The sequence below is a fragment of the Ptiloglossa arizonensis genome, chromosome 3, assembly GCF_051014685.1.
Source record: "Ptiloglossa arizonensis isolate GNS036 chromosome 3, iyPtiAriz1_principal, whole genome shotgun sequence".
Classification (NCBI taxonomy): Eukaryota; Metazoa; Arthropoda; class Insecta; order Hymenoptera; family Colletidae; genus Ptiloglossa; species Ptiloglossa arizonensis.
In genome coordinates this window covers 843,924-916,012 of record NC_135050.1, presented here as the reverse complement: position 1 = coordinate 916,012, position 72,089 = coordinate 843,924, and the positions used below count along the sequence as shown (strand labels likewise).

Sequence of the window (72,089 nt, the reverse complement as noted above, 5' to 3'; positions counted from 1 at the left end):
GCGAAGTGTTATGAAAGTTGGGAATCATTCTGATAGAAAGTTAAAGTACACGTGTTGCAGGAATGCATAGTTATTATAATACAAAGAACGGACTTATTACTGGGATCATTGTTTGTGTAAAATTTTGGAAAATCGATCGTTTGGAAGATTCTGTGCGTAAAATTACAAAAAAAATTTTTGGAGAATCTATCACTTTTTCATACACTGTCAAATATATATTGTATTTTACTCGTTTGAGTAAAAATGATATGTTCTCAGATAGTGTTTGTTTCGAATAATTCAAATTAAAAAATCGTTATTTCGTCGTTGGTGTAGCCGTTTTCTTTAGTTTATTTGCATTTGAATCATGGGAAAAGAGATATACTAAATAATTGTTCGCTCGTTTATGAATTTCTAAAAAAGATATTAATTTCTATTTAGGTAGCGCTCTTTATAATTTTGATAAAATGATATCGGTGTCGAAAGAATCCCCATCCTTGCAATATTGTACTTAGTACAATGCTTTAGTCTTTTTTTCAAACTGAAACAGTAATTTTTGCAAAAAAATTTATGCAAAAATTGCAGTCTCGAAGAACATTACGGTCGATTTATTGCCATGTTTTGTATACGCTTTCACTTCTGAGTTTCTCTACCGTGAAGCCACATTTGCTGGCAGAAGTTTCTAACTTCGTTATCGTCAAGGTGGAAAAATTGTCAAGGTGCAAAACTCGTTGATTAGAAATTATTGCCGTCGGTTGAATTAATATTTTCGTTCGCAATGTGTTACATACATACACACGTGTAAACTTTTTATAAAATCAATGTGCAAAACACGAACAATTATTAATTACTATTAATCATTCAGTTTGCACGAAACTGGTTTCTCCAGATTTTATTTGTTATTTATCGAGTATATAGTGCGTGATGTTAGATGTCGAATAAAATTTCAACGTAGTCTTCGTCCAATGATAATTGTAACAACACACCTATACCTCCTACCATAATTTGTTTTCCTGATTTGGTTGAATTGCACTTCTTCTTGGTATTTTTCCAATCTCCGTTTGTTAATTCCACAGAATTATTGTTTACCGCGTTATACGTTCAAATGGTCATAAAAAATGATGCAATAAAAAATCACTTGACTCATTTATTTCTTAATTATTCGTAATCTGAAAAGTCGGCGAGACTGCTTACAATGTATACGTGTATTAATACCGCGATAAAATCCTCGAGAACGATTCATTCAATGATCTGCGTACCGTCCACGGTGTCAAGATCAAGGTGTTTCGACGAACGTAAGGTCAGTTCTAACGTACCATAAGGGTAATTATAAGTTATGAAATCGGTGCGGTGCTACGACTTGTTTTTCTATCGTTCCAGATTTCAAGATACTTTACGTAATAAGAATCAATTTAAGAACGTAGTCGTCCGTAGTCGTAAGCGTATTCAGTTTCAATGGCAAGGTCTGCTGGTATGTGGCAATCATCAGGCTGTACGTAAAAAAAGTCTCATTAATACGATCTCGTTCGACAGACAATGTTCACATTAATGTCCGAAATAATTGTAAAAAACTAACATTTACTTCACCTCCACTTTACGGTACCAAAAAAAAAATTTACTCTACAAATGAAATGTGCATCACATCCCTGACAAATGTCACATTATATATCGTATTTATAACCATTGCTAAATCATACTTATATACTGAATATCTTATTTCTGCATCATTTGAAGTTTCATATTTTTTTTGAAAATATCCTGAATTATTCATAGAAATATTTCCAATAGAATAATTTATAGTAATTATCTTCTTCAAGTTTAATTCAAGGTTTTTTCCAAACTCACATTATTGCGCGATCTGTTGCTATGAGTCTGATTATTCGTTGAGTAAAAGACCCAGACATTGTAGAGTGAGAATAACGTGAACGTCGATATAACGAGATTTTGTACGAATTAGCAAAAATGCTGTATCGTGGACAGTAGATGAAAATAAAAATACGATATAATAAAACCGTTCTAATCCAATTGGTTCAGGAAGAAGAGCTTATCTCGATGAAACGAAACTAAAAATTAATTCAATAATAAATTAGATATTTTTATCGAAAATATCTAATTAATGATATATAGTAAAATATATATTCAAAAGTTAATTTTTAATAATAATTTAATAAATAATCATTCGAAATAACAAAGTCTTATCGAACTCTCCACGCGTTGGATATTCGAGTGTTCAAGGACGTTTCGAATTTTTTAATTCATTAATGGCAGTGTTATAATAAGAATATGCGGAAAGATCGTAAACCTGTACAATTTGACAGCTGTCTCAGTGGTATACAAATAATATGAAACGTATGGAAATGCGTCATACATGACGACGACGAGGAGATTACACGGAACGGCAATTAAAGTGATTAAAAGTTGAATATATTGAAAGGTGGTTGATCGCGAAGTGAACTATAATTTAAAAAATTACATTGCATTTCGATTTCTCGACACAGTATACATTTTCGTGATCTTTTCTCAATACCAGTAAATCGACGTCCAATTAAATCATCCCCACTTGACGCGTAGTTAAAAATCTTTGATCAAACCGATCGGTAAACAATTGTTAGATATCGTTAAATTTTAATTAACTTGACTTCGCACAATCCAAGGGTACACTTATATTCGGATCATTTATACTAATGATCGCTTAGAGTGGACGTAAGATCGAGTTATTTTCCAGTTTGAAATAATTTAATTGAAGTACAGTCCTTTCATTTGCACGAAGAAAAGCGATTAAGGTGATATATTTATTAGTACGAAATAGATAATTTTCCTTGGAAAGATAATTAAAAATCTCTGTTTAAAGCGACGGACGAAAAACATTTAAAGTATCAAAATAATTAAAAAAATCTGATACTAGCATTTGGAACGATCTGTCTCGATTAATAATTTTATCGAGATACGTTCTTTTTTATCAATATAAATCACAGTGAACGGTAGTACACCTTGATCTCTTTATTTGAATTTATCATTGCATGTAATATTCTTGAACGTCCTGAATATTTCACTGCACGTAATATTTTTTAATGTATTAGTAATTATCTTATACGATATTTTTGAATGTCTCGGCGATCACCGCGTATCTTTTACAATATCCCGATGATTACCATATATATTTTTTAATGTCTCGGTAATCACTGTGTAAAGTGATTTTTTGAGTTTCGAGTATCTCAGTAATCACCGTACATAACATTTCGTAATATTTCGGTAATCACTGTACATAATATTTTTTAATATCTCGATGGTTATCGTATATAATATTTTTTAACCTCTCGATAATCACTGTGTAAAATATTTTCGAATTCGTCTTAGTAATCACCGTACATAACATTTCGCAATGTTTCGGTAATCAACTGTACATAACGTTATCGAATGTCTCGGTGATCACCGTGTATAATATTTTTCAATGTCTCGGTGATCACCGAGTATAATAATATTTTCAAACGTCTTGATAATCACAACGCATAATACTTTCAAGTGTCTTGGTAATCACCGCGTATACCCAATATTTTACCGGTATAACAAAATTGTAATTACCTGGAAAGCTCGATCGGTACCGATGATGTCTAAGGCGTTTTTCGTACGCAAACAAGCGACCATCTTCTTCGAATCTCTCGATGCACAACCCAGTAGATCGGCCACCTTTATCGCGTTCTTTTTGGCCGAGCCTGGTCTCATCAAGGCCCAGGGACAATAACCGTTTCCACTTTGCGAGATCGCTCGATGGAACAATCCTGGTTTCAATGATGCGTGTGAAAACAAAAAAATATTACGTAATTTTGTCTGTGAACTGGTTGTAGTGAGATTTAATTAACAAACGAATTGCCTAAGATCGTTCCGCGAACGATACGCAATGGGACTTTTCACGCTGTTTAATTCTTTCGTTTCGAACACGGTCGACCGAGGTTTTCCCGTACGTGCATAGTTTTCCTGGTACAACTAATTTCGAATTCAGAATGGGCGGTTATGGGAATCCTAGTAAGTGCCCGATTGTTTGTACTATGAGCTCGATGTTCGTTATGAAACCTTGTTCGCGAGGCTCCTCGCGAACGGAAAGGAAGGATTATGTCATGATTACTGTAACTTATCATTACCGGTTATAAAATTGTTTTAGACGAATGCATTACGGATAAGCGCGTTCCACGCATAAATCGGTTCGGCTTCTCGCACGCTTCTCCTTGTGACTCGAACTTGTTACGTAGCTTATCCCCTGTGGGACTAATTTACAAGGAAAACTCGACAAAAATTATACATATATACATGTGCCATTGGTAATCCTATTACAATTATTTTATTACGAATACGCGCAATTAGCAACGACTGACAATGACTCAAAGGCTGCAGGTTAAGGTGCTCCTTGAATCTTGCAGTTATTGTTTCTTGTAAAAAGTTGTTATATTATTATTCCACCGATAAAGCTTTTTCATTGGTTGTTGCGGTATGTGGAATTAGATAAATGAGATCTTCCAAGTGGCCTAGGTGGCACTTAAAGTTTTACGTTTAAAGATTCCAAAATTTTAGACCAATTGATACAATTATTAAAAACTTTGAATATGAACACCGAGTCAGCCATTACTCTACGTTGTCCAAGTGCAAATATTTGACAGTTGTGAGAATCGAGTTGCGTACAGTGAGCGTACAAGATTTTATGGCGCATTGACATGTTTTACATATTTTTCGAAAGGTTTGTTCTAAGAAAGTAATCCGAGTTAAAACAATCAATTTTGTTTAAATACATTTTCAAATCGATATTCAAACTTCAAGAGTTCCCATGTTTTGAAATTTTTAAGATTTTTTTCCACGATTCATGCTGTAACTACTTGCGTACCAATCAAGTTTTTCCGATTCGCATAAATAGAACGAGAGAATCGTTTCAGTAATTCGGACCAGTTTTTCAAAACAGGCTTCACCTAAGATTATACAATTCCTGTAATTTGTATTATTATCGTTTATAAAAAATCGTGAATCTACCGTAAATATGGATAAACATGTACGTGGAAACTTCATATTGAAAAATCTTATAGTTTCCGAGGAAAAACATCAGTGTCTTTCGATTAGATTACCGAACACACCCTTTCAATTTAGATTGTATGTACAGAACACATACAATATTTTTAAGATTCGAGTATTTTTCAAGTCTGATTTTATCACGAAACACAAGAATCTTTGATAATGCTCTTAATCTCAAGAAACATTCGTATCGGTCGTCTTAAACTCAAAACAAAGTTTGCGATTCGTTCCGAAAATATTCGTTTCTGCTTTGTTAAGATACATATTTTGAAAATTTTTCCAAGTTTTTAAATCGAAGATTATATTCGTCTCGCGAACAATTTTTGTAAAAAGTCACTGACCTTTTGTTAAATTACTCATCATATGGTAATGAACACTAGCGCCTCCGGCGCTTTCGCCAAAGATAGTCACTCGATTAGGATCACCGCCGAAGGCAGCGATGTTTTCGTGCACCCATCGTATGGATTGCGCTTGATCCTTGAGCCCATTGTTTCCAGGACACTCAATGTCCTCCGTGCTCAAGAATCCCAGTGGTCCAAGTCTGTAAACCAACGAACCTCAAACAGGTGACCAATCTTTAAAAAACCGGGACAAACCCAGGATAAAAAACAGTCCTGAAAATGATCCCAGAAACACTTCCCTTTCCAGTTGTAAACAGTTTTTTTTACGACACAGTTTCGAATGGATTGTCGAGTTTGGAATTGTAATATCGTTTACTTTTTGTCCGAAGTATGAAATTATATACGGATCAATAATTTCAGTTATAGTTGATAAATTATATTATGGATTAGGCATAGAATTGAAATCAATGGATCATACAATATTTATGTTGTCACTGTAGAAGCACAGTAGAAACATTCGTTATTTGAACCAATTGGGGGACAAAAGTGTTTGCACTCGAAAATTTTCACTTAATAGAACAAGTGGTATAGCTCAATTTTTAGCAAAAATAGGTATTACGCGAAAACGAAAAACGTTAGAAAGAATATTGTGTAATACTGAAATGATTGTAAATAATCATTGATATTTAAAAAAGTGTCAAGGTACGTATTATTTTTGCATTTTTACGATAGCACGAATTTTCTATACAGTATCGGATTCTGTAGACATCAAATGATATTTTCTGAGAAAGAAACCACAGTATCGAAGTGATTTTCAATTCACACAAATTGGAAAAATATTCATAGTTTCTTCATCGTTTGCCTATCTCGGATCAGCAGTGTTCATTTAATATACATAATAATGCTACATTCTTTTTGTATCCTTGCATACAGACCACGGAATTATTACAAATTGTATTAATTACTTTTGATTTTGACCGAAGAATCGAAGTACATGAAATAAAAAATTACCTACAGCATCACGCGTGTGAATAAACTTATAAATGTTTCATATAAAATTATTTAACATTTAGAACTCGACGATTTTTATAGTATGTTCTTCTCATCGTTCATTAGTGTCCAGCAAGATTCTACAAGTATTGTATACGTAACTTTTGAACGTTAATATTTTCTCAATCTGTGTGAATCAAAATCCGTTTTGAGATTTTTCCTGAGTGATTTCTTCTTCACGAATGTCCATAGAATTTGATACTGCATAGTAAGACCAAATAAAGTTAACGTTGTTTAAATAAACTAATTTAACTAAGTCTATTGTATTAACATCATATGTAAAACGAAGTAGTTTGACATTAATTAATAATGTGTTGCTTTTTCTGTTTGACAAATAATTTTCTTGCAATCATGTGACATTGATTGATTGGCAACAGCGAGCAGCTGGAATACTGATCGATCATTTAAACTTTACATGTTCAATATGTTTTCCGACGTCGGTTCATAAATATTAATACATTCGGAAATTTCTCCTCTATCTTTTAAGACCAATTAGAACTTTCTGACGGTTTTAGTTTTTACGTAATACTTCAGTTTGTCTAAAAATCGGACATTTTTACAAAAATTTAAATTTGATAAAAATCGAAGCTGATGGAGCATTTCTGTTCGCGAATTTGTATTTAATTTAATATTGTATTTATTTGTGACGAGAAACTTTAGAACAATCTAGTGGATATTGCAAAAAGAATTCATATTAAACGGTGTAATTATATTATAATTACTTATTTATAATATCGACAAAATATTTTTATATCTGACAAAAGAGTGAGTTTCTAAAGTTTAAGTGAATAGAGTAAGTTTCTGAAGCTTGAGTGAGTAAAGTAAGTTTCTAAAATTTAACCACCTGCTTCTGAAACACTCTATACGCGAACAAACTCATGTTTTTTAGAGTAAAATACGTGTATAAGGTTAACCATCTATTTGTGAAATATCCTGTACAACAATTAACTCATTTTTATAGGATAGAATATGGTCTTAAATGTTGACCAAATATTTCTGAAACATTTTGTACGCGAACCGACTCATTCTCATTGAGTAGAATGCGGTTTTAAACATTAACCATCTATTTCTGAAATACCTCGTATACAAATAAATTAATTTTCATAGAATCAAAGACAATGAGTAAAAAATAAATAGAATAAAAATACGCTTCTAAATCTCCATTGACATGCCTGGTTCGCTATAAATCCGATTCTACCTTCTTTTCGATCGATCGTCTCATCGATTCTGAAAGAAATATTTCTCGGATTAAATTACCAGACCCAAGCTCGGTTCACGGAGAATCAAAGGTCGACCAGCTATTTCTGAAACTCTTCGTAGACGAGCAAACTCATTCTCGCAGACGAATTTCGTACCTGTAGTTCACGGTGATTAGAACCACATCGTGGTCTAGCAAGAATTTTGGACTGTAAAAGGCGGAATGTCCAGCGCCGCAAATCCAGCCGCAACCGTGGAGCCAAATCATAACGGGATATCCTCCTTTCGCTTCGTCATTTTCTGCGGGCAATTTCGGCGTGTAGACGTTCAAATAAAGGCAATCCTCGTCACCGACGATTTCTTCTTGATAAGTGTAGATGTTTCTCTGCGTGCATATGTTGGCGTCCTCTTGAGCCGAACGAATTCCGCTCCATGCTGTCGATGGTTTTGGAGGCTATCGATAACACAGATTGCGCATTGTCAAAGTATACTCGAGGTATGCAAATCCGAATAAATCACTCGACGTTTCGTTAGTAATACAGCTTAGCCCGAAGAGTTCAACAAAACACTCGTATCGGATCTATCGATAGGCAACAATTGCAAAGCACGTTATGGGATGCAGCTGGCTGCGATGTTGCAGGAACTATGAAGCTTGATAAACTAGGTGTCCGGATATGATGCAGTTGAGCGCGTATCTTTCTCGTTGATTAATATTCCGGGTGTTTTTATTATGTCGATTAATATTTCGTATGTTTTTACTACATCGATTAATATTCTGTGTGTTTGTACTAGTATTCCGTGTTTAACTCTTTCGCTAGTATGGACGAGATATCTCGCTGTGACGATGTCGGTTATGCGGTGCAATATACGACATACCTTGTACCGTGTAAATCTCATCTTTAACCAAGAAAAGCTGTGGTCCTTTCACGAGATAATGGTTCTTTCACCGACACGAACCCCGTGCTGACGAAACAAATAGACAGTCACCAGTAGATCGTTCGAAATTGTTGTTTCGATCGCTATCCAAAATCAATGTTACTTTACTCATCAGTTTGATATTATGTTTTCAATCTGATTCGAACTTCCGCGTAACGTGTTTTCATTCGCTGCCAGTCAGAATACTACACACGCTTGCATAATGTAACGCAAGTTGATTTCCGCAAGATTAATGGTGTTTCCTTAAGGAATTGATTGTTAGAATCGCGACTATGCAGGTACTCGTGTGCACATATGCAGTCAGCGTGAAACCATTCGGTTACGAATTAAAGTTGTGAATGAGCAACGAAGTGAAATAAATTATTTGTAACGGGAACTGGTTCTTTTAAGGAGAAAAAATCAATTTTTCGGAATGCGAATGAAAAGTTGCGGGAGCTGTTTACCATATTCTAAATGTTTCGTAATGGAATATAAAATTTCATCATAGGTTAGGTCGATGAGAACAGGTTTTTTGATTCGTCGAGAAAATGAGAAACGCTCGTGCGTACGACGCGTAAATTGGAAACTTACAGTGGGTGATCAAATTAATATGAACACATCGAAACTATTGATTACTCGAAGTTTCGTCAAGAATGGAATTGAAAGTGCATTTAAAACGATACTGTTGTTTTTAAAGAAATTCATTGCGGTATTCTCCGCAACATTTTTGCTGCACACCAACCGAATAAATGATTCTCGCGAACGTATGAAACTACAGATAAGATTTGCAGCTATACGGGAAGAGTGGAAGAAAATATGTACTTCACTGTTATCGAGGATAAAATACCACCGAAAACATAAACTATGTAATTTTTCTAGGTATGCATGACAATTTGATTACTAATGATCTGTAAATAGTTAGGTTCTAAAATATGTTTTCTAGCGAGAATTAGGTGATCTTTCGAAGGAGAAATAAAAACGACGCAAACCAAAGTTCCTGCGTTCTGGTCGAGGACAAACTCGCCAATTGCTAAATATAATAAGAGGAGTTCGAGAAAAAGTGGAACATCTTTCACAAATTTGTTACTTAGCAACTAAAATTGTTGAGAATTAAATCAGAGGAGCGTATCAAGCCAGAAGATGAAGTAATTTGTTGAAAATTACATTTCGAAGAGTATTTAATTTGTTTCTAATCAAAGCATGTACTATATAACGACAGTAATACACTTAAATTCAAAGATGAGATTAATTCGACTGAATTTTTCGGTTGTATAAACAATGTCGAAGACGCTGACTTAAAAATGTTCTTTGTTATTCAACCATTTTTTATCAGTTCGAAGAAGGTATTACAAAATATGTAACTTGTTTGACATTCATCGGATAGCTTCTCCGTTAAAAAATCTTTTATGTAATTTGGTACGCGTTTTCTGCGTGTGTGCGCTAAAATTATTTTTATCTTCTATCAAGTTCATCTGTAATCGAGAAATACGGTTATGTAATTGTATGCGTTTTATATTCGCGGAAAGTGCACAGAAATGTGTAGGACGTGTTCGGAATTATAAAGATCAAGTTCATAAATTACAAAACAGTAATAATACGTTTTATAGAGACAAGATAACGAGTGTGCGTAATTTTGTTCCATACGCGTTTATGCATCTGCAAGCGAGCGTACAATTTGTAATAAAATTGTTTATCACGAAAATAAACGTCAAGCCCGTTTGTAAAATCGTGCGAATTTTTAAAAATGCATCTACGGCGTAAAAAAAGAATATATTGTTTTTTATACTTAAATATATTGCGATCATAAAGGGTAATTTTTAATTTTGGACTCTAGTTTTTTTTTGGGACTCGTCGAATTTTTTTGTATTCGAATATTCGAACACTTTGAAACGATTACAAAACTCGATGAATATAATTTGAATTTTATACGAATAGTTGATGGTAGTATTTAAACTATCTGCCGTGAATGATAAATCATCGTTCGTTTTTAAAGTTTATTTTCGAAAATGATAATTTACACGTGGCAGACAAGTACAGATAAAAAAATATTCGAATACTTCCAGCTCTATTTCCGAGCAACCCTTATGCGAATAGTATTTTTATTGTGTAATTTATGTGACATATTTACACCTACTTTCCACTTAAAAAAGCAGGTACGGAATTTTCCGTAATTTAAACAGTAACGCGTGTGACTTAAAGTAAATTCAAGTTCATGAAAACAAATTTACAAATAAAAAATTTTTAGGTTTGATTTTGTAAACGCAAATATATACTCGTGCAAATATTAGGTAAAAATCGACGACAATACGATTTACATAATACGAATTCGAGAGAGGCAACAAAATTTAAATAAACACCGTAGCATCCAAGATTTTGTAACGTATATAAATCCTCTGAAATATTACTTTTCACGTAAACTTAATAGTTTCATATTCAAAATAATGAGACCCGATTTCTATAAATCAAGTGTCACACTTAAGAAGAATATTAAAATATTTACGAGAGCGAAATTAAATTTTGAATTATCTAAATTTTATATTTATTATATTTATTATATTTATTATATTTATTATATTTATTACATTTATTACATTTAAATTCTCGTATAGCATTTTCATCGTTAAGAAATTTATATTATTCGTTTGAGAAAATTATTGCGGAAAAATAGCTTTCGTTAAGTTGTTCAACTTCTTTTTACATAAATTTTCTGTAGCTTCGTTTAAAAGGGAGATGGAAAAGCGAGTGACTTGTAAGCGACAAAACTATAAAAATAAAAGATAAACGCGAAAATTACGCGCACGATTTATCGGATCCCTGTACGCAGACTTGTATGTCACGAGAACCTCGATGTAACAGAAATTACGATACCAAAGAAAAACTTAATTTTCATAGAAAGTTTTGCTACAAAAATATCAATATTACCTCAAATCTGTATTCTCCAAGAGGTGGTAGCGCGTAAGGAATTCCCTGGAAACCCGTGAACTCTCTCCCGCGTCTGGTTTCCATGATCAAGCCTGACAACGTGCCGTTTTTTATTTTCACCATCGGTACATGGACCTCGGCTGCAGCGAAATAGAGCAGACAAATGCAGCTCAATGCGAGCCACAGGAAGTTCCCCTGTCCCATCATATTTTTTCTAATCAAAGAATCGTGTTCGTGACTCTCCTGTTGCTCTTAAAGCATCAATGATCGCCGGTCGATTCTTTATGAAAAGAAAAAAAATATTTGACAATAATTTAAATTATTTCTTGGTGGAAGAAAATAATTCAGCCACATATGTAATTCCAAATATTTTATACTTTTAAGATTAAATAAAAGTTTACTTCGAAATGTTTCTTTTTTGGCGAAAAGGACCAGAAACAAAATGGTCAAAACCTTCATTATTACAAAAATTATACTCGATTGAAATTGTTCATTGCCGAAGAAAACACCGAAGACTTCGAATTCTTATTCTTTTGTTTTTGATCGAAGAATCTTGTCTGTGACCTTAATCGATTACCGAAGAAAATCGAGAATAGTATCTTCGAATGATATTCTGCCGATTTTGCAATACCGCGTCGCAAATGCCTATCGTTGCAAAATGCGCGTGTAATTTAACCTAAGTCTCGCTTTCGATTCATTTTGTAATTGGCCAACAAGGTAACAATTTGTAGATACTCTGTCATTATCGCGTAATGTTTCCGATTAATGCAACTATCAATAAATTGCGATTCGTTTCGAGAATAGCGGCAAAAGATGATGGTGATAAGCAAAATTGAAAGAATAATTTGATTGTCCGATACTCGGTTTTGCGTGTTAATAGAAAAATTAATTTTCATAATCGTATAAGTTAGTGGAATAAAACGTATAAATACGTACGAATAAACATAACGCATTTAAAAGAAGAAAATTCTAACGATTACCACTTAATATTTGTGTAATCTTAATTACGTATAAATTTATCTTTATCGTGAAAATAAATGAAGTATAGAATGAAAAAAACAAACCCAATTACTTGGTAAATAATAAAAAATATTTATTACATCGAAACACGTGGAAATGTTATGCTACGCATCGTACAGAAATATACGTTTAACGATGCGTTTAAAATCGCGTACGCTTATGTAACACGAAATCTTTATTTCTTTAATGTGCTTGTTTTAATAAGTTTCATAAATATTCAATCGCGCGTGTAATATGTATTTATGCATTTATTGTTTTCTTTCGGATTACAATGGTTTCGTTCCCACCTCTTTTCGTATACATGTCGGTAAATATATTATTATAAACCACATAAATTATATGAACACTGTATTAACTATATACTATATATTGAATCGAATGACTATATTAAAAAAAAAACAAAACAAAAAATAACATTTTAATTTTTTTTTGGACTATAGCTTCAATTAGCGCTCCAAGTACTAATTAAAACATTTTGCTTTATCTTTGTATTAATCAATCAATCGTGCGAATAATATTCGTATATTTATGTGTTTCGTTCAATAAATTAATATTCACCGATTTTCTAACGTATATCGAAAACTAAGGGCTGAGATACTAAATTACGTATAGAAATATATGTTTAACGATGCGTAAAATATTTCATACGTCTGTATGACACAAAATTTTCTTTTTTTCCTTGGTGGAAACCCTAGATTATCGTTTTAGTTTTCCTCCCGGCGACTATCATTTTTCTACTCCTCGTTAGTAAGATGGATCTATTATCGAGTCGGATTATCACTCAGGGAATGTTCGTGTTAGTCGACGACTGGAACGATTAAATGTCTACGTACGGTTTCGAGAGTTTCCTAATTGCCAGTTTTCGGTAACAGAGTGTTTCTTGTTCCTCTGTAACGCGAGATGAACGCGTGCACGATCCACGGAGGCAGAGCCACGACTGTTTCAGGTGAGAGTTGTTCGACGGATCGTTAGTCCGATGATGTTGGACCACGCGATTCATCGACAGTCGCACGACTACGAACGCCTCGGTTGCAAGATCACCGATGTTTCCGGTATTTTAACTGGAATCGGTAATGCGTGCCTTCTATGCGAACGGTGATCGGGGATTTCTCCGCGAAGTATGTCGAAATAAATGATAATAAACGATCGAGAGAGAATATCGACGATGAAACGCGATTAAAACGATTATCAAGATATTGAGATCAGGGAATGCAATTAACGAACGCTTTTTACACTCGTGACACCTTTCAATTATCGTTTGCTGCTCGAATTTAATGCGTCACAACCGTTCAGTTTCGAAATTATGTAACAAGATGAATCGAGTCATTAACCCTAATGTCGATAACCAGCTTTTTCTACGTTTGTCAATCAAAGTACTTAGTTGGGTTTCTACTAGGGATAAATAAAACACATAGTAACGATTTCCACGTTACTACTTTCCCTTTGGTTATCTTTTAGTCCTTTTAGGATGCACCAATACAAAAAAAGGATCTATTTTCCTTGATATGGGAATCTTGAGCAGAAAATAACAATCGATGACAAAATTAGCAAAGATCTGGAAAACACCACTTTTATAGTCATCGTTTGAATAGATTTTGAAACACTTTAAGTTTTTTACGACTTGAGAATATAAACACGCGTTGACAATTAATAACAAATGATAAGTCGGCTCCTGTAAGCTACATATGGACCGTGATAAATTCTAATTTATTGATAAATTTAATGACAAAGGAGAAACTTTTCTGTTAAAGGAATAGGACAAAATTTATGCGGTATATTACATAATGCGGCAGTTAAATATAGTGTACAAGTGTTGTGTATAGGCAATGCTAATAATTATTATTCACTAAATATTGGAGCAAATTTACATTGGAAAATTATGGCTGAACGAGAAAAAAAAGTCGAAGAAAATTAGAAGTAATAAAAAATTTCAAGTATTTTCTTTTCTGTACAATATATCCTTAAAATATTTCTATATTTTCGTTTGTAGTCCACTTAATCATAGCTTTCACTATATGGGTACCCGATTATCGAATAAACATATAAGTTTGAAACCTTCGTATAAAAAAATAAAAAGTCTTTGTATATTTTTATTCTGTAATCCTAAATTACATAAAATTGTCCAAAGAATGAGGATTCGGAGCAATTTTACAATATTTTGACAAGAATTGGTACCCAATTATTGACATAAGGGTTAACAGTTCGACTTCAAATAATAGTTATTGATACAGTAGAACATCGATAATTGCGTACCTCATTGCATTTCGTCGACGAGTCGAAAGGATGCTCGTTAAGCAACAAGTGTCTTACGTTTACGATAAGAGCGAATCGATAAGAGATTGACTACTATACGAGAGTTCAGCCACGAATCGTAGGTGCTGAGTTTTACCGTGAACATTCAATTTCATGTTCTCAGTATAATTAACTCGATAATTCTAGTAATTTTTATCCCCGTCTTCCTGTATCGTAGGAAAGGTAGGGAAGATCTGGTTGTCATCAGAGGTTGATTGTCACAGACTTAATTAGTCATTGTCTATTGCAATCTAGCGGCTGCAATTTTAATTATTGATCTATCACACCATTACGTGACAGTCTATGATATCGGCCAGATCGTTAATGTATTTGCATAATTTTATAGGCACTTTTCCCTGTTTTCATATCAATGAATAATTTTTAATCGGATTTGCACCTTATTTTTATCCATAGCGTGCGCTCTCAATTTTAGATTTATTTGATCGTTAAACAGAGAAATTGGTTAATGTTTTTCGGTACTAAAATTTAATTTATTTTAATCGTTGATATATCACACATATGTAGTAATATTTTTAGCGATGATTTGAGGGTGGTTGTTCCAAATAGGTTGGAGTGAGTTGTACAACAATATCTAGTAGCATTATTTGTAAGTTTGTTTGTCATTTCACTGACACCGTACCAGAATTATTATATAAATACATAAAATGTGTGATAAATACGTATGATTCATAAAAATGACATCTCAGATGTGATTGTACGTTCCAGCAGTATTTTCAGTTACAAACAATCGATTTGCAACGTGATAATTGCAATTTCTTTGCAATATCTATTCGAATGGTCCACTTGTCCAAAATGTAAACAAACCCGTGAGTGGACTGTTCTTTTTCGTACCACTACTCTATTAAATACATAATAAAGTTATATAAAATTAAAAATTGTAGAGTGAAATATATGTATAGGAAAATATGCCTATTCCTCTATTATAATAATATATTCCCTCTGGATTACAGATGGAAATATGGATCTGCGCAAGGTCACGACGCGTACAAAAAGAAAAGTCAAACCCGCTCGCATCGCGGAACACACACACGTTTTCTCGAAAACTCTTTTTAAACTTTTTCTCGATACCGGTCGACTCACGACCGTATCGGTCGCTGGTTACATTACAACTCATCTTTTGTCTTTCGCACAGGGTTTCAATAGCTATCGATTTACCGAAACAGTCGCTCACTCAATCGAAACTTCACGCGATTCGCTCGCGCAAAACTCGTTCCTACAAAATGAAATATTCAACTAATTGAATACCATGCACATATGTGTGTTAAATAATGCGCAACGCTAACTTTAACAGTTGAGTGCAGTCATTTTAGACTGCGAGGAATCGCATTTTGGACATCTGATTCAGCTTTTTCGTGATCTCGACAGTGATTCACGACAGCAACACTAATTGAAAAAATACGCGATCTGTTCGTATCGCGTCGTTAATTCAAAGCAACGCAACGCTAATTGAAAATACAAATACTTGTTCATTGAATAAGTAAACCGCGTCCAATATTCGTCGTTCTAGAAATAAATGCAATCTCCATTCAGATCTCGCAAAATCAAAAGAAATCGCGATCGATACTCGTTCGCAACATTAATTCAAACTATAATTACTATTTGTAAAGATAATTTCAATCGCGACTGGTATTTGTTCGCAACACTAATTCAAACAACGATCGTTTGTCATTCGCAATGCTAAATCGGTGACGATTTCTCGTCCGTACAGCTAATTGCAAACTAACTACTACATAACTACATGCGAGTATAGTGACAAAACAAAAATAGTAATGACTTTTCATCGTCGGATAGATATTCGAAGATGGAGAGCCATTCGTTACAGCCTGCTCTTGGCCTAAACAATTTGTCTAGGCCTCTTCGGCTTATAGCCTCTTCGCCTAATCGACGCGACCGCATCCGTGAAAATTAAAGCAGAAAAATCCGAAGAATAGAAAGCAACACCGGAAGCAAACGACATTCTTCGTTTGCACTAGAAGATCGACTTCGCGATCATTTCTTCGAATTGAACTATAGGTGCAGGTCAGTCACGCGAAAACGCGCCTACCCGAATAGAGAATGTGACGACCTACCCTAGCCCTACCTAATTTTTTTTAGCACGCATACCAGAAGTAAGTTACCTACATCTACCTAGCTCTATATTTAAAAGATGGCAAAACATTCTCTCGAACACAACCACTCCACGATACTCGCGCATAACACCCGGATGCAATGGACCTAATCTACGACACCCGAGCTTAACACGCAACATGCACACTCTAAGGATACATACCAATTTCCTGAAATTGTCCGACAAAGGTTAGCGACCATTGCGTATATGTATTTATAATGAGCGTCAGAATTTATTGTGTAGCTCTTTAAGGAAAAACAAACTTGTCAATAAAATGTACATTGCGTATACGTTCGTTCTAGAAGCCAGTGATTTATACTTTATAGAACATATACCATTGTTATTTTACATAAAACGAAATGCAGCAATGTGAACAATTGTCATGTGAATATAAGTGAGTATCCGCATCTCCGAATATAGATTGCGCAACGAACCACTGATACCATTTGCGGTTGGTATTTTAGATTGCGGAATTCGACTCGTGTAAAATAAATCGTGTATTCTATGTCCATGCACTTCGTTTGTATGGTGATTCTGGAAACTATCTCCAACTGAAAAACTGAAGTCGGTAAAGTGATACTACACATACAAAGCTTAACAGATGAATGATCAAACAGAACCTGAAACTCTGATATCTTTTCTTTTGACTTATAATTTAGAATCATATAGGACGAATGGAAGTAAAGAAAGGAACGAAAGAAAGATACAGTTATCAGAAAGATCAGAGTTACATTTATACTCTTACGTTTCAAAAATATATTCAGACATTCATACGCGTTGAAAAAATGTTCTATATTGAAATATAATTCTATTTCTTTTTACATGTTAAATAGTAATTCTAAATTCGCAACCGATTAGGTCGGTACTAGCTGCGGCGAAGAATTATTGTATAAATGGAATCAGAGTTCCATCGATCTTCCTCGATACGCAAAACAAATGAAGTTACTAGACCGAGGAGATGGAAGGAATCAAAGTTCCTTCGTACGAAAATTTTCTAAAATTTTTGCTCGATTTTCAGACATTGGTTTCAGGAGAACATGGTCGTGGAGGAGGTATCCGGATTCCGCCGATTCTAAGAAATGAAGTTATTTCCAAGAATTTCTCGAATTACTCGAAACCGACATCGTTTCTGGGAATTTTCGGGATTTCATTGCAGGGATCTCGTAAAATGGTTGTAGATTTGTTAAAAATGATTCTTCTGTAATGCGGTTGCGCTTATTTTAAAGGGAAATGATTATGCTTTTCGATGTTGTGAGCAATAAATAAGTAATTCGATTTTTTATAGGCCAAACGCCATCTCGAACACTGGCTACTTTTAGAATTTGACAGTCCCATTCTAAGGTGGTGATTTCGTTACTTGTTTGTCTACTACAATAAAATAGGCCCTAACGTCAAAGAAATAAAAGGATTAAGTTTTAATTTGATTATTGTAGCATAAAAGTTTTCGTTAAGCATTAACACTGTTGTGGCTATTTGAATTTTAGTAATACTATATAGGGGTTTCGTAAAATGGCTGCAGCTTCGTTAAAAATTATCCCTCTCTAATGCGGTTCAGTTTGTTTTAATTGAAAATGATTATACTTTTCGAACCCCTAAACAATGAATTGAAATGATAGAAAACGCTATAAACGGTAAGAATTAAAACTAAGTTTATCGTTAGCTACATCATTGAAAATGATTGAAATTTGAATCTGTATCAGGATTTTGCGCAGAGCCCAAGTATCAGCCACAACCGGCTGAACGAAACATTGCCTAGTCTAAATATACTGATGTACACTAAAATCAAACTAGATTTGTGGTAAATTCTACGAGAAAGACTGCAGCTATTCGCTCATATTATTTTGTATGTGGTTAATAATTGCATTACCATGCTACCGGCGATACAATTAGTAATTACATACTAAATAATATAGATTGCCCAGGTCTCACCACGTGGAGGTTGCTGCGTATAGAGACCTGCCCTAACCCTACCCAACCACCCACCACTTATACAGAATTTTGATTTACAACTTTCCTAATGTACAACTCAGCAACGATCGTCTTTGGATCGTTGTTCGACGAACCAACAAACATTAGAGTTTTCAGAAGAATCTGCCGTGAAAAGGCTAAAGAATGAAATAGAAATGCACAATTGCCCGTATGAAACCTACCTACTTAAATTTTAATTATTCCTACCTAAACGAGCGATTGCACTTAATAGTAATATCTTCTCTAGATAAAAGCTAATGTTAAATTATCAGAAGAGCCTACCTAACTAAACATCTAATTTTATTCACATTCCTCCTAATAGAAATATCTAGAAGAATACAAGAAAACATTATATGTTTTCTTTTTCTTTTGATAATCGGTGCCACGAAGATTGTCCTGAAATATAAAGTGAAAGATATTAGACACAATGTCATAAGTTTTACCAATTTTTTCTCTTGGCTATATTAAGTGTAGTATCGGATTTTCCGAGTCCGCTTGGGCCTGCTTCGACCGCGGCCCTTAACAAGGCAGCACTGCGGACAGACCCGGGTCGAGGTAAAGATTTGGTGCCGATCTGTCCGCCAGCTTTTATGATAGGCCCGAGGATCCCTTTACAGGGGGGTCCTGCACGACGACCAGGTGTAAGGATGCATGGGTATGAAAGAGAGTACACGTGGCTCGGAGAAAGTGAGGTATGCTTGGAAAAACGAACGATTAAGATGGCCGAACGTGACCGAGTGTCTGAAGCGAGAGAGACTGAGGAATAGAATGAAAGAAAATGAATGGGCATGACCATATAAAGTGCGGTTGACAGGACAGTATGTCACAGACGGTACAACACAGTGTGTCCAGAAGTTAGGACAGGACAGTCTGTCCTGAGTGTAAGAGTACGACGTCGAGGGTATGTCCGGAGAGTGTGTCGCGGACAGTATGAGTAAGAAGACAATAAGACGAGACGATTAAAAGACGCACTAATTGTAAGACGAAAGACCGGTATAAGACTTAAGCAATAAAGACGATCAAGACGCGTACCGAGAACACAAAGACGGTTAGCTTAGTTTAATACGCGGTCAATCCACCTTAGTGGAAAGCGAAACCAATCACCAACACTACGTTTAATACTAATATCACTGTAATATATAATATCCTTAAATATACTTCAATATACCGCACGAGTACAACAGTTATTTGGAGGCTCGTACGGGGATTAATAACTAAGATCTCTTTTCAAGTGATCTGAAGAGAGGAAAAAACAACATAAGTTCCATTTTGAACTTCTCATATTCCATTTTCGATTCCTTTAGATTTGTCATTTATTCTTTACGCTTATCTATAATCCCAAATCAAAGTATGCACACACACATACTCTAAAACAAAACTTATTTCATGGATTAGTAAACATAGAAATAAAAATGTAATAACTGAAAATACAATTTGTTAGTAGACAGAATTAAAAATTGTGCACAGTCAAACTAAGTATTTCACATCAATCGTAATAATACTGATACCGGAAAAGTAAAATTGTAATTGTTTCTTTGTTATATAAAAATTGAATTTACAAGATACACAACACGAATATCATATAAATGCATTTCAAAAAGAAATTAATTTTATTTCGGTGTTAAAATAAAAGAATAGATTAAAAAGATACTATTTTGTAATTGATTAAAAATGCTTTGAAAACATTATTAATTCATTACAAACAAATTACTTACTTTCATTGCGCGTATTATTTACAATCGAACAATGTACATATTTTATTTTTATTCGTTTAATTTTATTTTATATATTATTTAACAAGAATATACCAATTGTGCTAATTTGAGGGAATGAAAGGGATTGCTTGTTGTTCGGAGCGAATCCGAAGTATTTGGAATAGACGAGCGAACGAAGTGTGAAAGAAGAGCGATTGAGATAGCGCCGTACTAGGAAATTTTTGGCGTACGTGACCAGACGCATTGAGTGAGAGAGATTAAGAATTAGAATGAAAGGGAATGAATGCGTGTAAGGATATAAGGTGCGAAAGAAGAGCGTTTAGAGCAGTCTTTGGTAGTCATTGAGAGTCCTTGTTGGAAAATTGTCGAAGGGTGTCGTGTTGCGTAAAGAAGGAATAGCGTAGTCGGCGTAATTATTAATTGTGTACTTTGTTAATGTTTTTTTCCTACACTACCTCATTCGATACACGTATATCCTGGAACTTTATTCACCCTTATTTTATCATCATCAACACTAACTAAATAAAATTCCTGCACATGTTATAAATATACAATGATTTAAAGAAAAATATCATCTGTCATTCTTACTAGTTGGAAGATTTTACCAATAATCCGTGAATTCCGTTAAAACTGATCCCGAAGTGTCACAGCGTCAGTCGGTAGTGCGGTACCATCGCTATAATTGGTAATCTGTAACAAAAGAAACGATAAATTTAAAATTCATTTATCGAAATAAGTATTGTTGTATTATAATTGAACAATAAGTGAACTCGAAATATTTAGTCCAAAATTACAATTTATTTCGTAGTCACGAATTGATTTATATAGATCCGCACACTGTAATGAAGAGAAAAAGCACAAAAACGATTCAGTTGTTTCACTCGCATTGATTAAATTTATAATTAGATGTGTAATAATAGAATTTAGAAATTTCTAATAATAGAAATTTCTAATAATAGAAAACTAATGCTTACGTACTTCCACATTCGCACGTCTCTCGACATGTCTTGGTCTGTCAACTGCCACGAACTGAATGACGACCCACCAACAGTAATGTGTAAATCATTACTGTTGGACTTTAAATGGGGAATTTAATTTTATAATTAAAACGCTCTTTTATGTAAAAAAATAAGCAATTCGTGCTATAGGAGGTCTGATAATTGAAAAGTTCAAAAATTTTGAATGCATTTATGCATTTTCAGAGTATTATAGTTGCAATACACATTTTATTTATGAAACACAAATCAATAATTCATTTATAGAAATTAATTGTGATCGAATATCAAAGTAAAAGATTGGGATTGATATGTTTCTCGATTTTCTATCAAAATTAATTTCTATGAGTAAATCAATCATTTATAATACATAAATAGGATGCATATTGTGACGTTAATTTTCAGAACACGCGTAAATGTTAATAACAGTCGCGTAGATGAACAAATATTCACTGAAACCGTTCGCCTTCATAGATTTCACAATTATTTGATATTTATTTATTATAATTATTAATAATCAATGTAAGATTATAGTTTATAGAATTACTAACAACATCCTAGTATAAATAATTGCTTCTAGTATAAATAAGCCATCAATTTGTTAAAATATTCGGTTAGATCGACCCGAGCCAATCGAAGTAACGGTAAGTCACCTTATGGGGGGTATAAATAGAGGCGCTGGTTGATGTTCCCGCAGTGGACAGACCTCTCCCGTTTTGGTACGTGGACCATACGCGGACGATCATGGAAGCATGTTGACCGCTGATAGGCGGGGTCATTAGTGGCAGCTCCTCCCTAATTTTTTCTTTTTTCAATTTTTTCTTTGTTTAATTTATTTTACTTGTTCCGACATATCTGTATTTATTCTCCGATTTTAATTTGTACTCGTTTTTCCATGTTTACTTTTTGTCACTGTGTCCTTAATTGCTTTGATACCGCATGCCCATATTTAACTATTAAACAATTTCATTGTTTAGTATGCTAAATTTTCTATCAAACCTTGACTTGTTTCTAATATTTCGATTCTTAATTTGTTTTTTTCAACTAGTTAAATCGGAAAACGAGGAACGAGGAGGGCTCTCTCAACGTAGCTGTCGTAGGATCTTCAATTTAGTTTTAAGCTTGGACTAAATTAGTTTTAAGACCACCATGTATGAATCTCTGTGCTTTGCCAAGCAATTATTATATCTTTAGCTTAGTTTTACTCACTTCCTCGTTTCACAGTCCGGTCACCTCTGCTCGTTGCATAAGCAAGTGACCGGCCGCGTAGCTGGTCCGAACGGTCGATCGCCATCTCTTCTGGTGCGTCCGCTTCCAGAAGAAGATGTTCGGAACACAGACGGAGGTGTTTTATCTCTGTCTCTGTGGAAGTCACCGATTACAGAAGAGGACCCTCTCTTCCGTAATCCTTCATAAGTCGTGCCCACGCTTGCGTGGCTCGCGATACAGAGTTGTGGGGAAATGGAGCCTTCTTTCGGCGGCATCGGCCACTTCCTCCCGAATCGGGTCCACTAAGGGGAAATGGGATCGATCTAGTAGGACCAACTCCACATTTCGTAACGTGTTTTTCTCAATTTTGCCGAATAATGTAATTTCCAAGAAATTCCGTGAGTTTAAATTTGCAAATTCGTCCCTTGGCTTGTAATTCAGGATCACATAGAGGGAGTGGAAGCATAGTAGGAAAAAGAAAAAAGTTACTCGTGATTTACTTAATGAATATATTGAAATACATTACAATTACATTCATTGTCACATTCGACCAAAGTATTCAGTCTTTTATGCGCGTTACAATAACGTTTTGTATTAAAATATTCAATTGTTTCTTATATATTGACTAGCTATTTTAAATTCGCAGCCAATTCGCTCGATATTACCCGTGACGAAGAATTGTTTCTCGTCGCGAATAGTAGCGATTACCAGGTTTCACCACGTGGAGGTTGGTGCAAGCGGAGACCCAGAGAGAGATAGATGGAATCCAAGTTCCATCGATCTCTCTCGACACGCAGCACAAACGAAATTACTAAACCGAGGAGATGAAAGGAATCAGAGTTCCTTTGATCTCCTCGTTTAGTTCTGTCAAACAATTACACGGTCGAACAAAGTGGGTCAAAATTGGGAAAGACGCGTCGCGAACCGTGGAGTTGGTCCTACTAGGTCGAAGCTGTTTCTCCTTAGTAAGCCCGATTCGGGAGAAAGTGGTCTACGCCGCGAACCAAGCAAGTGTGAGGACCACCTAGCACGCCGATAAGACCGCTACAAAGCCTAAACACCAGGATCACCGATAACCAAAAATCATGTATATAAGCCGCCGCCCTCTGAATAAATTAGCATTGATTGTTCCACCTTAGTCAAGTGTGAATCTCTGTCCATCACCCGCTACGCACCTTTTAATTATTACGCCGGTTCGCCGTTATACATTCTACGGAAGTATTTCGTTAAAGCAGCCACTTTCGCTAGACGCATATTCTCTACGGAGGTATTCGCCTAAAGCAGTGAATTTCGGTATCTATTCAATTATTCTACGGAGTAAAGAATCTGTTGCGATCCCGTGCATTTTAGTGCGTGAGTGAAAGAAACTCTAGTGTTTATATTTTTGTTCGTTGCTCTGTTACGGTCCCGTGACACAAGCGTGGACACGACTTACGAAGGATTAAGGAAGAGAGAGTCCTCTCCTGCGATCAGTGGCTTCCACAGAGACAGAGATGAAAAATCTCCCTTTGTGTTGGCAATATCTTTCACTGGAAGCGGACACACCAGGAGAGACGGCGATAGATTTTTCGTACCAGCTAAACGGCCGGTCACTTGCTTATGTAACAAGTAGAGGTGACCGGACTGTGAAACGAGGAAGTGAGCAAAACTAAGCTAAAGATATAATAATTGCTTGGCAAAGCACAGAGATTCGTACATGGTGGCCTTAAAACTAACTTAGTCTAGGCTTAAAAGTAAACTAACGATCCCGCGGCGGCTGCAACGAGAGAGACCACTTCTTTCTTCTTTCTTCCACCTCCTTTCTTCTTTCATCTTTCATCGGTCTTCGTCTTCCGATGTACCTACCTAAGAGGAAGAAATTGGAAAACAACAAATATAAAGCAAGTCAAGACATGATAGAAAATTTAGCACTGTAACAGAGGAGAAATGAAGTTGGTTAATGGTTAAATACAGTCCAAATGCATCCGACGGGCGTCAATATCTTCGACCAAGCTGCAAAATTATCCGACGTGTTTGAAATAACTTCGGACATGCACCAAAAGCATCCGACGCGCTTCAATCATTTCGGACATGATCCAAAACCATTCAACGTATTTGAAACAATTTCGGACATGATACAAAAGCATCCGACGTATTTAAAACAATTTCGGACATGCTACAAAAGCATTTCCAAGTGCTTCGTAGATATGAGTGTGCGTATACGCGCATGTACTCCTATGTGGAGCAATGATTCGTACCGTGCGAAGGAAATAACGCCCGTTTCGATTACATATTCATCTTTTCGGCATACAGCTTGATTTCGCGATATAAGTATAATTGGCGATTTCTTTTTTGAAGATATTTAACCTATGCGGAACATGTCACAAGAATTGATTTAAAATAACAACGCTTTGTTAATATTGCACACTATAATACTTAAAAATGTAAAAAGCATTGATCGTACATTTGAATGCATCAAAATATGCACAACGTGCAGTATGTGCAAAATAATAAGTCACATAATTATAGTGTTTATTATATATTCATTGCACTGTAAAATATTCCAATGTATGCTGTATAATCATTGCAGTATTTTAATGCTTGTCAATGTATACTTACATATGGTATGCTTTATGTATTAACGTATATTTCACATCACTCTGTTGTATTAAATGTATGAAATATTCAACTGCTGCATATTATTTAACTAATATAAAAGTATGCAACGTTAGTTAAATGTATTGAAACGGATTTTAAAAATGCGATAAATTGTATTTAATAAATATATGGTTAATCTTCGAATTCAGATACTATTTTGAAATTTATCAAAAATATATCGTGAACGTACGATCAAAGAGAAAGGGTAGGCTAAATTGATAACTTTCTTCTCTCGCGACATGAACTGCACCAATCGAAATTAGTCTTTCTTCTTAGTACACAATTTAGTTGGTTTAGACCTGGTAACTTTCCTTTAAAGTAGAAATGACTTCATGGTTCTGACGATTTCGGGGAAAAGCCATCATGCTCCAGATCCAGTAGACGCGTAGAATCACGAAACGACTGTAAGCCTAACTTTCCGAAGTATCTAACTTATGTGCGATGCGTCATATAAATCGCAATAAAATAATAATAGTTTGACGATGGGTCATGGATATATAGATTATAAAGTAAGTTGTTATTGCAAAAATATAAAATTATTTATACGGTAGAAATACAATTCCATTGTGTTCTCAAAATTAATTCCGACACATCTAATTTGTACGTGATAGGTTATACTAGTTGCTATGCAATAATGATGTTGTCAATAGTTTTCTAGTGGGTAAAATACAAAAAGAAGTAATTAATTGACGGTTCGAATTATTATTAATTAAACATGTTTCTTCGTTTTTTCGGAATTAATTTTGATACATTTCATTAAGATTCACTTTCTTGGACCACACAGAGACAAGAATAATTATTTTAATATGAAATATTAAACTATGAATTGAAAAGGAATAGTTGTATACTAACAGTAACAAGTAATTTTATACAGATGATCTATTACTATTATTTCTTCTCATTTTGAGAACCCACGAGTTCAACAAAGATCGCTGTAATTAATATAATTTTTGAACAGCTGTTACTCTGTTAAAAAATTGTTCATGATTTTCCGTATAAATTGGAGTTTGATGTTTACAATGCTCTGACCTTATGATGCTCTGTTCTAATTCTTACTGTACGAGTTACAGGAAAATAACTGTTAGTTTCTTTGTGAACTTCGGGTGTTGGTTTAAATTTAGAAGGTAGATTTGTTTTTAAATTTTGTTCGTATAATCGTACAAAATCAAATAATTCATCATATTGTTCTATGACCGCGACATATGTTTTAGGTAGCTGCATACTAGTAATACGTTTGCTCCAATGACGGTTCGTTGTATATGAAAAATGCATCCAGATGACTTCCGAGCTTATCCAAGGACTAGTTGGGGCAAGGTCGAAAGAATAGACTGGGTGAAAGTTATATCAGTCAAAGTCCAATAATTTCTTTCAAATTATGGTACCATTTCTGAATTACCTGTTATATGGACATCTCTATATACAGAAACGTCTGAAGAAATAAAGCATTCCACAACTGGAAACAAACTTTTCAAACAAATCTATTTCTACATTTAATTGTATTAGATATTAAATATATGTATTACATTTATGTATATTATTTAACTGATATATACAATATTATAGTACATATATCAGAATTAGTTTTGAAAATATAACAGGATATGCTTCATACAGATTGATTGAATCCTAAAACTAGTAATCTATGTTATATTTTACATATTATGACATATTATAAGAGTATTATCCCAGAACGATTCAAGTGACACATTAGGTTTTAGATATTATAGACTCAGAAATTGAAGCAAACGTTTATTTCAAAAGCATTCCAAACAGTTTGACAGAATTCAAACATGCTTCAAAAGCATTTGAAGTGTTGGAAGTAGTTTCAGACATGTTGTAAAGACGTTCTACGTGTTTACAGCTTCGGAAGGTCTGTAAAGTATCCACCGGGTTCAGAACAGTTCCGGAAGCTCCATACAGCATCCGACAGCTTAGAAACAGCTTCGGAAGCTCTTAACGCATCGGATAGTTTAGAAACAGCTTCGGAAGGTCCATAAAGCATATGACAGGTTGGAAACAGTCGGAAGTTCGTAAAGCATCCGACAGCTTAGAAGCAGCTTCGGAAATTTCGTAAAGCATTCGTCAGGTTAGAAAGAGTTTCCGAAGGTCCATGAAACATCCGATACCCGGAGCGCCAAAATCCCTAGTGGGACCGATTTACCGATTACAGCTTGGCACCATAGAGCTGCAAAAACACTAGTAGAAGGGTCGATTTACCTCCCGACAACTTCTTGGCACCACAGAGATGCCAATCACAACCAATCAGCATAATTTACCTGCAGGACGGCTGCCTGGCACGCCGGAGCTGCTATAATCCCTAGCGGGGCCGATTTACTGACTGCCACCTGCCACCCCGGAGGTGCAAAAACACTCCTAGAAGAGCCGAATTACCTCCTGACGGCTTTCTGGTACCTCCTGAGTGTCATAACACAAGCAATGAACATGATTTACCTATAGGACAGCTGCCTGGCACTCCGGAGATGCCAAAATCCCTAGCGGAGCCGATTTTGAGACTGGTGCCTAGCACCTCGGAGGTGAAAAACACTCCGGAAAGGCCTAATTTTTCTTCCGAGGGCTGCCTGACGCTTCTACAGTGTTAAAACAGAACCAAGAAGCATGATTCGTCCACAGGACGGCTGTCTGGAACCACGGAGGCGCCAAAAATCCTTACCGGGCATGATTTTTAGACTGCTCTTTTTAGTGAAAGTTATAATTTACTAATAATATTAATAGCTTGTATTTCTACTTTTTTAACGATTTGTTATAGAGTTCATTTAATTAGGTGGTTTTTATTTAGTAAAGAATTGAAAATAAGTCCTTTATTGAGTTTTGGGGAAACTGAGTTTATAATAAAATCTATAATTATGATGTTATTTTTTATAACTTTTTTTGGTTGATTATTTATAAATAAATTTATGAATGAATTTGTGACTATATTAATATATTTTGTTAAGTATTAAAGTTGTATTTAGTTGGAGGATTAATAAGAATAATTTTTAATAAGGTTTATGAGTTAAATAAGTTATTTATTAAATTAGTTGAATTTTTAATAAGAATATATTATTTAAATTTTTTATTTAAAAATTCTTATGGGTATTTATTTAATTCAATTTATGGGTATGAAATGTGTGCTGATTTGAGTTAGTGTATGGATTAAATGTTTATCAGTTAATGAAATTGAATGAGTTAATTAATACTAATAAAGTTACTATAATTGATTTAATGGAGTAATATATTTGATTGTTGATATTATTAGTTTTATGTAATATATTTTGTTTAAATACCTTACAAATTTTAATATTGAAAATATTAAGATAATATATATGTTATATATTTAAATAAGTGAAATAAGTTTTAAAGAACTTCTAATTCTTTTTTAATGATTAAAATCATTTTATTTCTATTGATATTTTTATTTAGATGTAATTGTAAATTAATTTTTAATAGCAAATTAAATGTTGTGAATTAACTAATATCCAGAATCAGGTTTATATAGTTTATAAAAATATTATATTTTCAATATAAAGACAAGTAAAGTTACTTTACTTTATATATATGTATATATATATATATATATATATATATATATATATATATATATATACATATATATAAAGTAAAGTAACTTATATATATATATATATATATATATATATATATAAAGAGGAGCAACTTTACTCATCTTTATATTGAAAATATAATATTTTTATAAACTATATAAACCCGATTCTGGACATTATATATATCTTTATTACCCATATATTGGGTAAATTAAATGTGCATGAAAGCAAATTATTCTATTAAATGAAATTATAGATTCTAGGGATAAAAGTAAATTTCAACCGTAGTATGAATCAGGGTAATTTGAGTAACGTCGAGGTATTCCTATTATTCCTAAAAAATGTTGAGGGAAAAGTGTTATGTTTATACCAATGAATATTATATAAAATTGAATATTTAAATAATGTTTGTTTAAGGTAAAACCAGTAAATAATGGGAATCAGTGAATTAGTCTTGCAATAATATAGACTTCTGGGTGATCAAAAAATCAAAATAAGTGTTGATATAAAATTGGATCCTCTCCATCTATAGGATCGAAGAATGAGGTATTTAAGTTTCAGTCTGTTAATAATATGGTGATTGCTCCAGCTAGAACTGGTAAAGTTAGGAGAAGAAGAATTGTTGGAATTAAAACTGATCATGCAAATAAAGGTATTTGATCTTAACTAAAGGCTGAATTTTTTATTTTTAAAATTGTCACAATGAAATTAATTGATCCTATAGTAGAAGAAATTCCTGCAATGTATAAGGAGAGAATTGTTAAATCAGCAGAGGATGATGGATGGTAAAGTTGTGATGATAAAGGAGGACAAGGAGTTTATCTGGTCCCTGACACATGGAATAAAAATATTCTTAGTAGCAAAAGTAAAAGTGAAGGGGGAATTAATCAGAATCTTATATTATTTTTTCGGGGAATGCTATATCAGGGACCCCAATTATTAATGGGATTATTCAATTTCCGAATCTCCCAATTATAAATGGTATAACTATAAAAAAAAATTATTACAAAAGCATGGAATGTAATGATTAAATTGTAAATTTGATCGTTATTAATTCATATCCCTGGGTTTCTTAGTTCTATACGGATAATTAATCATAATAAGGAACCAATTATTCCTGATCATATGGCTATTAAAAAATATAATATTCCAATATTTTTGTGATTTGTTGAATAGAGTCGTTTTCTTAAATAAATCAAGATTTATAAACAATTATACTTTTAAATTTGAAGGTCATTGGTTTATTTAACTTAAAATCTTTAAATAGTGTAGAAAATATTTAGTTTTAAAAATAAATGAATTAATTTAAGATTTTAAATTTAATAAATTAATAAATTTGAGGATAATGAGTCGATAGTTTTGTGTGTGCGTGCGTGCGTGCGTGCGTGCATGCGTGTGTGTGTAATAAGTATAAATATTATGCTTAAAAAAGAAGTAAATTGTAAATTTACATATGAAAATTAAAATTTTTTAATATTAGCTTTTATAATTTAATAAAAATTTCAAATTGCAAATTTAAACTCATATACATATATGTATAACGAAAATTATTAAATAAATCATTAGAGTATATACATTAATAAAAATATTAAGAAAAAGATAAATATAAAATAATTGAAGAAGTTGAAATTAGTTTTAAAATATATTTTTGATTTTATTTTAGGGAAAATGTAAATTAATGAAATATGTAAATAGTTTCACGATATAATTAATCTTGATCTAAGGTATACAATTATTATAAATATAAATCTTGTTTTTGATTTAATTAAGGATTGTAAAATTATTCATTTTAGTATAAAAAGTAGAACAGGTGGGAAATTTATATATATATAATATTTAAAATGTATAGTGTAAATTTTATTAGAAGAAAAAATAGATTAAAAATGGGTTTTTATCAATAAATAGAAGTATAATTAATATTGAAGTTTGTAAATAGATGAATACTCCAAAATTATTTTAATTGAGTTTTTATTAATTAAGGAAGTGGACTACATTCATTGCATACTGTATAGACATAAGTGTCGTTAGTACTATTTATCTCTATAATTAGAGCTATCTCATATCGACTTGCATCGTGAAAATAAAGATTGTATAGAAAAAGTTCTGCTTACCGATAGTAATTAACATAATATTGACGTAAATCAAAGTAATAATTTCAAAGGTCTCATCCTGTGTATAGTATTATATATAAATTATTCATTAATATACATATACATATACACAGGGTACCATGTAACCGAGAGTATAAGTTCATAGATTTTCTACATGAGAAAATTAATGATTATTTTAGTATCAATTCTTTCTGTGAGAAGATCCTATATTATTTTGCAATCTGAAACTTCGTCCGCGATATATATTATAAGCAGTTTATTGATGTGACTGTCGATACGCGTTAAATGTATTCAATAGATACACAAAGAAAACGTGTCTGCGACCCTCACAGGCATAAAAACTTTGAATATTTATATTTCTAACGGAATCTCAGATTGCAAAATGAAGAAAAATATTCGATTTGTATTGACACGAAGAATTGTTACTGAAATGTGATTTTACACTTTTGTTAACATCCCCTACATGTATGTTCTTTTAACAATTATCATCTTCTAACTAGTTACAACCAATTAAACCAAATAATACTGTGCCACAACCAATGTTTAACATCAATATAAGTAGAAAACACGAGTAATGGTCAGATATGTTAGCCATATCATATTGAATCGGATGCATGCTTAATGAATATTTAAACATAACTTTTCTGAAAGCAAAACCGTGTTTGAAAAATTTTTATTCTATATTTTATATTTAAAGATTGTATACCCTGTATTCTAAGATTGAAGTTGAATTTAATAAATTACATTCGTGTAATTCTAAATCTTTTAAAAACCATTTCCTGTTTTAATTGCATGAAGAGGCAATGAGAAATGTAAGTCTTCATCATACGTAGATATTTAATTTAATAAATAGAAAAAAACTTTTGCCACCAATGCCTTATCTACAAAAATTATCTCACAGAGATAATTTCAAGGCCTGTAACTCCACGCACATGACGTTCAGATTTAGGTAGTGTTTTATCATTTTCATTACTACCTTTCCAATTACGCGCTGATTTTTTAAATTCTTCTTATATTCTTCAATATTTATTAATTATCTTAATCTTTGCAAAAAAAACCCACCCAGTAAATTGTATATTAATATTTAATCTATTCCTAATTCTTAACTTAATATATTTATATATATTCATAAACATTGATTTATACATCTTTATAATCTTTATTTCTTTAACAGGAGGAAATTATATTCCTTTACTTTACTAGATTAGTTCCTAAATCAAAATACCATTTTTTCTAATTTATATAATAATCTATATGTGTTTATATTTATAATTAATTTTGCACGATTAACTTATATTTTTATAAATTATAACATAAATATTTTTAACTACATTATAAACAGCAACGTATATTAATATCTTATAAAAATATCTTATAAAAATATCTTATAAAAATATCTTATAAATATAATAATGAATTAATCAATATAATTAATCACCCATTAGTTAAACTCACCAACCCAATAAATATTAATTTATGGTGAAATTATGGGTCATGTTTAGGATTATGCTTAATAATTCAAATCATTACGGGATTACTTTTATTAATACATTACTGTCCAAATATTTCCTTAGCATTTGAAAGAGTTATTCATATTATAAAAGATGTTAACTAAGGCTGACTAATTCGATTTATTTATATAAATGGAGCATCAATATACTTCTTATGTACGAGGGAGCTCCAATAAGTCTTAAAAACTTGTAGGCTTAGCCTACAAAAGAAAAACGAAAATTTTGGAAAAGTAGCGATTTATTTCTCTATATAGTCTCCTTTCAGCTCGATATACTTGACCCAGCGATGCTCCAACTTCTTTAACCCGTCTGAAAAATACGTTTTCTGGAGGTCTGCAAAGTAGGCCTCCGTGGCGGCGATAACCTCCTTATTCGACTCAAATTTCTGCCCGGCGAGTGACTTTTTCAAGTTTGGAAATAAAAAGAAGTCGCACGGGGCCAAATCTGGAGAATACGGTGGATGGAGCAGCATCTCGTAGCCTGATTCGACTAATTTGGCCGTGGCGACGGCGGAGGTGTGAGCCGATGCGTTGTCATGGTGGAAGAGCACTTTTTTCTTCGCCAAGTGTGGCCGTTTTTCCTGCAATTCTACGTCGAATCGGCCCAATAAACCGGCATAGTAGAGCCCTGTGACCGTTTTGCCCTTGTCCAGGTAGTCGATGTAGATCGCACCTTTTGAATCCCAAAAAACGGTGGCCATCACCTTTCCGGCCGATAGGACAGACTTCGCCTTCTTCGGAGCGCGTTCGCCGGGTGAAGTCCACTGTTTCGACTGTTCCTTGGTCTCTGGTGTGTACCAGTGGATCCATATTTCATCGACGGTCACGAAACGACGCAGAAACTCCTTCGGATTGCGCCTAAACAACATCAGACACTGCTCCGAAGTGGTCTCACGGTTGCGCATGTTGTCCGGAGTAAGCAAACGCGGCACCCATCGCGCCAACAGCTTTCTCATGTCCAATATTTCATGCAGGATATGACCCACGTGGTCTTTTCAGATGCCTAATGTCTCAGCTATCTCGCGCACCTTCAATCGGCGGTCTGCCAATACCAGATCGTGAATTTTTTTTACGTTATCCTCCGTGGTAACCGTTTTCGGGCCACCTGGACGTGGCTCATCAAAAACCGACGTGCGACCACGTTAAAACTCATTAAACCAATTTTTGACGGTCGCCATCTAAGGAAAAGAGTCACTGTACACAGTATCCAAGCGCTCGTTGATTTCGCTGCGCGATTTCCCTTCCAAAAACAAGAATCGAATCACCGACCGATATTGCTCTTTTCCCATTTTTCTAAAATACGCGGACACGCCCGCTTCCACACGCGGTCAAAACAAAACTACAAGTCCGATTTGGCTGAATTTTTGACAGTAGCTGTCTACAAGAATCTACTACAAGGTAGTAAATTTTTCTTGCGATCGTGGTGACCATCGGGAGGTGAAGCTAAGTAATTATCGGATCGCTCTCGTATATATATCCATATTAGACGTGAAATTTACTACCATTCATTTAAACTTGTCTAAGTATGAACAATACGTTTATTAATCTATCTTTTATCTATAGCTACAGCATTTCTTGGACATGTACTACCATGAGGGCAAATATCGTTTTGAGGTGCAACAGTTATTACCAACCTTTTATCAGTAATCCCATATATTGGTATAGAAATTGTTCAATGGATCTGAGATGGTTTTTCAATTAATAATGCCACCTTAAATCGATTTTATTCCCTTCATTTTATTTTACCATTCATTATCCTATTTATAGTAATTATTCATTAATTTTTTCTTCACCTGCCAGGAAGAAATAATTCAACTGGATTAAACAGTAATTATTATAAAATTTATTTTCATTCATTATATTTCATTAAAGATTTACTAGAATTTATTACACTTATTTATATAAATTTTATTATTGTTATTAAATTCCCATTATTCATAAGAGATCCTGATAATTTCATTCAAGCTAATTCAATAAATACTCCTGCTCATATTAAACCTGAATGATATTTTTTAGTTGCTTATTCAATTCTTCGCGGAATCCCAAGAAAATTAGGAGGGGTAATTATATTATTATATTATTATATAAATATATTATTTTATACACCAAATCCATATAATTACATCATATAAATTTTACCCTATTAATCAATTTATGTTCTGAATATTAATCAATTCATTTATTCTATTAACATGATTAGGAGGGCAAATAATCGAATATCCATGCACAACCATTAATAAATTTATTTCAACTTTATACTTTTCCTTTTTCATTATTATCCCTTTCATAAATTTATTTTGAGGTAAACTCTTAAACCTTTATTATAAATAATTAATAAGCTATACACGCATATATTTTGAAAATATAGATTAGAAATAAAATTTTCTATTAATTTAATATTTTCATATTAAATCAATGTATTTAGTAAATCTTTTGCTCTATAAATAAATAGAATATAAATTAATGATAAAGATAAAAAACTTTTTCAACATATTCTTATTAACTTATCATAACGAATTCGAGGTAAAACCCCTCGAACTCAACTAATTACACCTATATGAAATACATAAACTAAATTAAATATTACAGTATAATAATAACCCCCAAAAAATAATAACCCAATTAATACACTTATAAATATAATATTTATATATTTAGCTATAAAAATTAATACAAACAACCTACTAGAATATTCAGTATCAAAACCAAAAATTAATTCACTTTCTCCTTCAATTACATCAAAAGGAGTCCGATTTAATTCAATTAATAAATTTATCAATAACATTAGATATAAATGTATTAATATTCAAAAAAAATTAATTTTTTTCTGAAATTTAACTAAATCATAAAATGAATATCACTTAACCACTATTATCACTGTAAATATCATTAAAAATAATCTAACTTCATGAGAAATAGATTGAGCAACAGATCGAATAGCTCCTAATAATGAATAATTTCTATTAGATGATCAGCCTATTAATATAATAGGATAAACCCCAATTCTTATTAACCTTCATAAAATTATAAAATTTAAATTTATATTTACTAAATCTCTATATAAAGGTATTAACAATCACACTAAAAAAGATAATAATAACATTCTTGTAGGACTTATCAAATACATATAATAAATAATTTTTCAAATAAAATATTTCCTTAAAAATTAATTTAACCATATCACTAGAAGGTTGTAATAACCCTAAATACCCTACTTTTTTTGCTCCCTTACGATACTGACTATAACTTAATAATTTACGCTCCAAAATTGATAAAAATGCAACACTAACTAAAACTATTACTATCAACATAAAATAAAAAATTAAATTTTATACTATATATTCCTTTATTGAATAAATTATTATTTATATACATATAAATATATTTAATTAAATTCTAAATTTAATGCACTAATTTGTTAAGATAATACTAAACTAATTTATTTAATTATTCAATAAATTATTCAAAATACATAGTCCTTTCGCACAAACATATTAAATTTTCTTATAGATAGAAACCGATCTGGCTTATACCGATCTGAACTCAAATCATGTGAGATATTAAAAGTCGAAAAGGCTTATTATTATATTTAAACTCCTTCATTTAAATTATATCTTAATTCAACATCGAGGTAGCAAACATTTTTATCATTTTCGTCTATCCAAAAATATTACGCTGTTATCCTTAAGGTAATTTTTTCTATTTTTGAACTAAATATCTATTTGTATAAAACAAACATCATTGACTTATTAATTAAAATTAATCAAATTTGAATATTTCCCCAATAAAATAAATTATACTAATATTAATAAAGTTTATAATGATTATTATAATTTTTAAAATTCTATAGGGTCTTCTCGTCCGATAAACAAAATTAAGAATTATTAGTTAATATATAAATTTATTATATATATTTGAGACAGTAAATATTTCATCAACCCTTTCATAGAAGTTTTCAATTAAAAAACTAATGATTATTCTATCTTTGTACAGTCAAAATACGGCAGCCATTTAATTATCATAGGGCAGAGCAGACCTTAAATTATATTCAAAAGAACATGTTTTTGTTAATCAGGTGAATATTATTTTTTCTGAATTCTTTATATATACATATAAATATGTATTCTTTGTTTATCTTATCAATAATTATTTAATATATATATAAACCCTTACACCCCAATAAATGTAATTATTTATTATTATAATAATTACTTATTTATTACATAAATAATTTATATACTATACTTATTTATTTTATTTTATTATATAAATTATATATATAGTATATAAATAATTTATATACTATATTTATTTATTAAATTAAATTAAAAAAAAAATATCTAATGAATAACCTAAGTATTTATTAAAATAAAAATAAGTACAAATACTCCCAATTACCTTAAATAGATATTTTTTTACAAAAAATGTCTAATTAATTGCTTCTATCTTCTTAATAATACATTAAATTAAATAAATAAAATTAATTTTTACATAAGTTTTTATTTCTTCATTATGCTGATATTAAAATTTCTCTCATATTACGGTTAAATTTCAAAAATTAATGTATCCTTATAGGTGGTCTGAACTATAATATAATAGTATACGGACAATGGTACTAATGATTGAGATTATTTGAGGCTCAGACAAAATTTCAATCTTATGCCACTACCAATTCAGTAAAATTTAAATTAATAAATTTATATATCAGATTAGGAATCTCCGATATATTTAAAAATGATATTTGATTTGACTATCATTGGAATTTAATAAATATAAAATTAATATATAATTATATCTCTTATAATTATATAATCACACACACACACACACACACACACACACACACACACACACACACACACACACACACACACACACACACACACACACACACACACACACACACACACACACACACACACACACACACACACACACACACACACACACACACACACACACGCGCGCGCGCGCATATATGTGTATATATAATATATATGTATATATATATTAATTATATAATTATACATACATTTAGGTGTGTGGGTGCGCGCGCGTATGTTTTCTGATTTTTTTTAGTTACAGACTCTCCACCTTGAGTCTTCTGCGGTGACATCTGGCTCTTGCCGAGGTATTGAACTGTTCGTGTCCTACGATCGGCGAGTCGTATGCAATTTTTTATTCCTTCGATATTCAAGCATGTCGTAGGACGAAAGGTCCGAAACGATACGGGTGACCGGTTGTATTTATATTCATTTTGTATTGTATTTTTGTGAGTACAGTGACCGCGAGTATATTTACCATATACTCGCGAGCAATGATACTTTTCGTTTTACTTGTACGTATTTCTTAGTTCAGGTTGTAGGGTCTTCTTGTATACCACGTTTTTTATACGGCGATATAATTATTTAGCGAAGAAGTCGGATACTCTCCGATTTCGCAATTCTAACGATTAGTATTACGCGAAAACGATATTATCGAATATTCGATTAGTTTCTATATTGTTCGAGTCTCGCGTTAAAATATGATTCGAGTATTAACGTTTATCCGTAGCTTTTATGTTACATTTCGTATACAAGAAGGCATTTCGCGATGGTTAGTTTTCCAAGTTAAAATAATAGATTTGTACACAATTTTCCAACTTTTAAAGAATTTACTTTGACGACGAAATAGACCAAGGGTTATTCAAAATTTTGAATAATTAAATATTATCTTAGATTTTCTTGATCAATTTTTTCTTACGAATAATTCTCTTACGAGTAATTCCTTTGCATAGTAGAATTTTTCAATTTTCTTTTGATTTTTCACAAATAAAAGGTCGAGTCATTTTAACAGAAGGAAAGAATACTATCTCGTTAGATACTACATACATTAACCACACTTTCTAGTTCAGGATTTTCAGCATGATTTATCCGTGTTTGTTGCCTGAACTCGTTTAAGTGCCCAGCTGCTACTTGCTCGAGCGAAGGCAATGGGAACGATGACTTCCTAGTCCATAAGATTAACAATAATAATGTATATGAGTGTGTCATATACACATATGTGAGTGTGATTGGGCTGTGGAATTGCGACGGTTCGCGAAAATCTATCAGAGAGACTACGAATTAAAGAATACTCTGTAACGTCATATTATCAATGACAGTAACTATCTATATTGACTTAACTTTTGCTATTACATTCACGTGACAATTGTTCACGTGACAATTATTTTCCTTAAAGAGCCACGCAATAAATTCTTATGCTTATTATGAGTACATGTACGCAATTGTCGCCAGCCATTGTCAGGTAGTTTCAAGAACTTGGTACCCGGGGACGTCTCCCTAGGTTAGGCTCATTGCTCCCGGGCGTTATGCATGAGAACCGTGGAGTGGTTGTATTTGAGAGAATGTGTTTTGCCATTTTTTAAATATAGGGCTAGGTAGGTTAGATAACTTATTTCTCGTATGTGTGCTAAGAACGGTTAGGTACGGCCAGGGCAAGTCGTCACGTTCTCAATTCGAGTAGGTGCGTTTTCGCGTGACGTACCTGCACCTGTAGGACAATTCGAAGAAAGGATCGCGAAGTTACTGCAAACGAAGAATGTCGTTTGCATCTGGCGTTACTTTCTATTCTTCGGATTTCTCTGCTTTAATTGTTCGCGGACGCGGTCGCGTCGATTAAGGCGTCGAAACGAACGTTACGCTCGAAATTCCTTTTCACGCGTGCATTGCACGACCAACGGTTTTCAGAATCGTTTGCACGGTCGCACGTGTGTCGCGCGTGGTTTTCGCGAAACGTAGGGTTTCAGATCGGGCAATGCCGCCCGAAGAAAGAAGAGGCTGCAAGCCAAAGACGCCCTAGACAAATTGTCTCACGAGTGGGCTGCAACGAATGGCTTTCCATCTTCGGATATATCTATCCGAGGATGGAAAGTCATTACTATTACTATTTTCTCACTGTACTCGCACGTAGTTGTGTGATAGTTAGTTTGTTTGGCATGTGTACACGTGTATGTACCACGCGTGCTGTGGCACCTCATCCCCAATGATATTGGGCAATTCGCGGTTTGAATTAGCGTTGCGAACAAGAAACGATCACTGTTTGAATTAGCGTTGCGAATGAAAAAGAATCGCGACTGCAATGAGATATATGGACAAGAAATCGTCACGATTTGAATTAGGGTTGCGAACAAGTGATGATTGCGATTTGAATTAGCATTGCGAATGAGAAACGATCGCGTTTGAATTAGTCTTGCGAACAAATACCAATAACGATTATAATTAACTTCACGGACGATAAATCGTCACGATTTGAACCAGGGTTGCGAACAAATACCAATCGCGATTGAAATTAGCTATACAAATAGTATTTATAGTTTGAATTAGGGTTGCGAACGAATATCGAGCGCGCTTGTTTTCGATGTTGCAAGATCTGAATGCAGATTGTATGTATTTCTAGAATAGCGTTGCGTTTGATAAGTACTTATCGATCGCGATTGCCTTTGGTGTTGCGAACGACGAATATTGAACGCGGTTGCATTTGTATTTTCAATTAGCGTTGCGATATCGATTAATCGCGTTGCTTCGAATTAACGACGCGACGCGAACGGTTCGCGGTTTTTTTTCTATTAGTGTTGCGACTCACGTAACGCCCAAAAATTGCCACTGGAATCACTGTTGGAATCACGAAACAGCTGAATCAGCTGTCCAACATGTGATTCCCCGCAGTCTGAAATGACTGCACTCGACTATTAAAGATAGCATTGCGTATCAATTAACACACATAGGTGCACGGTATTCAATTAGCGTTGCGAACTATAAAGCGCCCTAACGTGGTTGCTTCTGGGAGTTTTTTCATTTTGCATTTTACAATATATATATTAGTGTTGCGAATAACGAAGCAGCTCGCGCGATTTTTATCGAGAATTTTTTTTATATTTTGATCAATCAACTTCACGAATATGAAAGCAACCTATTTGGTTGCTCTCGGGAGTATCTTTTCTTTTTTTTCATTATTATATATTTAATAATGTAGTGTAGCAAAGAGAGAACGGTCCACTCACGGTTTTGTTTGCGTATTTGAGAAGTGGACCATATTGCAAAGAAATTGCAATTGTCGCGTTGCAAGTCGAGCGTTTGTAACTGAAAATACAGCTGAAACGTAGAATCGTATCTGAAGTGTCATTTTTACGAATTATACATATTTATTACGCATTTGGCGTATTTGTATAATAATTTTGATACGATGGCAGTAAAACGACGACGATGATAAATTTAACGAATTATTGTAGCTTTTACAATAAAGGGTATTCGTTATTAGGTTTGCTACGGGATGTATTATTTTTGCAAGCGCAATTGATTTACAGAAAAATTGGTATCATATAGTAGTGTATTTATTTTATAAATATTCGAAGTTCTTTGCATCGATCAAAGTTGACTCACGATCGTTGCATAATTTAATAAAAAATTAAAAGACTCGTACTGAAAAAGTACACAAGCTGCAATTCGATAGTTTGTACGGATAATACATTTTCAAGTAGAGTCTATACTATCGCGGCGTTATCGTTTACTTCTGGATGCAAAAATAATTTAGATTAAATCCAGTAAAATATGATTATTCCAATATCAATGACGTTAAAAATATTTTTAAATTGGTATATTCTCGTTAAATAATATATAAAATAAAATTGAACAAATGAAAATAAAATGTGTACATTGTTCGCTCGTAAATAGTACGTGCAATGAAATTTCTAGTAACTCTCATTTATGTGATATTTGGGTTGTGCATCTCGTAAATTCAATTAGAGCATGAACCCTCCGCTTTGTTTGCACTATGGACCTTTTTATTGCTGCCTACGGAGGACTACGGATGCCGCCACTTGAAGAGGGTGTTGTCAAATTCTAAAAGTTGCAAGTATTCGAGGTGGCGTTTTGCTCATAAAAAATTAAGTTGGTAAATTGTTGGTCACATTGGCAAGTAGCTCGGGCACCGTAGCAACCTAGAATTCGGAACCCCTTACACATGTTAATAACGAATAATTTGTATAAATACATCGATCGATTCAACCTAGGTTTTTACAATATAAGGATTAGATGTTTGTTTATGTAACAAAACGATTTAAACAAGCTAGAATATGCATTGTGCTGCCATCTAGTGTCAGAAATGGACATCATTCCTCGACAAACTTGGCCTAGTAGTCACAGATGGCACCACTTCTGTTATATGTGCAACAAAATAATTTTATTAAACGATTTTTATTAAACGATCTTTTGATCCATATAGCGATATTCACTAAGAAAAAGACGCAGTTTGCTTTTATTACATAGTTTTCAACTAGTGCCAAGCGATATTATCTCTTACTTTGTTTAATATATAACATAAACAAAGAAGAAGAATTACGAGACAAAATTGTAATCCTTACCGAAGATTTTTACGGATATGGTGTGAGTTGGTAAGGATGAAATAAATATATATAATAAACAATTATTTCTTTCCATGTATTGAATCTTTATTTATATAAGATACATACCAGTAACCATTTTTTACTTTATATCTGTAGTAAAATTAATTTCTGAATATTAATTATGAATCTATAATGCATGAATGAGATGTATAAAGAGACAATAACGTTCGAAACACGCAGAAATATTAGCAACACATTTGCTTTGGAATAAAAATTAATTGAAATCGTCCATCTTCACAGATTTCGCAATATCTCGGTTTTTATTTATTGCTGCTATCAACAATTGTTATTGAACAATGGTTGAAATAATTATTAGCAATCTTTTCGTTTAGGAAATTGCTTAATATTTCATTTTGGTGGAATATTTTTGTTCGTGAAGGAATTTTTCGTTTAGGTCTAACAGACATTGTCAAGGTTACGCGTATCGATTATCGATTCATAAGTGTTCTGCTCGATCATTTTTCTATCTAGAAAACTGATTAATTAAATTTCGGCTCTCTTAAGTAAAAATTACAACTTCTATGCCTATTGTGTAAATTATAAGAATTAAACAAATGTTAAATTAATGTATCTAATAAACAATTGTTACTTTCCATGCTTTAAACCATTAAGAAACACGTTTATACTTCGAATCTCGATGAAAATGAATTTCTATCGGCAAATCAATCATTTATAATTCATAAATAAGATGCATATTTAACATTAATATTCACAGCATACGTAAATGTTAATAACAATCGCGGAAATGAACAAACATTCACCGAAACCGATCTCTTTCGCAGATTTCGCTATATCTTGATGTTTATTGACCGTAATTATTAACAACCGTCGTAGGACCATAGTTTAAACAATTATTAACAATGTCCTAGTGTAAACAATGACTTAAAAGCCATAAATTTCTTGAAATATTCGGTTAGATCGAACAAAGACGATCGAAGTAACGGTAAGTTACCATGTGGTGGGTATATAAGGAACCACCGGTTGCCGAAAATTTTATTCTACGAGGAGGCTCGGAGGTGGTCCGATGTCTCCATTCTTGGTACCTGGACCTGCCGCGGACAGCCATGAACCTCGGTTGAGCCCTTGGTAAACGGTACCGGCGACCACTCTCTAATTTTTTTTTTGTTTCAGTTTTTTTTTTGTTACTGCATGCCACATAATTTATGTCATGTATTTCATTGTCTTCAGAGTCAAATTTTCTATCATATCTTGACTTGCTTAATCTTTGTCGTTTTTCAATTTGTTTCTCTTAGCTAGGTATATCAGAACCGAGGAACATCGAGGAATCGAGGAACGAAGAGGACTCAGTTATTGCAGTCACTGCGGGACATTCAGCTTAGTTTTAAGACTAGACTAAGTTAGTTTTATGGCCACCATGTTCGAATCTCTATACTCTGCCAAGCAATTATGGAATTAGTAGCTTCTTTTTGCTTGCTTCCCCGTTCCTCAGTCCGGTCACCACTGCTGCTTGTACAAGCAATTATTATACATTGTCGAACAAAACGTGACAAAATTGGGAAAGACGCGACGCGTACCGTGAAGCTGGTCCTACTAGGTCGGTCCCGTTTCCTCTAAGTGGGCCCAATTCGGGAGAAAGTAGCCGACGTCGCCGAAAGGAGACGCCATTTCTCCACAACTTCGCGCCGTGAGCCACGACCTGCGAAGGATTACAGAAGAGAGGGTCCTCTCCTACGATCGGCGACTTCCACAGAGACAGAGGTATAGCCTCCCTCTGTGTTCACAACATCTTCCTCTAGAAGTGTGACGCACCAGAAGAGACGGCGATCGACCGTTAGGTCCACCTTCACGGCCGGTCACTTGCTTGTACAAGAAGCAGTGGTGACCGGACTGAGGAACGGGCAAGCGAGCAAAAAGAAGCTACTAATTCCATAATTGCTTGGCAGAGTACAGAGATTCGTACATGGTGGCCTTAAGACTAACTTAGTTTAGTCTTAAAACTAAACATCGGAGTTCTCTTCGCTCTTCGCTCTTCGTTCACCTAGCTAAAAAGTAAGAGAAAAATTCATAACAGACATAAAATTCTTTCATGGTTAAATACATTCATGCAAAGAATAAACAAAGAAAAACGTGTACAAATTAAAATCAGTAAGTAAATACAAATGTATATGTACAAAGAAACAAAAAAAAAAAAAGGTGGTTACTTTTGACCACTGGCTATTGGTGCTGATTCAAGCACCGCCGGTCTAAGTGCTCCAGAGGAAGAGCTCCCTCCACCTCGGAGGCTCCCCGGAGAATGAAATTTTTTGTAGCCGGCGGTTTTATTTATACCCTCCACATGGTGACTTACCGTTACTTCGATTGTCTTTGTTCGATCTAACCAAATATTTCAAGAAATTGATGACTTTTAAGCCATTATTTATACTAGGACATTGTTAATAATTGTTTAAACTATGGTCCTACGATGGTTGTTAATAATTTTGATAAATAAACATCAAGATATTGCGAAATCTGCGAAGACGATCGGTTTCGGTGAATGTTTGTTAATTTCCGCGATTGTTATTAACATTTACGCATGTTTCCAATATTAATCGAACAATGTGCATCTTATTTATGCACTACAAATGATTAAGTAACTTATAGAAATTGATTTTGATCGAGATTGGAAGTCAAAACGTATGTTGCGGCACGCAAAAATCCATGCGGTCCGTACGCGCCCTAGCGTTTATGGCTGGATTAGCGCGGGTACCGAGCACGTGCTCGGCACACGTGCAATCCACCAGCAAACTAACAACCCTACCTGGGTTCTTGGAGGTCTGCTAAACAGCTGCGGGGTCATTAAGGCGACTTTCCCATCTTTATGGTTTTTAATAATTTTGACTTCCAGGAACCCTCGGTTTGCAACTAACAATCCCACTCCAGGTTTCCCTTTCTTTCGACACAGTTGTCCACCTCCCAAATTCCTCAGTCAATCGGATTTAAAACCGAACACATAAAACGGAGGGTTGACACGCGGAGGAGACAGTTAACACAGTTCACACAAGTCTGACAATTTTTGCCAACCACTCAATTAAACAATTCTGCCAATCAGTTTGACACAGACTCAAACAAGCGAACATTTCGTCATCAGCTAAACACTACAAGAAACATACAAGTTCGACAGTTACACAAGACACAAGAGCTCAACACATGTTACAAGAGTTCGACAAACAAACTACAACAAACCAGAGTTCGGTGGCTAGAGTTCTGTGTCCAGTTTACACAAAATATACAACCTAACAACTTTTGCCAACTCTACGCTAAATACAGCATTGTTAAACATCACAATAAGACTTCGTTCTTTAAATTTCCAACGATCTCGACACCCGTAAAAAGCTGTCGAGAAGTGCGGACGACGAGACGCTCCAATTGAACACCTCCCGTCGTCCAACGCGCTACAACGTGTTTCGTAAAGTTTTGATGCATGGAAAGTATTAATTGTCTATTTGGTACATTAATTTAACATTTGTTTAATTCTTATAATTTACATAATACAAGCGTCGGCAATAGAACACAGCTTCTGAAATATTGTTTTTAATTAATGTCATAAGAAATCAATGTTGATTAATTTTTAAGTACTATTACAGAGGAAATATACTTTTTCCTGTTTCACGCAAAATGTGGTGCATTTTAATCGTACGCCATGAAGTTACTGCGCCATCTAGCTAGTCGTGCGATAATTAGAAGTTTCTCGCCATAAAGAAAGAAGACGCTCTGTTTGCCGAACTCTGTTTCTCGCGAACACTGGGCAAGTTGTTCACTTGTGTGTTTTTATGGTACCAACTCCGCTCTGTAGCCCTCACCCAATCAGCTTTTGACATTTAACCGTTTTCTACCAATCGAATGTCAAGAAAAATCTATGCATCTGTGCGTCGTATAGAACAGTTTTCGGCGTCCCGTGCATACATCGAAAGAACGCTATACGACGGTAGTGTTTCGTTGCATGCATACGCGTTCGATTCCCCCATTGTTTGTTATCAACGGAATTTACCGCTACTACGAGGAGTGCGGAAACACATTGTGCCAGCGCGCAAGTGTGCACCATACGCTGTCGCATAACGTTTGACACTTTCCGCGAAGGCGTATCTTCGTAAGATCGGTTACGTAAAAATCTCTTCCCAATCACAAAAGCTTCGCCTGAGTTCGGTCATTCCTGTATTCACAGACAAATTTACACGGGTTATCGAGCGTGTGCGGTTCGTTTCGAAAGCATTTTGGCGCGTGCGTTTATGATCCCGGAGAATTGAGAAGCGGCGCACTACATGGCGTCCCCAGCGTTGCACGTAGCACACTACGTCTTCGGTTACACCGATATAATAGTTTGTCCGTTATTTGTATGCTTATCACTACCTTATTATTTTCAAAGTATCGCGGAATATTGTGAGTGATTTGCGTGAAAGAAACAGAAATACAGAGAAAGATAGAGAGAAAACGATCTAATGTATCGATATACGTAAAAGCGGAAGCAAGGTACAGATAAATTTACTCGATCCTTTGTAGCTAAACGATGTACATGGGAGTGTAACCCTACCAAAAACTGATAACATTCCTTTTCGCACACGTTCCCATAACAACGCATGAGACTCTTTCCGCTCCCATAACAACGCATGGTACTCCATACGACAGACCACTGATAACCGAAATTCCTTTTGTATACGTTCCCATAACAACTGATGAGACTCTTTCCGTTCCCATAATGACGCATTCCTTACATAACGCAGGACACTCAGAACAAGAACATATATAAAAACCCGACCCATAGGAGACAGTTCAGTCTTGACCCGTGATTCGATCCGCACGAATCTATGACCGACGGTACGGCAATTAAAGTGTAATACAAAAGAAAATAATAAAAAGTTTGTCTCTTGTTGGAAATGAACATTTTTTGTATCAAATCCTTAATTATTACGTGACAGGGGATTGGTCGGGTATACATGGGGGTGAGTAATTGTACAGTTAAGGAGAAAGGGCGTGGAAAGAGTAATACAAGAGTTAACATAGAGACAGAGTAAGACGTACGTAAACGTACGCTAAACACCATGGGTAAGACGCTAAAGAAGGCAGCCCCTGGGGGCGATGAGAGGAATTTGTACAATCGGAGACTGCTCAAGGCTTTTTCAAAGTCTTCTTCAAAAGTTTCTGAAACAAACTTGCACAAGAAACAGCGCGAATCCGAGAATTCAAACAGGTTTGTAAAATCAATCAAGCCAACAAACCAGCGAAGTCATCCACAGTTATTCTCCATTCGGTCGTTCATTTTTCTAGCTTCGATTCTACGTTTCGAGTGTTCGCGTGAACCGACGCGATGCTGCCCGGATTATCTTTCTTTTCGATCACATACGCGACCTTTTCTTTTTCTTTAAAATATCCGAGGATAAAGTGGGGCAAATGTCACTCGCTTTCAGTGGAAGATAACTACAAAGATTTTGGAACCTAACATGTATATCGAGACGTGTCAAGTTCTGTTACAATTTCTTTCAAATACCTCGCGTTGCGTTATTCGTCTTGTATTAGTTCGAGAAGACAACGAAAATTTATGAAACAAACGCTTTAGAGTGAATGGGCAAACGTGAAACAACGTGAAAATATCGAAGAGATGTAAACGAGAAACATTAGATTAACTGCTATGTCAAGTTTTTTTTTTTTTAAATTAGTACCTCTCATCACCTCCGGCATTTCTTACTTCGTGGAAATTAGCTATAAATACGCGCGTGATTTCCTTTCAGCGATTTTGAATGTCTGTATATTCCTGTTGCAGGTCTAAGTTGAGCACCATACAAAAAACAATACCATCGGAGCAAAGGAAATGCGTCAAAGTAAGTTTGATGGCTTTTGAAAGCTGTTAACGATACTTTAATAGTGTCTTAAATACTTTTAAATTTAAATTATTCGAATTATCCAACCTTTCTGAGCACATACTTATCTACAAGGTGGTCCGATTTGTATGTATCTCTGTTTAGAAATTGTGTTAAAAAGCGATTGCACTGCATAGGATTAGAACAAATTGTAGAATTTTTTTTCTCTTTGATTACAAAATAATGTATTTGTTATAGAGTAAACTTGATGTACCGACACAATTAGAATTGAGTCGAGCCAAGAAGTTGATTGATAGACCACCTGACAGCTCTAAAGAAAAAATGATATTAGTATCCGATGAAATTTGAAAATATGCAGCCAGAATCGGAGGAAGCAGAGGTTAAACCTGATACAATTATACAGAATGAAGATGCATAGAAAGACACTTTCCACGAGAATCAGGAATTTATAGATGAACATGTTGATCATGTTTCTCTTAAACTCTTCCCGGACTCTAAGGAACAGGAGAACGCTACAATTAAAGAATCATCGATAGTGGAAGAAGAGCAAATTGTAAAACAAGAGATGACAAAGGATTCCAACAAGGTCGTAGAAACCAAAGAGATCAGCGAGCTGGAAGAAGTTCATTTAACGTTAAGTTTTGAAACTGAAGACAATCCTACAATGGTGGAAGAGGAGGAGGAAAAGAAGTCAAACTACACAGATACAAAGGACAACAGCAAAGAGGAATGTCATTCTGTACAGCCATAATCGAAAAACGATATCCAAGAGAAGTAGGATGTGCAAAGTGAATCCCAAACCGATACAGAAAGCTATTCGGTGGACATTCTGGAATCCACGACGTCAGAATTGTCCGAGGTGTCCGAGATAGCGTCGCAGAATGATAACCAGAAAGAAAAGGAAAAATCTGAGGAGGATAGGAGCTTCAAGGACATGTCGTTCGTTTCGTACGACTCCTCTATAACGTTGAAAGACGTGCAAATTAAGTTGAACGGTTGTATGAAGGAGAATTCAAAGTTATTCGGGACGAGTAACGCTGAGTACGATACACTAGCTCAATCACCGAAGGATACATTTTTTGGCAAGACACTGAGGAGCATTTCCGGTAAACGTTCGCTCAATAGAATGCGTTACGTCACGATACGCGAACACAGGTATTCTCTAAACAACTCCATGTTCGTAAATACATGGAACACGTCGCTATTACCGAACGAAACGGAGGATTTTTAAATTTTACGCTATACTATCGGCTTATCGGACATGGTTTCCACCACCAATGGCAGCCCAAACGAGAGAAAACGGAAGTACGAGACCGAGTACTGGAGTTCGTTCACCAAGAAACAGAAAACAGAGTCGGAGAACAGTTTATTGAATCCGTCGATCAGCCTTTTGAAAGGACTACGCAGGCCTATTCAAGTCTCCACTTCGGTATCGGAGCTGAAATTTCAAACCAGCAAACTGTATCTTACGAACGACGAGAGTAACACATCAGTAAACGAAGGTTCCACCAAGAAATCGTGGACACCATCGTGAAAATTATTAAGAAAGTTATATACATGCCTATATATATACATTAAAACTCATCTTTTGTCTATAGCAGCTGGGCTTCAATGAGCTATCGATTTACCGAAACAGTCGCTCACTCAATCAAAACTTCACGCGATTCGCTCGTGCAGAACTCGTCCCTACACACACACATATATATATATATATATATATATATATATATATATATATATGAAGCCCAGCTGCGATAGACAAAAGATGAGTTTTAATGTAACCAGCGACCGGTACGGACGTGAGTCGATCGGTATCGAGAAAAAGTTAAAAAGAGTTTTCGAGAAAACGTGTGTGTGTTCTGCGGTGCGAGCGGGTTTGACTTTTCCTTTTGTACGCGTCGTGACCTTGCGCAGACCCTATATTTCCATCTGTAATCCAGAGGGAATATATTATTATAACAGAGAAATAGGCATATTTTCCTATACATATATATTTTCTTCTACATATATAAAATATTTTCATGCATATTTTATATACAGTCTGTCTAACAAGAGCTTGTACGACAAAACTCGAAAACTATTTGGGATATTGAGTTGAAAAAAAATACACATATTCTTCATGACATGGACCAAGACGCTTTATTATTAATATGGTGTCCAATCGCCCTCATTATCAATAATTAATTAACATCTCCGAAGCATACTTTCTACTAGTTTCATTGCACAATTTTGGGACAAAGATCTCCACACCGGTCGGATTTGTCGGAACAGATGCTCAACTGTGTAGATTTTCTTTTTCCTAAGCTTGAATTTTATAATAGCCCAAACATTTTCGATCGTATTTGCATCTGGTGATTGTGAAGGCCAATCAAGCACATCAACACCATTTTCTTCCTTCCACTTAGTGCACAGTCGGCTTCGATGCTTCGGGTCGTTGACTTCTTGCAATAACCAATTTTCATTTCTCCTTGTAAACCATCTTTAGGCAGATGGTAATAAAGCCCTCTGGTAGATTTTAACCATTTTGGCAGCATTCAGGTTGTCTGAAACATGTTAAAGTCCCGAATCCCTGATTCGAAAAACAACTCCAAACGTGCACCTTTACCGAGTGTTTAACAGTCCGTTGCATGAGTCTGTTTGTAGGAGTACACCAGGTATGAGTTACTGAAAAACATGCCCAAAAAGAAATCTCGTTGGAAAAAATCACGTTGTCCCAATTGCGGTCTGAATTTTCTCTCGCCCAAACGAGTCTTTTTTCGACATGTTTGTCGCACAGTAGCGGTTTTTTTAATGTGCTACGAAATTTCACATTATTGGCCAATAAAATATATTCACACCTTTTTTACGTAAGATTACTTGCCCCCAAAGTAAGGATAGACCAAGATTTTTTTGGAATGTCCGTAGTATCAGTTTGTCTTCCTTTTTCGATGTCTTTGGTGTAATGCCACGATCTGGCAGCTCATCGACGTTTTTTACCTCCAAATATCGATTCACCCACTTACTAACAAATGTTTTCGACTTTTTCATGTACTTAGCAGTCGCTGAGTATGACATTTTTGATCCTTTCGGATGCGAACACAGAAACACTGCTTCGTAACGTGATGCGTATGCGACACTTATAACGTGTAACTCTCAAAATATGTAATGCGCTGACCAAGAATAGGCAATAACTGAATATTTTTGTACAAAGCATCTTAGAGGAAGGGTCAGGGTACCTGCCCGAGTGTATATATATACCTAAAATTTCGCACGCGAAGAAAAACGGTCCCTGTGCCATGCTACGTGTATTGACAAATTAGAATTTGGATACAAGAGTTACCTAAATCGTTGACTTAAAGTCTGTTGACTCAATGATCCATCGTCATGTGTTTCTGTTATCACGAATTTTTTAAATCGTACACGCTGGTGATCCAGTTTTACAGAACGTATCTATGTTAGCGAAACGTTTCTAATCCCTCTTACGAGATACGTACATGCTCCTTACAAATATGCATCGCACTCGTAACGATTAAACTTTTAAACTTTGATTACAAGTATATTGTAGTATCGGATTTTCCGAGTCCGCTTGGGCCCGCTTCGAGCGCAGGCTTAAACAAGATAGCACGTGCGGTCAGACCTGGGTTACGGTAAACATTTGGTGCCGATCTGTCCACTAGCTTTTATGATAGGCCCGAGTATCCCTCCACAGGGGGTCCTGTGTAACGATCGAGCGTAAGAATGCATGGGGATAAAAGGGAATAGATGTGGCTCGGAGAAAGTGAGGTGTGTTTGGAAAAGACGAACGATTAGGATGACCGAACGTGACCGAATGTCTGAAGTGAGAGAGACTGAGGATTGGAATGAAAGAGAATGAATGTGCATGACTATATAGAGTGCGGAAGGAACGTTTGGGACACAGTACAGTGTGTCCAGAGTTTAGGACAGTACAGTGTGTCCAGAGTGTAGGACAACAGAGTATGTCACAGACAGTATACTACCTTGATCAAAAAGTTTTAGGACTTTATTCATAAAATCAAAAATATAAATTTATTCGTCCAAATCGATATGGTCCCCTTCAAAGTAGTCCCCATTGACTGCAATGCACTTGCGCCAGCGCTTGATCCAATCCTCGAAACACCGCTGGTACTCAATTTTCGGTATGTCCATCAGAGCCGTCTTCGATTTTGTCATGACCTCCTCTCGGGTACTGTAACGCGTTCCGCGAAGCGGTTTTTTAATTCGGTTGATCAGAAAAAAGTCGCAGGGAGCCAGATCTGGTGAATTTGAAGGCTGCTGGATAGTGTTCGTGTTGTTTTTCGTCAAAAACTCGCGGATAAGGATCGCATTGTGCGCCGGTGCGTTATCGTGGTGCAAAATCCACGAGTTGTTTGCCCACAAATCTGGCCTTTTTTGACGAATTGCTTCGCGCAAACGTCTCAAAACGCCCAAATAATATTCTTTGTTGACTGTCTGTTTTTCTGGCAAGAATTCTTGATGCACAACACCATTGTAATCCATGAAAACCGTGAGCATCGCCTTCTTTCTTGACTGAAAACGACGTGGTTTTTTCGGTCTCGGCTCTTCCGGTGCACGCCATTCACTCGCTTGATGTCTGGATTGTGTGTCATACTCATAAATCCACGTCTCATCTCCAGTGATGATACGTTTAATAAATGTTAGGTCGGATTCGGCCTTGGAATGCAAACTCGTTGATGCTCAAATGATGCCATTTTCAAAATCGAAGACACGAACAAAGGAGATGTGCTCAGTACAACGTAACTTTTACAAATATCAAGCTATGATGCTGAAATTGGAAGGAAGTGTTAATGACAGATATGGTAACCTAACAAAAAAAAAAAAAGAAACAATCGGGTGATTGACAGCGACACACGGGGGGGACAGTCCTAGAACTTTTTGATCAAGGTAGTAAGTCGGTATGACGCGGAGAGCATGTCCGGAGAGTATGTCGCGGACGGTATGACTGAAAGGATGCAATAAGACGAGACAGTTAAAAGACGCACTAAGACGAAAGACCAGTATAAGACTTAAGCAACAAAGACGATAAAGACGCAAGCCGAGGGCATAAAGACGGTTAGCTTAATTTAATACGCGGTCGATCTACCTTAGTGAAAAGCGAAACTAATCGCCAACACTACGTCTCATACTAATATCACTGTAACTTATAATATTCTTAAATATATATATCCATACACCGTACGAGTACAACAGTTATTTGGGGGCTTGTACGGGGATAAATAACTCAAAAGCACTTCTCCAGTGCTCCAAAGAGAGAAAAAAACAACAATATGTATTACTTTACTGCGTCTTATACTTGTCATTAATACTCGAGTATGTTTTATACGAATGACAGAATGTAATTATAAGTTTATTTTAATATTCGATTGACTCTCGTTAATATTCGGGCGATTACTTGGTCAATTTGGAGGGATTGCATTACGGTTTAGATCGACAAATCTATATTTTTCCAAACAAGTACGCTCTGATTTGTAACGACCGACTCTCTCGATAAGTAACTTACACGTTCGATTCGTTTCATGTTGCAAGTATATAATTGTAAAGTTATATATTGTTCATAATCTCACGATACGTGTAAACACATTTTAGGATACTTTCGTAACAGTGGAGAAGTAGGTTTATTGCTTCGGTAAACAAGGTAACGAAAAATCAAGATTGTCGTAAAGAATCTCTATTTACCACGACCGTAGAAGTTGTTTATCGTCGTAGAGACAGAAATCCCTATACGGAGTAAAGTTTTTCCATAATAACATTTTACTTGCTACTTATTTATAATGGAGTAAATTCTTATGAAATATTTTTCGTCTGTAAATGTTCTAATGCACGAAAAGCGGTAAACTCGTCTACGTAGATTATCACGCAGAATCTTTTTCCATTTCGAAACAGTTTGAATATTACATTTTGAAATTTATTGTCGTATTTAGGGGACTTTGTCTTCGGACTTTTGCTCGACTCAATTTTTCGACACTCGTTGCCTGTTTGTCGTCGAAAACATTATGTTAACCGTGACATATGTAGAAAAACCTGTAAGACGCATGAAATTAAAGCGTATACGGATAGATTAGACGTAAACATTCGATGCTCGACGAAATCGTATAACACAATTGAAAAAGTGGGAATTCGTCGAACAATTCGAGTAGTGTAGTTTCTTTACGATGCAAGTAATTCTATCGAGTTCGCTTCTTCTTTTCTTTTGTTTTTCTTCTAGCGAGACACACACACACACACAAATGTATTTTTAAGCTTACTATGGAACAACTCTTGTCCGAACCGGAAGCAACATTTTGTACTTTCACGTGGTTGTCGTTGAAATCTATCGAGACCAAGCGCGTGTGTGCTTTGCAAACTTTTATATTTTTTACGATAAAGTAGAAGAAGAGTTGAAAACACGATGCATGAAAAATGTATATAGAAACTGAGATTTATAATAAATCTAGGAAACTCGAGATCACCCGTTATGGTACTTTAACCTCGGCCTGTTCGACTCGTCGGTCAGTTACTTTGAGATGGTATCAGGTCAAAGGCCTGCTGGATTGACAATTAAGTTACATACCTTACAAGCTTAGTGTCCCGAAACGCTCGATTTTTGTATTCGTACGGATGCCTCGTCACTGGCTCGTTAAGAATTATTGCAAGTCCGCGCGTTACTTACCGACTTCCTCCTGTGACATCGGTTCGGTCAAAAAATCTGCAGCTATTGCGACGAAAGACACGCCCCCCCCCCCCCCCCAGCGTATCTAACGTCCTACAGAACGCTTCTGTGGGCCGAAAGTGTGTGGTTGTCGTGCCCGTTCTCGAGATAATAGCGATAAACCGGTCGATAGGTATCGGAAATTTCAAAGTCACAGCGGCGTGACTATCTCGCGAACAGGATTGACGAATCCGAGCAATTTCTGTTGCGTTTGAAAGTAGAAACCCGCGCGATTATAACGCTATAAGTTCTCTTTCCCTCGGCCTTATTAGTTATTCGTGTAGAACATCAAATATGGAAAAAATTTGTTGAGTTCTCAACGATAGCTTCGCTTCAAATTCGTATATCCCTTGAATGATTCTTCGCTTTTATCTCGGGAACTATCGAGATAATACGGAGGTAGCGAATCGCAATCTACGCGGTGGTAGGCCTTTCGTCCCAATAGCTCCAGATTTTTGGTCCGAACGGGTGTCACCAGAAACCTGTACGCCGATGGGGCTTTGAAAATTTCGAGACCCCTCGAACGGTTTTTCGCTATTATCTCGAGAACGGGGACGGCGACCACACACTTTGAGCACACAGCAGTGTTCTATGCGACGCTAGCTACGCGGGGGTATGCCTCTCGTTCCGATAGCTGCATATATTTGGTCCGGACCGATGTCACCGGAAAACATCACGCCGCTGGGTCTTTCGAATTTTTGACACCACTCCAACGGATTTTCGCTATTATCTCGAGAACGAGCACGACGATGTCACGTAATAATTCGGTATTTGACACAAAAAAAATGTTCAACTCCAACAGGAGACGCACTCTTTATTATTTTCATTTATTTTACACTATAATTACAATTCCCGTACTGTTGGCCATAGATTCGTTCGGATCGAATCACAGATCGAGACTAAACTGTCTCCAGAATTTGATACTTTCTCAACCATTTCTTCGCTCCAAAATCCTATATCTCGCGAACGGACTGACGAATCCGAGAAACTCCGGTGGCATCTGAAAGTAGTAACTCGCCCGTTTACAACGGTATGAGTTTTTTTTCCGCTAGGCCATTCTAGTTATTTGTTTCGAGAATCAGAAGAGCGACAAATTTGATGCTTTCTCAACCATTTCTTCGTTCTAAAATCGCATATCTCGCGAATGGATTTACGAATCCGAGAAATTCCTGTTGCATCTGAAAGTAGTAACCCGCACGATTACGACGGAATGGGTTCTTTTCCTCGTAGGTCATTCTAGCCATTCGTTTCGAGCATCAGATGTGCGAAAAATACGTTATACGTTATACGTTTTACGTTATACGTTATACGTTATACGTTATACGTTAGACGTTATACGTTATACGTTATACGTTATACGTTATACGTTATACGTTGTACGTTATACGTTATACGTTATACGTTATACGTTATACGTTATACGTTATACGTTATACGTTATACGTTAGACGTTATACGTTATACGTTATACGTTATACGTTATACGTTATACGTTGTACGTTATACGTTATTCGTTATACGTTATACGTTATACGTTATACGTTATACGTTATACGTTATACGTTATACGTTATACGTTATACGCTATACGTTATACGCTATACGTTATACGTTATACGTTATACGTTATACGTTATACGGCATATGTGATACATTATACGTTTTACGTTATACGTAATTCGTTATACGTTATACATTATACGTTATACGGTATACGTTATACGCTATACGTTATACGTTATACGTTATACCTTATACGTTATACGTTATACGTTATACGTTATACGTTATACGTTATACGTTATACGTTATATGTTATACGTTATACGTTATACGTTATACGTTATACGTTATACGTTATACGTTATACGTTATACGTTATACGTTATACGCTATACGTTATACGTTATACGTTATACGTTTTACGTTATACGTTATACGTTATACGTTATACGTTAGACGTTATACGTTATACGTTATACGTTATACGTTATACGTTATACGTTGTACGTTATACGTTATACGTTATACGTTATACGTTATACGTTATACGTTATACGTTATACGTTATACGTTAGACGTTATACGTTATACGTTATACGTTATACGTTATACGTTATACGTTGTACGTTATACGTTATTCGTTATACGTTATACGTTATACGTTATACGTTATACGTTATACGTTATACGTTATACGTTATACGTTATACGTTATACGCTATACGTTATACGCTATACGTTACACGTTACACGTTACACGTTATACGTTATACGCTATACATTATACGTTATACGTTGTACGTTATACGTTATACGTTATACGTTATACGGCATACATGATACATTATACGTTTTACGTTATACGTAATTCGTTATACGTTATACATTATACGTTATACGGTATACGCTATACGTTATACGTTATACGTTATACGTTATACGTTATACGTTATACGTTATACGTTATACGTTATACGTTATACGTTGTACGTTATACGGCATACGTGATACATTATACGTTTTACGTTATACGTAATTCGTTATACGTTATACATTATACGTTATACGGTATACGTTATACGCTATACGTTATACGTTATACGTTATACGTTATACGTTTTACGTTATTCGTTATTCGTTATACGTTATACATTATACGTTATACGGTATACGTTATACGCTATACGTTATACGTTATACGTTATACGTTATACGTTATACGTTATACGTTATACGTTATACGTTATACGTTATACGTTATACGTTATACGTTATACGTTATACGTTATACGTTATACGTTATACGTTATACGTTATACGTTTTACGTTATACGTTATACGTTATACGTTTTACGTTATACGTTATACGTTATACGTTATACGTTATACGTTATACGTTATACGCTATACGTTATACGCTATACGTTATACGTTATACGTTATACGTTATACGTTATACGGCATATGTGATACATTATACGCTTTACGTTATACGTAATTCGTTATACGTTATACATTATACGTTATACGGTATACGTTATACGCTATACGTTATACGTTATACGTTATACCTTATACGTTATACGTTATACGTTATACGTTATACGTTATACGTTATACGTTATACGTTATACGTTATATGTTATACGTTATACGTTATACGTTATACGTTATACGTTATACGTTATACGTTATACGTTATACGTTATACGTTATACGTTATACGTTATATGTTATACGTTATACGTTATACGTTATACGTTATACGTTATACGTTATACGTTATACGTTATACGTTATACGTTATACGTTATACGTTTTACGTTATACGTTATACGTTATACGTTATACGTTATACGTTATACGTTATACGTTATACGTTATACGTTCTACGTTATACGTTGTACGTCATACGATAAACGTTATACGTTATACGTTATAAGTTATAAGTTATAAGTTATACGTTATACGTTATACGTTATACGGTATACGTTATACGCTATACGTTATACGTTATACGTTATACGTTATACGTTATACGTTATACGTTATACGTTATACGTTATACGTTATACGTTAAACGTTATACGTTATACGTTATACGTTATACGTTATACGTTATACGTTATACGTTATACGTTATACGTTATACGTTATACGTTACACGTTACACGTTACACGTTATACGTTATACGCTATACATTATACGTTATACGTTGTACGTTATACGTTATACGTTATACGTTATACGGCATACATGATACATTATACGTTTTACGTTATACGTAATTCGTTATACGTTATACATTATACGTTATACGGTATACGCTATACGTTATACGTTATACGTTATACGTTATACGTTATACGTTATACGTTATACGTTATACGTTATACGTTATACGTTATACGTTATACGTTGTACGTTATACGGCATACGTGATACATTATACGTTTTACGTTATACGTAATTCGTTATACGTTATACATTATACGTTATACGGTATACGTTATACGCTATACGTTATACGTTATACGTTATACGTTATACGTTATACGTTATACGTTTTACGTTATTCGTTATTCGTTATACGTTATACATTATACGTTATACGGTATACGTTATACGCTATACGTTATACGTTATACGTTATGCGTTATACGTTATACGTTATACGTTATATGTTATACGTTATACGTTATACGTTATACGTTATACGTTATACGTTATACGTTATACGTTATACGTTATACGTTATACGTTATACGTTATACGTTTTACGTTATACGTTATACGTTATACGTTTTACGTTATACGTTATACGTTATACGTTATACGTTATACGTTATACGTTATACGCTATACGTTATACGCTATACGTTATACGTTATACGTTATACGTTATACGGCATATGTGATACATTATACGTTTTACGTTATACGTAATTCGTTATACGTTATACATTATACGTTATACGGTATACGTTATACGCTATACGTTATACGTTATACGTTATACCTTATACGTTATACGTTATACGTTATACGTTATACGTTATACGTTATACGTTATACGTTATACGTTATATGTTATACGTTATACGTTATACGTTATACGTTATACGTTATACGTTATACGTTATACGTTATACGTTATACGTTATACGTTATACGTTATACGTTTTACGTTATACGTTATACGTTATACGTTATACGTTATACGTTATACGTTATACGTTATACGTTCTACGTTATACGTTGTACGTCATACGATAAACGTTATACGTTAGACGTTATACGTTATACGTTATACGCTATACATTATACGTTATACGTTGTACGTTATACGTTATACGTTATACGTTATACGGCATACATGATACATTATACGTTTTACGTTATACGTAATTCGTTATACGTTATACATTATACGTTATACGGTATACGCTATACGTTATACGTTATACGTTATACGTTATACGTTATACGTTATACGTTATACGTTATACGTTATACGTTATACGTTATACGTTGTACGTTATACGGCATACGTGATACATTATACGTTTTACGTTATACGTAATTCGTTATCCGTTATACATTATACGTTATACGGTATACGTTATACGCTATACGTTATACGTTATACGTTATACGTTATACGTTATACGTTTTACGTTATTCGTTATTCGTTATACGTTATACATTATACGTTATACGGTATACGTTATACGCTATACGTTATACGTTATACGTTATACGTTATACGTTATACGTTATACGTTATATGTTATACGTTATACGTTATACGTTATACGTTATACGTTATACGTTATACGTTATACGTTATACGTTATACGTTATACGTTATACGTTTTACGTTATACGTTATACGTTATACGTTTTACGTTATACGTTATACGTTATACGTTATACGTTATACGTTATACGTTATACGCTATACGTTATACGCTATACGTTATACGTTATACGTTATACGTTATACGGCATATGTGATACATTATACGTTTTACGTTATACGTAATTCGTTATACGTTATACATTATACGTTATACGGTATACGTTATACGCTATACGTTATACGTTATACGTTATACCTTATACGTTATACGTTATACGTTATACGTTATACGTTATACGTTATACGTTATACGTTATACGTTATACGTTATATGTTATACGTTATACGTTATACGTTATACGTTATACGTTATACGTTATACGTTATACGTTATACGTTATACGTTATACGTTATACGTTATACGTTTTACGTTATACGTTATACGTTATACGTTATACGTTATACGTTATACGTTAAACGTTATACGTTATACGTTATACGTTGTACGTCATACGATAAACGTTATACGTTATACGTTATAAGTTATAAGTTATACGTTATACGTTATACGGTATACGTTATACGGTATACGTTATACGCTATACGTTATACGTTATACGTTATACGTTATACGTTATACGTTATACGTTATACGTTATACGTTATACGTTATACGTTATACGTTATACGTTATACGTTATACGTTATACGTTATACGTTATACGTTATACGTTATACGTTATACGTTATACGTTATACGTTATACGTTATACGTTATACGTTATACGTTACACGTTACACGTTACACGTTATACGTTATACGCTATACATTATACGTTATACGTTGTACGTTATACGTTATACGTTATACGTTATACGGCATACATGATACATTATACGTTTTACGTTATACGTAATTCGTTATACGTTATACATTATACGTTATACGGTATACGCTATACGTTATACGTTATACGTTATACGTTATACGTTATACGTTATACGTTATACGTTATACGTTATACGTTATACGTTATACGTTGTACGTTATACGGCATACGTGATACATTATACGTTTTACGTTATACGTAATTCGTTATACGTTATACATTATACGTTATACGGTATACGTTATACGCTATACGTTATACGTTATACGTTATACGTTATACGTTTTACGTTATTCGTTATTCGTTATACGTTATACATTATACGTTATACGGTATACGTTATACGCTATACGTTATACGTTATACGTTATACGTTATACGTTATACGTTATACGTTATACGTTATACGTTATACGTTATACGTTATACGTTATACGTTATACGTTATACGTTTTACGTTATACGTTATACGTTATACGTTATACGTTATACGTTATACGTTATACGTTCTACGTTATACGTTGTACGTCATACGATGAACGTTATACGTTATACGTTATAAGTTATAAGTTATACGTTATACGTTATACGTTATACGTTATACGTTATACGTTGTACGTTACACGTTATACGTTATACGCTATACGTTATACGTTATACGTTATACGTTATACGTTATACGTTATACGTTATACGTTATACGTTATACGTTATACGTTAGACGTTATACGTTATACGTTATACGTTATACGTTATACGTTATACGTTGTACGTTATACGTTATACGTTATACGTTATACGTTATACGTTATACGTTATACGTTATACGTTATACGTTAAACGTTATACGTTATACGTTATACGTTATACGGTATACGTTATACGTTATACGTTACACGTTACACGTTATACGTTGTACGTAATACAGTATACGTTATACGTTATACGTTATACGTTACACGTTATACGTTATACGTTATACGTTATACGTTATACGTTATTCGTTATACGTTATACGCTACACGTTACACGTTAAACGTTGTACGTAATACGTTATACGTTATACGTTATACGTTATACGGTATACGTTATACGTTAATCGTTATACGTTATACGTTGTACGTTATACGTTATACGTTATACGTTATACGTTATACGTTTTACGTTATACGTTATACGTTATACGTTATACGTTATACGTTATACGTTATACGTTATACGTTATACGTTGTACGTCATACGATAAACGTTATACGTTATACGTTATAAGTTATAAGTTATACGTTATACGTTATACGTTATACGTTATACGTTATACGGCATACATGATACATTATACGTTTTACGTTATACGTAATTCGTTATACGTTATACATTATACGTTATACGGTATACGCTATACGTTATACGTTATACGTTATACGTTATACGTTATACGTTATACGTTATACGTTATACGTTATACGTTATACGTTGTACGTTATACGGCATACGTGATACATTATACGTTTTACGTTATACGTAATTCGTTATACGTTATACATTATACGTTATACGGTATACGTTATACGCTATACGTTATACGTTATACGTTATACGTTATACGTTTTACGTTATTCGTTATTCGTTATACGTTATACATTATACGTTATACGGTATACGTTATACGCTATACGTTATACGTTATACGTTATAAGTTATACGTTATACGTTATACGTTATACGTTATACGTTATACGTTATACGTTATACGTTATACGTTATACGTTATACGTTTTACGTTATACGTTATACGTTATACGTTATACGTTATACGTTATACGTTATACGTTCTACGTTATACGTTGTACGTCATACGATAAACGTTATACGTTATACGTTATAAGTTATAAGTTATACGTTATACGTTATACGTTATACGTTATAAGTTATACGTTGTACGTTACACGTTATACGTTATACGCTATACGTTATACGTTATAAGTTATACGTTATACGTTATACGTTATACGTTATACGTTATACGTTATACGTTATACGTTAGACGTTTTACGTTATACGTTATACGTTATACGTTATACGTTATACGTTGTACGTTATACGTTATACGTTATACGTTATACGTTATACGTTATACGTTATACGTTATACGTTATACGTTATACGTTATACGTTATACGTTATACGTTATACGTTATACGTTATACGTTATACGTTATACGTTACACGTTATACGTTATACGCTATACGTTATACGTTATACGTTATACGTTATACGTTATACGGCATATGTGATACATTATACGTTTTACGTTATACGTAATTCGTTATACGTTATACATTATACGTTATACGGTATACGTTATACGCTATACGTTATACGTTATACGTTATACGTTATACGTTATACGTTATACGTTGTACGTTACACGTTATACGTTATACGCTATACGTTATACGTTATAAGTTATACGTTATACGTTATACGTTATACGTTATACGTTATACGTTATACGTTATACGTTAGACGTTATACGTTATACGTTATACGTTATACGCTTTACGTTATACGTTATACGTTATACGTTATACGTTTTACGTTATTCGTTATTCGTTATACGTTATACATTATACGTTATACGGTATACGTTATACGCTATACGTTATACGTTATACGTTATAAGTTATACGTTATACGTTATACGTTATACGTTATACGTTATACGTTATACGGCATACGTGATACATTATACGTTTTACGTTACACGTAATTCGTTATACGTTATACATTATACGTTATACGGAATACGTTATACGTTATACGTTACACGTTATACGTTATACGTTATACGTTATACGTTATACGTTATACGTTATTCGTTATACGTTATACGTTACACGTTACACGTTACACGTTATACGTTATACGTTATACGTTCTACGTTATACGTTATACGTTATACGTTATACGTTATACGTTATACGTTACTGTTATACGTTATACGTTATACGTTATACGTTACACGTTATACGTTATACGTTATACGTTATACGTTATACGCTATACGTTATACGTTTTACGTTATACGTTATACGTTATACGTTATACGTTATACGTTATACGTTATACGTTATACGTTATACGTTATTCGTTATACGTTATACGTTACACGTTACACGTTACACGTTATACGTTATACGTTATACGTTATACGTTATACGTTATACGTTATTCGTTATACGTTATACGTTACACGTTACACGTTACACGTTATACGTTATACGTTATACGTTATACGTTATACGTTATACGTTATTCGTTATACGTTATACGTTATACGTTATACGTTATACGTTATACGTTATACGGTATACGTTATACGCTATACGTTATACGTTATACGTTATACGTTATACGTTATTCGTTATACGTTATACGTTACACGTTACACGTTACACGTTATACGTTATACGTTATACGTTATACGTTATACGTTATACGTTATTCGTTATACGTTATACGTTATACGTTATACGTTATACGTTATACGTTATACGGTATACGTTATACGCTATACGTTATACGTTATACGTTATACGTTATACGTTATACGTTATACGTTATACGTTATACGTTATACGTTATACGTTATACGTTATACGTTATACGTTATACGTTATACGTTATACGTTACACGTTATACGTTATACGCTATACGTTATACGTTATACGTTATACGTTATACGTTATACGTTACACGGCATATGTGATACATTATATGTTTTACGTTATACGTAATTCGTTATACGTTATACATTATACGTTATACCGTATACGTTATACGTTATACGTTACACGTTACACGTTATACGTTGTACGTAATACGTTATACGTTATACGTTATACGTTATACGTTATACGTTATACGTTATACATTATACGTTATACGTTATACGTTATACGTTATTCGTTATACGTTATACGTTATACGTTATACGTTATACGTTATACGTTATACGTTATTCGTTATACGTTATACGTTATACGTTATACGTTATACGTTATACGTTATACGTTATACGTTATATGTTATACGTTATACGTTATACGTTATACGTTATACGTTATACGTTATACGTTATACGTTATACGTTATACGTTATACGTTACACGTTACACGTTACACGTTACATGTTACACGTTATACGTTATACGCTATATGTTATACGCTATACGTTATACGTTATACGTTATACGTTATACGTTATACGTTATACGTTATACGTTATACGTTATATGTTATACGTTACACGTTATACGTTATACGCTATACGTTATACGTTAGACGTTATACGTTATACGTTATACGTTATACGTTATACGGCATATGTGATACATTATACGTTTTACGTTATACGTAATTCGTTATACGTTATACATTGTACGTTATACGGTATACGTTATACGTTATACGTTACACGTTACACGTTATACGTTGTACGTAATACGTTATACGTTATACGTTATATGTTATACGTTATACGTTATACGTTATACGTTTTACGTTATACGTTATACGTTATACATTATACGTTATACGGTATACGTTATGCGTTATACGTTATACGGTATACGTTATACGCTATACGTTATACGTTATACGTTATACGTTATACGTTATACGTTATACGTTGTACGTTATACGTTATACGTTATACTTTATACGTTATACGTTATACGTTATACGTTATACGTTATACGTTATACGTTACACGTTATACGTTATACGCTATACGTTATACGTTATACGTTATACCTTATACGTTATACGTTATACGGCATACGTGATACATTATACGTTTTACGTTACACGTAATTCGTTATACGTTATACATTATACGTTATACGGAATACGTTATACGTTATACGTTACACGTTACACGTTATGCGTTGTACGTAATACGTTATACGTTATACGTTATACGTTATACGTTATACGTTATACGTTATACGTTATACGTTATACGTTATACGTTATACGTTATACGTTATACGTTATACATTATACGTTATACGTTTTACGTTATTCGTTATACGTTATACATTATACGTTATACGGTATACGTTATACGCTATACGTTATACGTTATACGTTATACGTTATACGTTATACGTTATACGTTATACGTTATACGTTATACGTTATACGTTATACGTCATACGTTATTCGTTATACGTTATACGTTACACGTTAAACGTTATACGTTGTACGTAATACGTTATACGTTATACGTTATACGTTATACGGTATACGTTATACGTTATTCGTTATACGTTATACGTTATACGTTATACGTTATACGTTATACGTTATACGTTATACGTTATACGTTATACGTTATACGTTATACGTTATACGTTATACGTTATACGTTACACGTTACACGTTACACGTTACACGTTACACGTTACACGTTACACGTTACACGTTATACGTTATACGCTATATGTTATACGCTATACGTTATACGTTATACGTTATACGTTATACGTTATACGTTATACGTTATACGTTATACGTTATACGTTACACGTTCTACGTTATACGCTATACGTTATACGTTAGACGTTATACGTTATACGTTATACGTTATACGTTATACGGCATATGTGATACATTATACGTTTTACGTTATACGTAATTCGTTATACGTTATACATTATACGTTATACGTTACACGTTACACGTTACACGTTACACGTTATACGTTATACGCTATATGTTATACGCTATACGTTATACGTTATACGTTATACGTTATACGTTATACGTTATACGTTATACGTTATACGTTATACGTTATACGTTATACGTTATACGTTATACGTTATACGTTATACGTTACACGTTATACGTTATACGCTATACGTTATACGTTATACGTTATACGTTATACGTTATACGTTATACGGCATATGTGATACATTATACGTTTTACGTTACACGTAATTCGTTATACGTTATACATTATACGTTATACGGAATACGTTATACGTTATACGTTACACGTTACACGTTATACGTTTTACGTAATACGTTATACGTTATACGTTATACGTAATACGTTATACGTTATACGTTATACGTTATACGTTATACGTTATTCGTTATACCTTATACGTTACACGTTACACGTTACACGTTATTCGTTGTACGTAATACGTTATACGTTATACGTTATACGTTATACGTTATACGTTATACGTTATACGTTATACGTTATACATTATACGTTATACGTTTTACGTTATTCGTTATACGTTATACATTATACGTTATACGGTATACGTTATACGCTATACGTTATACGTTATACGTTATACGTTATACGTTATACGTTATACGTTATACGTTATACGTTATACGTTACACGTTACACGTTATTCGTTGTACGTAATACGTTATACGTTATACGTTATACGTTATACGTTATACGTTATACGTTGTACGTTATACGTTGTACGTTATAGGATAAACGTTATACGTTATACGTTATACGTTATTCGTTATACGTTATACGTTATACGTTATACGTTATACGTTATACGTTATACGGTATACGTTATACGCTATACGTTATACGTTATACGCTATACGTTATACGTTATACGTTATACGTTATACGTTATACGTTATACGTTATACGTTATACGTTATACGTTACACGTTACACGTTATTCGTTGTACGTAATACGTTATACGTTATACGTTATACGTTATACGTTATACGATATACGGCATATGTGATACATTATACGTTTTACGTTACACGTAATTCGTTATACGTTATACATTATACGTTATACGGAATACGTTATACGTTATACGTTACACGTTACACGTTATACGTTGTACGTAATACGTTATACGTTATACGTTATACGTTATACGTTATACGTTATACGTTATACGTTATACCTTATACGTTATACGTTATACGTTATTCGTTATACGTTATACGTTATACGTTATACGTTATACGTTATACGTTATACGTTATACGTTATACGTTATACATTATACGTTATACGTTTTACGTTATTCGTTATACGTTATACATTATACGTTATACGGTATACGTTATACGCTATACGTTATACGTTATACGTTATACGTTATACGTTATACGTTATACGTTATACGTTATACGTTATACGTTACACGTTACACGTTATTCGTTGTACGTAATACGTTATACGTTACACGTTACACGTTATTCGTTGTACGTAATACGTTATACGTTATACGTTATACGGTATACATTATACGTTATACGGTATACGTTATACGCTATACGTTATACGTTATACGTTATACGTTATACGTTATACGTTATACGTTATACGTTATACGTTATACGTTATACGTTATACGTTATACGTTATACGTTATACGTTATACGTTATACGTTATACGTTATACGTTATACGTTACACGTTACACGTTATTCGTTGTACGTAATACGTTATACGTTATACGTTATACGTTATACGTTATACGTTATACGTTGTACGTTATACGTTGTACGTTATAGGATAAACGTTATACGTTATACGTTATACGTTATTCGTTATACGTTATACGTTATACGTTATACGTTATACGTTATACGTTATACGGTATACGTTATACGCTATACGTTATACGTTATACGCTATACGTTATACGTTATACGTTATACGTTATACGTTATACGTTATACGTTATACGTTATACGTTATACGTTACACGTTACACGTTATTCGTTGTACGTAATACGTTATACGTTATACGTTATACGTTATACGTTATACGTTATACGGCATATGTGATACATTATACGTTTTACGTTACACGTAATTCGTTATACGTTATACATTATACGTTATACGGAATACGTTATACGTTATACGTTACACGTTACACGTTATACGTTGTACGTAATACGTTATACGTTATACGTTATACGTTATACGTTATACGTTATACGTTATACGTTATACGTTATACGTTATACGTTATACGTTATACGTTATACGTTATTCGTTATACGTTATACGTTATACGTTATACGTTATACGTTATACGTTATACGTTATACGTTATACATTATACGTTATACGTTTTACGTTATTCGTTATACGTTATACATTATACGTTATACGGTATACGTTATACGCTATACGTTATACGTTATACGTTATACGTTATACGTTATACGTTATACGTTATACGTTATACGTTATACGTTACACGTTACACGTTATTCGTTGTACGTAATACGTTATACGTTATACGTTATACGTTATACGTTATACGTTATACGTTGTACGTTATACGTTGTACGTTATAGGATAAACGTTATACGTTATACGTTATACGTTATACGTTATTCGTTATACGTTATACGTTATACGTTATACGTTATACGTTATACGTTATACGGTATACGTTATACGGTATACGTTATACGCTATACGTTATACGTTATACGTTATACGTTATACGTTATACGTTATACGTTATACGTTATACGTTATACGTTATACGTTATACGTTATACGTTATACGTTATACGTTATACGTTATACGTTATACGTTATACGTTATACGTTATACGTTACACGTTATACGTTATACGCTATACGTTATACGTTATACGTTATACGTTATACGTTATACGTTATACGGCATATGTGATACATTATACGTTTTACGTTATACGTAATTCGTTATACGTTATACATTATACGTTATACGGTATACGTTATACGTTATACGTTACACGTTACACGTTATTCGTTGTACGTAATACGTTATACGTTATACGTTATACGTTATACGTTATACGTTATACGTTGTACGTTAAACGTTGTACGTTATACGATAAACGTTATACGTTATACCTTATACGTTATACGTTATACGTTACACGTTACACGTTACACGTTACACGTTACACGTTACACGTTACACGTTACACGTTATACGTTATACGCTATATGTTATACGCTATACGTTATACGTTATACGTTATACGTTATACGTTATACGTTATACGTTATACGTTATACGTTATACGTTACACGTTCTACGTTATACGCTATACGTTATACGTTAGACGTTATACGTTATACGTTATACGTTATACGTTATACGGCATATGTGATACATTATACGTTTTACGTTATACGTTATACGTTATACGTTATACGTTATACGTTATACGTTATACGTTGTGCGTCATACGTTGTACGTTATACGATAAACGTTATACGTTATACGTTATACGTTATACGTTATACGTTATACGTTATACGTTATACGTTATACGTTATACGTTATACGTTATACGTTATACGTTGTACGTAATACGTTTTACGTTATACGTTATACGTTATACGGTATACGTTATTCGTTATTCGTTATACGTTATACGTTATACGTTATACGTTATACGTTATACGTTATACGGTATACGTTATACGCTATACGTTATACGTTATACGTTATACGTTATACGTTATACGTTATTCGGTATACGTTATACGTTATACGTTATACGTTATACGTTATACGTTATACGTTATACGTTATACGTTATACGCTATACGTTATACGCTATACGTTATACGTTATACGTTATACGTTATACGTTATACGTTATACGTTATACGTTATACGTTATACGTTATACGTTATACGTTATACGTTACACGTTATACGTAATACGCTATACGTTATACGTTAAACGTTATACGTTATTCGTTATACGTTATACGGCATATGTGATACGTTATACGTTTTACGTTATACGTAATTCGTTATACGTTATACATTATACGTTATACGGTATACGTTATACGTTATACGTTATACGTTGTACGTTATACGATAAACGTTATACGTCATACGTTATAAGTTATACGTTATACGTTATACGGCATATGTGATACATTATACGTTTTACGTTGTACGTAATTCGTTATACGTTATACATTATACGTTATACGGTATACGTTATACGTTATACGTTACACGTTGCACGTTATACGTTGTACGTAATACGTTATACGTTATACGTTATACGTTATACGTTATACGTTATACGTTATACGTTATACGTTATACGTTATACGTTATACGTTATACGTTATGCGTTATACGTCATACGTTATACGCTTTACGTTATACGTTATACGTTATACGTTATACGTTATACGTTATTCGTTATACGTTATACGTTATACGTTATACGTTGTACGTTATACGATAAACGTTATACGTCATACGTTATAAGTTATACGTTATACGTTATACGGCATATGTGATACATTATACGTTTTACGTTGTACGTAATTCGTTATACGTTATACATTATACGTTATACGGTATACGTTATACGTTATACGTTATACGTTATACGTTATACGGTATACGTTATACGCTATACGTTATACGTTATACGTTATACGTTATACGTTATACGTTATACATTATACGGTATACGTTATTCGTTATACGTTATACGTTACACGTTACACGTTACACGTTATACGTTATACGTTATACATTATACGTTATACGTTATACGTTATTCGTTATACGTTAAACGTTATACGTTATACGTTATACGCTATACGTTATACGTTACACGTTATACGTTATACGTTATACGTTATACGGCATATGTGATACGTTATACGTTTTACGTTATACGTAATTCGTTATACGTTATACATTATACGTTATACGGTATACGTTATACGTTATACGTTATACGTTGTACGTTATACGATAAACGTTATACGTCATACGTTATAAGTTATACGTTATACGTTATACGGCATATGTGAAACATTATACGTTTTACGTTGTACGTAATTCGTTATACGTTATACATTATACGTTATACGGTATACGTTATACGTTATACGTTATACGTTATACGTTATACGTTATACGTTATACGTTATACGTTACGCGTTATACGTTACACGTTACGCGTTACACGTTATACGTTATACGCTATACGTTATACGCTATACGTTATACGTTATACGTTATACGTTATACGTTATACGTTATACGTTATACGTTATACGTTATACGTTATACGTTATACGTTACACGTTATACGTAATACGCTATACGTTATACGTTAAACGTTATACGTTATTCGTTATACGTTATACGGCATATGTGATACGTTATACGTTTTACGTT

General features: G+C 33.8%; 1 protein-coding gene and 3 pseudogenes across 1 annotated transcript in view; 2 read left to right on the top strand and 2 right to left on the bottom strand.

The window, feature by feature from the left end:
- LOC143144196 (carboxylic ester hydrolase) overlaps nucleotides 1–13,490 on the bottom strand; it is a 17,204-nt gene extending 3,714 nt beyond the window's left edge. Inside the window, exons 1-5 of the mRNA XM_076306342.1 lie at nucleotides 13,313–13,490; nucleotides 11,460–11,739; nucleotides 7,781–8,076; nucleotides 5,376–5,575; nucleotides 3,562–3,758 (exon numbers count right to left, since the gene is read on the bottom strand). Coding sequence (XP_076162457.1) covers nucleotides 3,562–3,758; nucleotides 5,376–5,575; nucleotides 7,781–8,076; nucleotides 11,460–11,666 — 900 coding nt within the window. The 5' untranslated portion in view covers nucleotides 11,667–11,739; nucleotides 13,313–13,490. The remainder of the gene's footprint in view (nucleotides 1–3,561; nucleotides 3,759–5,375; nucleotides 5,576–7,780; nucleotides 8,077–11,459; nucleotides 11,740–13,312) is intronic.
- A 15,981-nt stretch (nucleotides 13,491–29,471) lies between these two features.
- LOC143144559 (cytochrome c oxidase subunit 1-like) lies at nucleotides 29,472–31,215 on the bottom strand (annotated as a pseudogene).
- Nucleotides 31,216–31,248: 33 nt separating this feature from the next.
- LOC143144558 (cytochrome b-like) lies at nucleotides 31,249–34,905 on the top strand (annotated as a pseudogene).
- Nucleotides 34,906–47,082: 12,177 nt separating this feature from the next.
- Nucleotides 47,083–49,393, top strand: LOC143144557 (uncharacterized; annotated as a pseudogene).
- Nucleotides 49,394–72,089: the final 22,696 nt, after the last annotated feature.